The 72089-nt window shown below is 31.0% G+C and overlaps 1 protein-coding gene and 1 long non-coding RNA gene across 2 annotated transcripts; one reads left to right on the top strand and one right to left on the bottom strand.

The window, feature by feature from the left end:
- Positions 1-42386: 42386 nt before the first annotated feature.
- On the bottom strand, positions 42387-43477 carry LOC124944565. The gene is made up of 3 exons (XR_007099937.1): positions 43322-43477; positions 42837-42881; positions 42387-42703 (listed from the first exon to the last, which is right to left on the bottom strand). It is a non-coding gene; the product is annotated as an uncharacterized LOC124944565 (long non-coding RNA).
- An 11524-nt stretch (positions 43478-55001) lies between these two features.
- On the top strand, positions 55002-57196 carry LOC124945572 (indole-3-acetic acid-amido synthetase GH3.5-like). Its single transcript, XM_047486028.1, is given in 4 exon segments — positions 55002-55361; positions 55446-56173; positions 56176-56355; positions 56433-57196. Coding segments are annotated over 3 exon segments (1371 nt in total). The 5' UTR covers positions 55002-55361; positions 55446-55575; the 3' UTR covers positions 57026-57196.
- Positions 57197-72089: the final 14893 nt, after the last annotated feature.

Here is a 72089-nt window from a genome sequence, read left to right as displayed (position 1 = left end):
TCTGAAAAGGCAATGATGCAGAACAGAGACCTTTAACCTCTGATAACTATTCCTCTTCTGTTTGAAATTCAAATAATCTGGGGTAGCCTTCTTCCGAACCGGTCAGACATCAGTTGTTCATCCCGATGCGGTTATTTGGTGCATGCACCAAGTAGCCGGTCGGTTTACTTTCTTTGATAGACTGGGCGGTTCTTCCGCAAACACCCCGAAGATTCAAAGTTCAACTTCTTAGGAAGAATTATCGGTTTGTCTGTCTGAACCGATTTCCCTTTAATTATCCTTTGGAAGAATTTGGCTAATGTCGGTTAAGCCGAGAGTAAGTCTAAATTGAGAAAACTTAGCTTCCTGCAGCGGCTTCGTGAAGATATCGGCCACTTGTTGATCGGTCGGTACGTATTCCAGCCGGATATGCTTCAACGTGACATGCTCTCGGATGAAGTGATGTCTGATGTCGATGTGCTTGGTTCTGGAGTGGAGAACCGGGTTGTAGGTGATCGCAATGGCACTTGTGTTGTCACAGAAGATCGGTGACTCTTCGGCTATGATACCGAAGTCCTTCAGCTGCTGTTGGATCCAGAGGAGTTGAGAGCAGCAGCTTCCGGCCGCCAAGTATTCAGCCTCCGCAGTTGATGTAGCCACCGATGTCTGTTTCTTGCTGTGCCATGACACCAATCGGTCACCTAGGAACTGACATGTTCCACTGGTGCTTTTCCTGTCGATCTTGCATCCTGCATAATCTGCGTCTGAATAGCTTGTCAGATTAAATGATGAGTCTTTTGGGTACCACAGACCGACATCAGGTGTGCCCTTTAGATACTTCAGTATTCTCTTTGCGGCTGTGTAATGGGATTGCTTTGGATTTGCTTGGAATCTCCCACACACACCAACTGCAAACAGGATGTCCGGTCTACTTGCTGTCAGATACAATAGGGAGCCGATCATGCCCCGGTATGCAATCTGATCTACTGATTGGCCTTCATCATCTCTGTCCAGTTTAATGGATGAACTCATTGGAGTAGCCGCCGAGGAGCAGGTGTCCATACCGAATTTCTTCAGAAGCTCCTTGGTATATTTAGGTTGACTGATGAATGTTCCTTCCTTGAGTTGTTTAACCTGAAGACCTAGGAAGAAACTTAATTCTCCCATCATACTCATTTCAAATTTGTCAGTCATCATTTTTGAGAACTTGTCACAGAGCTTTGGATCGGTGGAACCGAAAATAATATCATCTACATAAATTTGAACAAGTAGGATATGTTCCTTCTTTTCAAACTTAAACAAGGTTTTATCCACCGAACCGATGGTGAAATCATGCTCTAATAAAAATGCGGTTAGCGTATCATACCAGGCCCTAGGTGCTTGCTTTAGACCATATAAAGCTTTGTTCAGCCGGTATACATGGTTTGGAAATGCAGCATTTTTGAAACCGGGTGGCTGTTCAACGTACACTTCTTCACGTATATCACCGTTCAGAAATGCACTTTTAACATCCATTTGAAAAACTTTGAAATTTTTGAAAGCAGCAAATGCAAGAAAAATCCTAATGACTTCAATCCTGGCTACAGGAGCAAATGACTCTTCAAAGTCAATGCCTTCTTCCTGTTTGTAACCTTGAGCCACTAATCTGGCTTTGTTCCTCGTGACCAAACCGTCCTCATTGAGTTTGTTTCTAAATACCCATCTTGTTCTATGACCGATTTATCTTTCGGTCTGGGAACTAAGTACCAGACTTTACTACTCTCGAACTGGTTTAGCTCTTCTTGCATTCCCAAGATCCAATCCGGATCTGACAATGCTTCATCTATTCTTTTCGGTTCAATCTGGGATATAAAAGCAGAGTTAAAATATCCTTCCAGAAGTTGACTCCTAGTTCGAACAGGTTCTGAAGGGTCACCTATAATTTGCTCGGGAGGGTGTTTACTGTTTCTTCTGAGATTCAGTTCAGGAGTGTCTACCAAATTACCGGTAACTTGACCAAGGCTAGACATGTCGGTAGGTTGACCGAGATTGTCAGACCGACCGACTTCCTCGGATTGGACCGAAGTGTCAGCTTCCTGTTGTGAAACAGCTTGATCCGGCTGGGTATCAATATTACCCATTAGGTCATGGACAAACCGCCTGAAGACCGGAGTCTCATCTTCACTGTCAGAATGAATATCATTATTTTCAAATCTGTTGTGTAGATCAAAGCATGAAGCAGTGTTGCTTTCAACCGATTCATCGAAAACAACGTGAATTGTTTCCTCCATGGTTGCAGTTCTATTATTATATACTATATATGCTTTACTTACTGCCGAGTATCCAAGCATGATGCCGGTATCGGTCTTTGCATCAAAAGCGGTGAGTTGGGTTTTACCATTTATATGAATATAACATTTACAACCGAAAATCCTGAGGTACTTGAGTTTAGGAACTCTGTTAAAATAAACCTCATACGGTGTTTTGTTGTGAAATCTGTTTATTAAAGACCGATTTTGTGTATGGCATGCAGTGTTGATAGCCTCAGCCCAGAATTTCTGAGCAATGCCGGAGTCGGCTATCATAGACCGTGCGGCTTCCTTGAGAGTCCGGTTTCTTCTCTCGGCCAGGCCATTTTGTTGAGGAGTCCTAGCACTAGACAACTCGTGTCGAATGCCGGATTCATCAAGATATGCAGTTAATGTACTATTAGTAAATTCGGTACCTCGATCACTTCGAATGCTATTGATACGAGTTGATTTTTCATTTTGCAACCGCTTAAGAAGTGTGATCAGGTTTGATACAGCTTCACGTTTAGATGGTAGAAATATCACCCATGTATATCTAGAATAATCATCAATAACTACCATGGTGTAAAGCATGCCTCCTAGGCTAATGACCTGAATTGGTCCAAATAAATCCATGTGAAGAAGATCTAGACACCGGCTAGATTGAATATTTCCTTTACTCTTGAAAGATGACCTAGTTTGTTTACCCATCTGGCATGCTGAACAGACCTTATCCTGGTTAAATACTATATCAGGAATACCTTCAACTAGCTTTTTACCGCGAATGTAGTTTAAGGTTTTCATATTTAGATGGTTTAGTCTCTTGTGCCATAACCAAGTTTGATCGGTTTTAGCTATCATGCATATAGGATATTCTACTCTTGTTTTCCAGTCTACCTTATAAATGTTACCTATCCTATTTCCGGTTAGTAATACAATACCTTGAGAGTCCTTAACTAAGCATGCATGTTTAAGGAATTCTACCGTGTATCCGGCATCACACATCTGACTAATACTAAGTAGATTAAAACGTAGGTTTTCAACTAGAAGTACATTATCAATGGTTAGGTTACCATGGACAATCTTACCCTTGCCCACAGTTTTACCCTTTGAGTTGTCACCGAAGGTAATTAGAGCACCGGTTACTGATCTGATGTCGATTAGCAAATTGCTATTTCCGGTCATGTGCCTGGAGCAACCGCTGTCCAAGAACCATTCGGAATTTCCTAGCCGTTTCTTTGGATCCTGCAAAATGTACATATTTACAACTGTTTGGTACCCACATTTACTTGGGTCCACATGCGATTAGTCCCTTAGGTATCCAAACCTTGATGAACCGGACAGTTTTCTTTGCTAGGGTTTTAACTGTCCTTTTGGCACTCGGTCTCGTGTATTTCGGTTTTCCTTCAGATGACCTAAATGGAGATGGTCTTTGATTCGGTGATCTATAGTTTGACCTACGTGGCTCAGGAAAATCTTTCTTATATTTGAGGATTTCTGCTTTCCTTTTCTCAAGGTCAAGCCATGAATCGGTTGGGCCAACATAATCGTATTTTAGCTTCTCTTCCCTATAATATGCGGTTTCCTCTTCTTCGGCTGTCCAGGTGCTCTTAAGGAATTTTATAAAGGGAAGATTTCCTTTTGTAAGCCTTGCTTTCTCTATGGGTTTTCGGTCTTTGGAGCTATTTCCTGTGTATCCTAGACCACGCTTACAACGAGGATGCCTATAGTGTTTATTCATATCCTTTACTATATCGCTAGATCTTTTATAGGCGGCCATCGTATATTGAAATCGGGCATTCTCTTCCTCGGTTAGGTCTCTAGTCGGTTCACTAGGTTGTTCGATCTTAGGATCTAACTCGGTTTCTAGGGTGTGGGCATCATCAGGTTGTATGACTTCCGGTTCGGTTATAATATGTGCTTCTGGTTCTATTGGGATAGGTGCTATGGGATCGGTCTTGATGTTGAGGTGTTTAGGTAACATGGTCAATAGGTTCTTATATTCTTCTACCATGTCATTCAATGCTTCATATAACTCATCTTTAGTAAATTCATCATAGGGAGAATCGAATACCTGTTCCTCATTGGCCATGAGGCACGTGAGTTCATCGTCGCTGTCACTGCGAGCCCACAAACTTCCACCATCGTCGGCTATCAGTGCTTTCGGTACCTCACTTCCTTCACCGGCTTGTTGATAATTGTTTCTGTCATTTTGATAGTCCTGTTTCTGGGTATCCCTTCTTGGTTTCCTGCATTCCCACTTAAAATGTCCCATACAGTTACAGTTGTAGCATCTTACATTGGATTTGTCACCATAGTAGTTGTTTGTCGGTTGGCTCCTTTTCATGAACCTCCCAAACTTCTGTGCAAGCATTGCCATGGCGTCCTCTGTAAACTGTTCGGCTGTTCTGATAGGTGCAGGTGCAGGAGCCGGTATCGGTGCAGGTGTAGGTACAGGAGCAGGTACAGTCGGTTCTGTAGATGTGATTAGTGCTCTGGTTGATGTTGAGGCTGAGACTTCCTCTTCGGTTCTAGATTTCATTTCGAACTCGTATGCCTTTAGATCTTCGAATACATCGTATAATTTCATCTTACGTAGACTCTTTGATTCCCTCATTACCATCGTTTTTATGTCCCAAGCACTTGGAAGAGATCTCAAAACTTTCATAATGACCTCTTTGTTGTCATACTTCTTGCCCAGAGTAGCTAACTCATCTAACACACCAGTGAACCGGTCACTGTATTCCTTCATAGTTTCTCCTGGTTTCATTTTGATGATTTCAAACTTCTGTGTGGCTACCATTATCTTGTTCTCCTTTGTTCTTTCATTTCCCTCAAAGATCTGGATAACCGTGTTCCATGTCTCCTTCGCGGTTTGGCAGTCTCTGATCTTGCAGTATGTGTTTCTGTCCACGCTGTTGGAGATCCGGTTTCTAGCATGATTGTCCAGATTGTTTCTTCTCCTATCTTCAGCCGTCCATTCTTTTCTGTCTTTATCAATGACTATTGGTCCTTCGGTTAGAATGGATTCCATTTCATCATCCAAGGTGACTAGGTGCAGGTGCATGCGTGCCTTCCAGTTGGCAAAGTCATCACCTTCTAGCATTGGAGGTCTATCCTGATACATGTTTGCTTGAGTGTTGAAACTAACTGCTCTGATACCAATTGATAGGATCTAGGTCGCCGCTGGTGGACCGGGGGTTGGACCGGTTAGCGGTTCTCACTCGTAGGGTGGTGGTTAATCCGGTTAGAGATTAACACCGGGGTTTCAATACTACACAACCTGTCACAAACCCTTGAACTAGGTTCAAGCGCGGAAGAGGTTTGCTTTCAGGTTGAAGCGGTACACTTGTATGATAGGCACGGTCGGTTTCGGATGATGAAGATTTGGAGATGGTGGGTCGGTTTCGGTAATCTGGATGTTCGGTATGGTTAGTATAGATTCGGTTTGGAGCGGTATGGTTAAGTTAGTCGGTTATGTAATGAAGCCAACAGAAAGTAAATAACACAACAAATTTTTTATGGATGTTCGGAGATAAAACTCCTACGTCACCCCTTCCTCTCGAAACCGCGAGAAGGATATTCACTAAGGAATACAAATACAAGCCGATCGAGACTTATTCTCTGCTCGATAACACTCTTACAATTTACACTGAAATTGTAGAACACACTTTAACTTTCAACACTTAGGCTTTCTAGAATATCACACTGTTATTGTAGTAAATGCTTTTAGCTCTTGTTATCCCAATGTGTGTCCCACATTTACTCTTCTGCAACTGCCTCCTTTTATAGGTGAAATATGCCAACGGTCATATTTCACTGCCTTGAATCCGATTGGCTGATCAGAGGTGCAGTGATTCAGTGTCTCAGACCTGCCGGTCGTCTCCTCAGACCTGACGGTCAATCTCAGACCTGGTATCCTGTTTCAGACCTGCCGGTCTGTAAGGCAAACCTGCTGGGTTTGTCTTTTACTCAATGTAGACACTGTCTGTTTGGACAGTTGTCTGTACTTTGAAGATTTCCTTTCTGGCTTATCCCGAAGTAGAAGGATCCGGTAGTACTGTTTTCTGCAGCCTACAGTCTTTCCTCAGACTTGCATGGATATGGAAGTATTCAGTCTGTTCCTTTGGTATCATTCTCAACAGATACCCAAAGTATCTTCTTGTAGTAGTCGGCCACTTGACTTGGCCGAATATCTTTTGGTAGTGAAGTAACCGGACTTCTTCCGGTTATTCTTGTTTTGTGGATGATCGGTTGTTTGATGGTTCTGGTTTTAAGCTTTGGCCGATCCTTTGTGCGGTCATGTTCAGAATGCTTTTGATCGGTATGGTGACTTGACCGGTTCGGTTTCTTCAGTTGGTTTTCTTTTGTTCATCCGGTCCGGTTCCTTGTTCCTGCATGGGAAGTTTGTTTAAGTTAGGTTTATTCGAACCGGTCTTGAATTTATCTAACAGAAACAAATCAGAAAGTTAAGTGCTTGAGATCCGACAACGGAGGTGAATATATCAATTCAGATTTCAAAGAGTATTGTGCTGAGAATGGGATCAGTATGGTGAAGACTGTTCCCCGAACGCCTCAAGAGAATGGAGTAGCTGAAAGAATGAATCGAACATTGAACGAGCGTGCTAGAAGCATGAGATTGCATGCAGGGCTGCCTAAAACCTTCTGGGTAGAAGCTATTAATAATGCTGCCTATTTGATAAACAGAGGACCCTCTGTTCCTCTTGAATTCAGAATCCTGAAGAAGCTTGGAGCAATAAAAAGGTAAACATTTCTTATTTGAAAGTGTTTGGATGTTTATCATATGTTCATATTAATGAATGTGATAGGAGCAAGCTTGATCCAAAGTCTAATAAATGTTTTTTTATTGGTTATGGTGATATCGAGTTTGGTTATCGTTTCTGGGATAATCAAAATCGGAAGATCATTCGTAGCAGAAATGTTATCTTCAATGAACAGGTTCTCTACAAAGATTGTGTTGGGAAGACATCAGGTGGTGATTCCAAGTTGGAAGAGACTGGTACAGTCGATTTGAGAGAATTTTCAGCTGAATATATACCGGTTGTCGAAGAAGAACAATGTGTTGTTGAAGATGAAATCGTTGAGAACGTGGCCCTAGAGGTAAATCAGCAAACACCGGTTATACAGTTGAGAAGATCATCAAGGAATCGAAAACCAGTTGAGAGGTGGTCTCCATCTCTAAACTATATCTTGTTGACAGATAGAGGTGAACCTGAATGCTATGAGGAAGCAATACAATCTGATGAATCGGTTAAGTGGGAGTCTGCGATGAAAGATGAGATGGACTCTTTGATGTTGAATCAGACTTGGGAGCTCATTGAGCTACCAAAGGGAAAGAAAGCACTTCACAACAAATGGATCTTCAGGATTAAAGAAGAACATGATAAAACGATGAGGTACAAGGCAAGGTTGGTTGTGAAAGGACTTCAACAGAAAGAAGGTATTGACTACAATGAAATCTTCTCTCCAGTAGTTAAATTGATGACAATTAGAACTATTTTGAGTTTGGTTGTGAAAGAAGACCTTCATCTTCAACAAATGGATGTCAAAACTGCTTTTCTTCATGGTGATCTAGATGAAAAAATTTATATGCGACAACCAGAAGGATTTGAAATCAAAGGAAAGGATGAGCTTGTGTGTAAGCTTCAGAAGAGTCTGTATGGTTTGAAACAGGCTCCAAGACAATGGTACAAGAAGTTTGATAGCTTCATGAAAAGTAACAATTTTTTGAGGTGTGAAGCTGATCATTGCTGCTATATCAAAAGGTTTGATAAATCGTACATTATTCTTCTTCTCTACGTTGATGACATGTTGATTGCTGGAGCAAGCTTGTATGAGATTAAAAAGCTTAAGAAAGAGTTGTCTGAAAAGTTTGCAATGAAGGATTTGGGTGCTACTAAACAAATCCTTAGGATGAGAATTTTCAGGGATGAAGAAGTTCTCAAGCTTTCACAAGAAGAATATGTGAAGAAAGTTCTTAGCAGGTTCAACTTATATGATGCAAAACCAGTTACTACCCCCTTAACTAGTCACTTCAGACTATCTAAAGATCAGTCGCCTTCAATAGAGGAGGAGAAAATTTACATGACCACTGTTCCGTATGCCTCTACCATTGGTTGTATTATGTATGCGATGGTTTGCACAAGACCAGACATAGCACATGCAGTGGGAGTTGTTAGCAGATTCATGAGCAATCCGGGTAGACAACATTGGGAAGCAGTAAAGTGGATACTACGATACTTAAGAGGAAGTACGGGTCTCGCTTTGTGTTTTCGAAAGTCTAATATGGGTTTAGAATGATATGTTGATGCTGATAATGGTGGTGATGTTGATAGTAGGAAGAGCACAACAGGGTACATTTATACTCTGGGAGGTACTGCAATTAGTTGGGTATCAAAATTGCAGAAGATTGTTGCTCTTTCTAGTTGTGAAGCAGAGTATGTTGATGTGACAGAAGCTGCTAAGGAGATGATGTGGTTACAACACTTTTTGCGAGAATTGGGTCAAGACTACGAGGAAAGTGTGTTACGATGCGACAGTCAGAGTGTCATTCATTTAGTAAAGAATCCTGTTTATCATGGCAGGATGAAGCATATACAAGTTCGTTATCATTTCATCCGGTCAGCTTTAGAAGATGGAGTATTAGCTCTTGAGAAGATTCCCGGGAGTGAGAATCCAGCTGATATGTTGACGAAAGCTGTGGCAAATGAGAAACTGAAGTTGTGTGCAACTTCAGTTGGTCTTCTTCGTTAAGACACCGAATGGAAAGCCACTACCGATCAAGAGATGATGAAGTTAGTCTCCAAGTGGGAGATTGTTGAGTTATGGAGCTAACACTTATAATAAACTCTACATTGTTAATTAGAGTTTATTGGGTTTTCTTTTTTTTGGTTTTGGGCTTGGGCCTGACCAAAGTTATTTAGGTTTATTACCTGAATGTTTACCCTATAAATATGTGATTATTAAGGGTTTACATTGGTTAGACAGAATTTTAGAGAGATAAAGTGTGAGACAAAAACTCTGTATTCCTTTTTCTTCTTCATAGTAAATCTGGTGGTGGCTGAAGTGGATGTAGCTCAATTTGAGTGAACCACTATAAATCTGTGTGTTCTTGTGTTCTTCTTTCTTGTGTTTTTACAGATTGTTTTCAAGCTGGTAGGATTTGGGAGATACAAATCCTAACATCCTTCAATCGCGAACCAGATCCTAACGTCATCCTCCCGATTCCATCGTCGTCCTCCCGATTCAGTCGCCGTCGCCGAATCTGCAGGGGCGCCGCTTCTATTGACGCCGAATCTACAGGGGTTTTCATATCAAACTCGGTGAGTTCTTAATCTTCCATCTATTTCTCTTCAAACTTATCTCATAAACGAATCTGCAGGTCTGTCAATACTTATCTTTGTTGTTTTACTGATTTTCATTGTTATTTTCATTGTTATCGCTCTGTCTCTTTCTCTTTCGTTTTGATTGTTACAGATTGATCATTTTGATTGTTTAAAATCGTACATTCTCTTTCTATTTCGTTTGAAATCTAGACTGATGTATGCGTAGTAGTATTTGAATTGGTTTGCAAGCTTTTCTTCTTCATAATATTAATGACTGATGAATTTAATCTTTGATCTGAACTCTGATTACTCCTCATATAGGTCATACATAGTATGGCATATAACCGTTTACTCTACTTTTAATGGATAGATAGATGACTATTTGGAATTGGATAAATTTTTTTAGGAATAACAGTGAAATTAAGATAAACCATCTATCTACCAGATCTAAGACTTATTTTACCACAAATGTTTAATTATCTGTATTCTATCTAAAATATGCTTAAATGGTTTGAGTTGTCAAGAAACAGCCTAGCTGTGTACTATTGTGATATGATAATATTCTGTCCCAGTTGAGGTTTGCATGTCTTGAAGAAGTACCCAATCTTTCAAAATTTGCTATTCTTCTCTTGTAAAGTAAATTGGATCAAAATGTTGTTTAATATTATTAGATGAAGTTTGTCAAGTCTTTGATGAATGATATCTAACTGAAATGTGTGTTTCCATCTAGAGATGAATTTTATTCCTCCTATGAGAACGGGTAAAGAGAAAATTGACTCAAATAAACCCACGTTATTCGAACATCTAATTAAGGTTTCTTTGTATTTTATTTGAATTTATTTAGTTAAAACTATGTAACATCTTTTTTTTAATAGAGATGACACCAAAGCTGAAATATAAAGGGGGCATGTCTGGGCATCTCGACGATTTCTAGAGGAGCACCGATCTCCTCGAGGCAGGTGGTTCTAATGAGCCAGATGACACACCCGACCATGTAGATCCGACGTTACCTAAGGTTGAGATGATGACGACATCATCCTCCCAGCCTGAAGGTATAAGTTATAATATTTGAATACATAAAAATTCATTTATTAATGTTATATAATTTTTTTGTAGGTTCTACATCAAAGAGAAAGGGACGGGGCAAAAATAGGAACACGGCCCTCTCGAAGTTGAGCGTGGGTGAGAAAATGACAATAGAATTCTCACCAAATGGGAGAGTGTGTTGCGACAACGGCACTACATGGTCTAAACATATTGGGATCGTGGTTCGGGATCCGACTGTAATATCACATCGTCTCCTACATTGGTTAGACTTGAGCTTCACCGACATAGAGCATCTTTGGAGGTAGGTAACGGTAAGTGTTAATATCTTGTATTAAATTTCATTCTCTAATACATAATAATAATTAATCTCGTGTCTTTGCAGAATCGTTTTGAGGCAGTGCCAGAACATATTGAGTATTATCGGAAACATATAATGGAACATGTTAAGGTGGTTTGGGATAGGAATCGATGTGATATCAACCGGAATCATGTTAAAGCTCATAATGGGGATGTAGAAGCTATCAAAGCACACAAACCAAATGAATATACGGAAGATGATTGAAATTACATTTTGGATCGTCACTTTCTCCGAGACGATTTCCATGCGAATCTTTAAATTTTAAACTTTATACATCATTGTTTATAACTTAACTATTAAGTGTTAATTGATGTTTTCAAAAATAGGTAAGAAGTGAGCGGAATTCCTAAAATCGAAAGAATCTTCGAATGACACATCATGCGGGGGAGTGTGCCATTCTCTCAGGTGGCAGCAAAAATAGTAAATATATTTATTCAATAGTCATTAAAATATTTTATAGTATTTTGATAATTAACAATACTAACATTTAATCTTAATAGGATAGGAGTACGAGTATTGCGCCATCACACATTGAACTTTTTTACAAGACACACAGTAAAAAAGGAACAAGTGACAACCCTACTCGTGTGGTGGATCCTCATATACAAGAGAAAATTGTAAGTGTATACTTCATATATTCACTTATTTATTGATTTCTAATTAATCAACTATTGTTTCTTTTTGTAGGATGCAATGCGTTAGACGCTCGAAAGAAATCCCGAAATGTCCGATTATGAGCTGACTGAGAATATTTTTGGACGACAAGGGCACGAGAGAGTCATCGGAATGGGTAATGGTGTGAGGCCCACCCAGTTTAGAGGAGATTTGCGTGGTGGAAGAAAATCTCAGCGGAGTGAACAAGAGGTTGAGAAGTTTCGTACTGAATTAAATGAGGAGGTTTTGAAAAGAGAACAACTGGAGGCTTTAATTCTTGAGTCACAAAGAGAATCACGTGAGGCTAAAAGAGATGCACAAGAGGTACAAAAAGAAGCAGAAGAGACACAAAAAAAAGCTCAACATGCGCAAAGACAAATGCAAATTGAAATTGAAAGACAAGCTCTTGAGTCACAAAGACAAAGGGAAGAAATGCAAATTGAAATTGAAAGATAAGCTCTTGAGTCACAAAGACAAAGGGAATAATTTCAGAACCAGTTGGCGGCGTTTATGGCGAGATATCCTCCACTTCTACCACCAGATCAATCAGGTATATGATGTTTTTTTTATATCTTTAAATACTTTGACTATGGGTTGATTGAGATTTTGGTTTATTAGATATTATAATGTTGAATGAATTGAAGATTGAAGTTTATTGGATAATTGTATTTTTGGATTATTGTGATTTTGGTATATCAAATTTAGTAGTGTATGTAGGTCTGAAATTGTTTAGTATAAAATAGGTAAAATTCGGTTTTGAAACGTTTTATTTAAAAAAAAGTATAGCCAAGAGCATTTGAAATGCTTTTGTTAATAAATAAAAGAATATTCCGAGAGCATTAGAACTGCCCTCACAAATGCTCTTTTATTATTTCCGAGGGCATTAGAACGGCCCTCACAAACACTCTTTTATTATTTCCGAGGACTTTCACTGCCCTCGGTTATACTTTCTCTCTGAGGACTTTCACTGCCCTCGCAAACGCTATTTTCTCCGACAGCTGTTTCACCGAGACGCGTCGAGAGCGTTTATTGCCCTCGTTGAGTTCTTTCATCGAATGCATGGAACTTTTCTCCAAGAGATTCTGCCCTCCATAATAATTAATTTTTTACTAGTGTCCTATTTATCGACCTTTATCAACTCACTTCCATCACCCAACATATTTCTTATTACCCAACCATCTTCTTTACCGACCTTTATTAACTCACTTTCGTCAAACAATAATCATTACCCAACCATCTCCTCTTAATCGACCTTTATCAACTCACTTTCGTCAAACAACAATCTTATTCTTACCCACTTACCAATTCAGTTTCATAAACCAACATATTCCTTATTCCCACTTATATTGTTACAAATTTATACCGGGTGAGATTTGAACCCTCGATCTTTATTATGCATAATGAACACTTAACTATTACATCATTTAACATATTTGATTTCTTTTTATAATTTTATGTATGAATTTATAATTGATATGGCTAACAATTATATATTTGTAAATGTTATATATATATATATATATATATATATATATATATATGAATGATAGGGGCAGTGAAAGAAAGGGCACAAATTCAACGTGGCATGCCACGTGTGCAGAAGAGAGAAAAAATATTATTTGGTATAAATTCTAATCCTCAAATTATTTCTTTCTCAACTCTTTCCGACGAAAATCTTCTCCCAACCCAAAACCCTAGCTCATGGTATGTTTTTTTATATCTAGTTATACAAAACATTTATTTTTATTTTTGTATGATAAAGAAGTTATTCATGTTTAATGTCCAGGAAACCAACAAAGACAACATCGCAGTAGATGGAGCTCAATCACCCGTTAAGCCCAAAAGGAACCGATTTCTTTGTCGTAAATAATTAAAGTCACACAAATGTTGGTATCTTGTACAAATGTTTAAGGTGACTTTTGGTTGGAGCTGGTGAAAATGTGCATATTCGGGAGAAAATGTCCTGAACATGCACATTATCAAGATAAAATAATTTCGGGACGTTTTCTCCTGAAAATATTTATATTCGGGATATAAACATCTCAAACATGCACATATTCAAGAGAAAATATCCCAAAAATATGCCAAGACATTTATGTCTTTAATATGAACATTTTCGGGACAAAAACGTCTGAAAATATTCATGTATGGGACATTTATGTCCTGAATATGAATTAATATATTTTTCGCAGGAAAATTATTATTGTTGGAATGTCATTTTCCTCTGAAGAAGAAGTTCGATTTTTACACATCATGCCCAATCAACTGGATTCGGTGTCAAAATGTTAGGAACCAAAAATATAGGTGGTAAGAAGAAATACTTCAGCATTAGTTGTGCCAAGAGTTGTATGAAAGAATCGATAAGCAAAACTAAGTTTCAACCTAGACCAATAACTAAGATAAACTATAAAACTAAGATTAATGTAGTTGTTTGAAATGAAGGGGAATATGTAATAACAAATGGATGTCTTGAGCAAAATCACATATTAAGCCCTGAGAAGATACACCATTAGATCATATAAGCGTGTTTTGGGCAGATGTAAGGTGTAGGGATGCCTATGAGTATTTATCTAATCTTATCACTTTCGATCTAACCTATTTGATAAATCGCTATGACATGACATTTGCTCCATTTTTCGTGGTCAATCATCATGGTCAATCCATTTTACTTGGATGTGGCTTATTGTCAAGTGAATATTCACATTTTTTTCACTTGGTTGTTCACAACTTGGTTGTAATGTATGCTTGATCGACCTCCAAATGCCATAATCACAGACCAATACTAATCCATGCTAATTGCAATTGAGAAGGTATTTCCTAAAGCTCGTCATCGTTTTTGTTTGTTCCATATCATGAAGAAACTTCCTACAAAATTTGGAAGCTATATGGAAAACAAACTAATAAAGAAATGATTAAAAACATTGTATACAACTCCATTATTATTGTACAATGCGAAGACGATTGAATGAGACTATTAGATGATTATCAATTGGAAGATAATGTATGGTTGAATTCTTTATTTTTGAAAAGATTCAAATGGATACTTGTTTATGTGAAAGGGGAGCTTTAGATAGGGATGTCCAAATCTCAAAGGAGTGAAAGTATGAACGTCTTCTTTGATGACTACGTGCAGTCCAAAACATCACTGAAACAATTTGTCGAGCAATATGATAGTGCTATGTTGAGGAATATTGAGAAACAAAAGAAATTGAATTTTTAATCGTTTAATTTTATCATACCCAACTATTAGTGATTATGCCTTTATAAGCCAATTCCAAAGGTTCTACACTCAACATATATTTATATATATTTATGATTTTCCAAGAAGACGTTAAAGGGATGTTGTTCTGCGATTTCTCAGTATTTGAAAAGGAAATGACAACTTTTATATTTGAAGTTTATGAACACATTTTAGGGTTAATGGAGAACATTTAGAGATATTTCTTACTAAGTGTAATATACCGAATTAGACTACAATGTTAAATGTTAATGTCGAATGTTTGAGTTTGGATGTATTTTGTGTAGGCATATCATGACTGTGTTGAAAAAAATGAAGGTGAATGAGTTATCAATTTGTTATATCATGGACTTGTGGCATACAGATATTAAACGTGGGTATCAAACTATTACTAACATTTATGATTCAAATATGTTTGTAGAAGTAAAACCTTTACAATATTCTAACCCATTAATACAAGAGGTCACCTTAAAAAAATCTAAAGAAAATTGTTCTTTTTTTGCTCAACGGTATAAAATCCTTCAAGAAAATATTTTATGTCTATTGAACATAATCATGGGGCAAAGGCACAGAAACATCTCCAGACAAAGGCCCAAAATATCTCTGTCAATAGAAATTTTGATACACTCCCCTGTAAAAGTAATGGTTCGTGGTCGACCTCCAACTAAGAGGAAACAACATTTCATTGAAAAAATTGCGAGAAAGTCGTCCTCGAGATCACAAAAGAATGTTTGACTGATTGACTGCATTATTCTTTGTCTTAATTATTTACCGTGTTATTAAAGTTTTGTAATTGTTTTTTGTTTTAGCCCACTACAATTTCAATTCTAATTCCAATTCCAACTCCACAACTTAGGAATCCATGTTTGAGTATGTCTGACACTTTATTCATGTTTCTCTTGTCATTTCAACTTCCGCAGGTCGGGTCGATAACAGACGTGAATGTCTACTTCCCAATTGATGACATAAAAGAATAATTATGTTAATTTTATAAAGTGTAAACATGTTGTAACTTGATTATTAACATAGCGAGTTTAATTAAAAATTCCCAAAAAAGGAAAAAAAACATCACGAGTTTTAAGAGATCATCTAGACAGGCCTAAAATAATTTTGAGTTCGTAACAGTTTCTGAATAAAAGCTAAAAAGCGAAAAACGTAAATACATTATCTTATTAAAATGTTTTTAATCTAGTGATTTCAGTAAAATGTAGAATCCAACTTATGCATATGTTCCAGTTCTGCTCCGTGTTTAGAATTTTCCTTCATGTTACCGTGAGGGCGCCACAATCTGAGACGATATCTCTCCATAGCTCTTCAACGCTACTGCGAGTTCTACCATAAACTCTTGCATTCTGCTCTAGCCAAATGTTGTATACCACTACTTTAAAGTCGCACTTGAATACTTTTATTGCGAACCAGTTTCCTTTGGCTTTGAGCACTGTTTCCTCTTTGATTTATTTCCATTCTTTCGGGAAACTGGACAGATCCAAGCTCTTTGCAAATGAATCCCAAAGCTCCAATGCAATATCGTAGCTCTCAAACAGATGATCAATGGTTTCTTCATTTCCGTTACAAAGAAGACAATTCATGTTCGGGATGCTCATATACTTGCTGATGCGGTCTCGAGTGCTTTGTCTTTCCTAGAAGGCGAGCCATAGGATGATCTGGTGTCGTGAAATAATCTTGGTTGACCATACAAGAGGAGCCCAATCTACTTTTTGTGCTTTTTTCCGGGTTACCTCCCATATTCTTTTTGAAACTAGCTTCCCATTGTCCTTAACTTTCCATTCATAAATGTCGGATTTGTCGTGAAGTTGTATGCTACTTATGTGATCCAGTATCCTCTGTCCTTCTGGAACTCTTATCAAGAGCGAGTCCCAATTCCCGTCTTTGATATCTCTAATTTTTGCCACTGCACAATCCCTTTTGATGCGAGTATTTTTGAACTCCTCCTTGTGAATGATTGGCTGGTTTTCGAACCAGGGGTCATGCCAAAATAAAGTGTTTTTCCCGTCCCCTAACTGTATTTCACAAAGATCTACAATATTGTTTCTCAGTTTAAGAATTTTCTTTAAAGACCAGCTCATAACTTGGCGTGTGTATCCATTTGATCTATAGTGATTCCTAGTTGCGTTCCAATGCTCATAAATGCTTGAATGTTAGAGTTTTGTTCCACTCGACACAGTTCTTAAGACCGATGCCTCCATCCTCCTTCGGTTTGCAGAGAGCGGTCCATTTGACTTTCTTTCCTACTCTTCTGCTACTACCCCAGATAAAGTTCTTCACCAGCGTATCGAACTCCTTCATTACCTTCTTCGGAATAACCATTTGCTATGCCTAGTAGCCAACTATGCCCATGACTACACTCTTGATTATTAACATAGTTAATTAAGTTAATTTTATAAACATGTTGTAACTTGATTATTAACATAGTAATTATGTTAATTTTGTAAAAATGTCATTACATAGTGGATTATTAATTATGTTAATTTTGTAAAAATGTCATTACATAGTGGATTATTAATTAAATAAAACTTGATTATTAATTATGTTTATTTTGTAAACATGTTGTAACTTTATTATTAACATAGTTAATTATGTTAATTTTGTAAACAAGTCATCACATAGTGGATTATTAATTAATTAAAACTTGATTTTTGGGATATAAATGTCCTGAAAATGTGCATGTTTAGGACAATTACGTATCGAAAATGTGCAAGTTCGGGAGAAAACGTCCCGAAATGTTCATATTCAGGACATAAACGTCTCAAACATTAACATTTTCGAGAGAATAACGTTCAAATTAACATATTGTTTCACATACACTTATGTTTAAGTTCAAATACACTTATTTTTAAGTATACATTCCATCAAATGCTCATTTATAAAATTATTTACAATGTTACAATTGTGTATATAATGTTATAATTGTTTATAATAATGCTCATCTACACATTTTTATTGTTTAATGAGCTCTTCTAATACAATTCGATGATATTTATGCATGAGATCCGTCAAAGTCGTGTTGTTACATGACCTCAGGATCATCGCACTGAATTTTATTCTGAAGGCCTCAAGCATTCCCTTAGTCTTCAAAAATAACAATCTAAGCAGTTATTAAAGAGAATTCTAAAACAATCAAAATATTAAATCTGTAACTTATATTTTTTTTGTTAAACCACAATCCCAATTTACTTCATCTCCTGTATAAGTTTGTAGATGCCTCATATAGTAGATTCCACAATTTGTTTTATTTTTGGTGTCTTGCCAAGGGAATGTCAAAACTCTGAACGAAAATTAAGCTATTACAGTGGTGATTCCTGAGTCAACAATTCTCAAGAACTCCACGAAGGCAACTTTCTATTTTACCAATGAAATAAAATTTATAAAGATAAATGTGAAATATAAACACTTTTAGAGAAAGTTTAACTTATTACCAATGACTGAGATGTGACATATTTTTCTTCCATTCTGAATCTGCTGGGAATGGAAGGTTGTCGATGATTTGGATTTCTCTCTTTACCATATTGAAGCCGAACATATAAAAGTGATCACTATTTAAAATTGGGAAAAAGATCTACAAAGTCCCATTCCAAGATGTGAGCTGTCTTTAAGTATTCAGATGATATATTAAAATATTGGACATGTTACTTACAATGTCAGTCTTCTTGTGATACTTAGAATATTCTCATTTCATCATTAAATACATAAAAAAAATAGTTCATATATGCATCCTAAAAATTAACATCACAATAAGACCATCATATTTAAAAACAAAGATAATAAACAACCAAAATAAGAACATCATATATAAAAAAATAGCTTACAGAAGAGACAGTAGAAAAACAAATTTTCCTGATGGATTTGGATTGACTTTTATTCCACTTATTGATAAGGTGTTCCTAGGCATCGACAACACCCGAATATACATATCATCCACTTTTTATTGAAAGAAATAAGATTTGGTGATCGTGGTATGCTCGGTCTTGAATAACACTCACTTCTTTAATGAAAAGAAAATGAAGAAAACACATTCTAATAAGACATATGAAAATATTATAATGACTACGACGAGTTCTAAGAATGTTACATTTATGATTCATTTATAAAAATGAACTCACTATGATTTTATCTTGATCATTTATTTTGATATTGTCAAAGTAAGTTGAATACTTTTTTTTTTGGTTGCCATATAGAGAGAGAGAGTTAAGAGCCATCATAAGTTTCATTTTCTTCACTAGATATTTTTTTATTGGCCTTAGTACCGTTTCTCCAACCACCATTTCATGTGTTTTTTTGATTGGCCCAAGTACCGTTTCTTCAACCACCACTTGGGGTCCCATTTCTCAAACCACTTCGAGTGTTCTTTCAAGATTTGCGGCTTCAACCACCAATTGGGGTCATGTTTCTCCAATCATCACTTCGGGTGTTTTTTAAAGTTCTACGGCTTCAACCACCAATTGGGGTCCCATTTCTCCAACCACCACTACATATGTTTTTTCAAGCTCTACGGGTTCAACCACCACTTGGGGTCTCATTTCTTCAACCACCACTTTGGGTGTCTTTGTGAAGAATTTTTGGAGGGCATTCTTAAGATATTCGTTTTTACGCATAACAGTGTATAACACTTGGATCAAGGACTCATACATTGGCCTTAGGTCTCATTTTTTATATTGACTCTCTTACACCTTCCAACACTCGTGTGGCTTTTGACGCGCTACATTATGATGCATCACTAACAAGCATGAATGCATCACTAACAAGTTGCCTTGGCCATATCTCAACCTCATCCTCTACGATATGTTGCACTACCTTCTAATACGCTGCCTTCTGACGTGCTGCATTATGAGTTGCTTCCTTCAGAGGTACTACATTCTGAGGCACTACAATCTTAGTGGTTGCCACTTTCTCATGCTGAGACACCTCCTCATATCCCCTTGTCTCATGCATCTCAAGTTTCTCGTCATCTAGCATATGTTGGTGTTTGGAAATGGAGGTGTAAGTGGAAGACGTCCAACATCGATTCCAAATCTGAATCATTCTTGTGTCAATTCCTTGTCCAACCTATTCTTCATCTTACTGTCATTCCAACATGACAATATCAGAAACTATCGTTTGTTAGGTATGTGAAGTTCAGGGTTGCAAACCATATACACGTAGTACAACTGGAACACACACACACATATACATATATATATATATTCAATATGTTAGAAACACTTACATTTGAATAAACCACCAAAATAAAATACTTGTGACAAAAATTACTTGCAAGGAGAAATATATTCGGTCCATGGAAATGACTTTTTTTGTTTTTCTTCCACTTATCGCATGAATCAACTAATCCATTAAGTACGAATTGGCACCAATTGAACTTTGGGATATTATGAATATCAAAAATAGATTTGAGAATTTTAAACCTAGAGGTACAAATATAGATTTTAGGATTATTAACAATGTATAGAAGTGTATTTAAATAAATGATGCTTTGAAATGTAAATTTTTGGATTAACTTTATACCTGGATTGTTGACTCTACGAGATCCATAGAAAGTTGCTAACAACATATAGTATAAAATATATCTTAAAATTATTGTCAGTTGTTGCGTTCTCCATGATTTTCTCTTGCATTTCGTTCGTTTTAGGACCGCCACTATTATGTGTAATTCCCCATCGACTCCTCCACTCCATCAACTTCATATAGTACTCAGGGCCCTAGTCTCGTTTTCGACTGAATCTACAATCTCTATCTCCCCTCTAGGGATGCCTAATACGTACTTGACATCCCTTTCTTCTGTTTTGACTTCCTCGCCACTTCGTAGGATGATCGAACACCTACTAGTGTCAAATGACCTAACAAGGTATTGAGAGAGTTCGTTAGGGGCATTTAGAAAGGAAAAGTGATAGAAGGTCTTGAAAGCCTATCGCCTTCACGATATCTTTTCGTTCATTAGATAATCGTTGAATAAGATTGTAAAGGCCCATCGATGAGGTCCTAATAAAAAAATGTTGTGGCAAGCCTTTTGTCTTTTGGGGGAGGGTTCAGATGTAATTGTAGCAGTTTAGTTGCACTCTCTGTAGTTGTTGTCGCCTTTTGGGCCTTCCTTTTATATACTCTAAAAAAACAAATAAATGAATCATGAATCGCCGCGCTAAATAAATAAACAGATAAATAAACAGATAAAATTTGGGAGATAAATGTCCCGAAACAAATAAATGAACTACGCTAGCTAATTGTATTTGAACTTAAAAATAAGTATATGTGAAAAAATATGTCAATTTGAACGTTACTGTTGATAGTTTGGGAGAAAACGTCATGAAAATGTACAAGTTCAAGATATAAAGGTCCTAAAAATATTCATATTCGGGACAAAAATATCCCGAAAATATATTCGGGACAAAAACGTCTTGAAAATATTCATATTCGGGACATAAACATCCCGAACATGAAGATTTTTGGGAGAGTACGTCCTGAACATGAACAATTTCAAGAGAAAACGTCTTGAAAATGTTCATGTTCCGGACATTTATGTCCTGAATATGAACATTTTCAAGACATTTTAATCCCGAATATGCACATTTTCACCGGCTCCAACCAAAAATCTATTAAAAAGTTAATCACAAAACCCTAATCGCTAAACAAAAACGTTCCGAAAATAGACATTTTCAGGACACATCTAAATAAGAGCACATCATGCATGTAGGAATATTCAAGATTTTACCTTTGAGTCTTTTCGACAGACTTGGTGGATGCAATTGTAGGAATAAGCTTCTCCTGAAACGAAGAGACATAGGGAGAGGAATAAGCTTACCATTTCAAACTTTTAAACTGAAGAAGAAGGAAAAAGAGGCAAAAAAAAATCGTTGAATCACTGAAAGGAAGAAATCGCCGGAGAGGGAGATGAAGAGACACTGAAGAAAAGAGAGTGAAAATGGGGGGAATATAAAAAAATATATATAATATTTTTTTTTAAAAATGGTCGACGTGGGGCGACGTGGTCTGTGGCCTTGCTTTCGATGCCCTATCATTTTTCATATATATATATATATAATTATGAGAAAATTTAAAAAATTTAAATAAAAAATTTAAAATATTATTAATTTAGTGGCTTAAAATGTTAAGTTATATTATTAGAAATGTAATACGTTCATCAATTTTAAAATTAAATTTAAAATAGTGTTATTAGCTTAGTTAGTTAAATTGTTTAATTTATATTGTGAGATTGCAAGTTCAAAACTTGTGTATATCACATTTTTAATTTAATTTTTCAAGTTTATGAGCGGACGGATCAACACCCGACCCGACCCAAGTATCTATTACTCTAATATAAATATCCAAATTAATCCGACTATTCAAATACTTTGAAATTAAGTATTATTATTATATATGGTATAAGTTTTATTTTGTAGATAATATAAAATTTAAGTATAAGAATAAAAATATAAAAAATTTATTTTTTTAATTTATTTTTATATTTGTTTATTATTTTTTAATACTATTTTTAATTAAATTTATTGATATTTTAATGTTATTTAAAATTAATTTTAATTACTTTAATTATTATTAATACTATATCAAATAAATAAATAAAAATATAATTACGCTTATTATTTTAAATTAATAATAATATATAAAAATAAATAATTAGTATTATTTCATAATTTTGTTTCAAATAGGAAAGATAAAATATTTTTTAAAATTATTGAACTAAATAGTTAAGAGATAATAATTATATTATTATTATACTACTACTTATAAAATAAATATTAACTTTCTTTGTAAAATAAATAAAATTTAAAATTATTTAAAATTTATAAAATAAAATTTATTAAAAAAAAGTAATATATACTAAAATTAAAAATAATAAAAGCTTAATAATTAAACTTTAATGAAAACTTAAATAAAAAAATGAATGTTAATATTAAAAAAATGGGATAAAATAATAGTAAAAATAAATAAAAAAATGTAATACATTCTTGTAACAAGTGTAGGGTGTTACTAATTTATACAATTTTTAAGGTATAAATTATACCATTTTTACTATAGGTATAAAATCAATCCAACCAAACACCTTTCCAATTTTATTATTGGCATAGTTATATATTATCTCAACAATGTAATATCTTCTACCAAAAAGTGCCTATGATAAGCCTTACAGTAATGTTTTTCCTCTACCATTTTGGGCCCTTTTATCATGAAAAAAAATAGCACATGGGTAACATTGTTTTGTCCTTAAACTAAGTAATGAACATAATTAAAAAAATTATTAGTCATTCAAGTGAAAATTATCAAAAGTTTTCGATTTTTTAATTCTTGTATGATTTAAGTGGAGTAAGAGGGTGGTGGTGACGAATTGTAAAAGCCTGCTCTAAGCTTTGGGCTTTTTATTGGAGCTCAAAACATAGTAGCACCAGTTGGTCTTCTTTCATCTCTAAAAGAGAGAAAACAGCCCACTTGAAGCTTAAAAGCATTCTTTTAGTTTTGTGTAAATTAATTTCTAGATATTCTATACCTTAGAGGCCATGTTTGGTAAAAGGGTAAAAGAAGTATAGTATATTAATAGTGTTTTTATATATTATTTTTTAAGATTTTACGATTAGTATAAATTTATATAATTTATTTAATTTATATACATATAAATTTATATAATTTATATATATATATATATATATATATATATAAAACACTAGTCCTTTAGATATAATATTATTTTTGTATCATTTCATTTTTAATTTCTTATTATACTCTTTATTAATATTATATTTAACTTATTATTATATAATATATTAAATATATTTTATTTAGTTTTAATATTATTATCATATATAATCATTTTTAATATATATATATTAAATAATTCAATATTTTAATTAAAAAATATTTATTTATTTTTATAACCATAATTTTATTAATTATTTTTTATATTTACTTATATTATCAATAATATTTTTTATTTTAGTTTATTTTATTACAATTATTAATAATATTTAAAATAAATAAACATAATTTACCATTTATATTATAATTATTTTTTTATATTTGAATTAAAATTATATTAATTATTAAATAATAACAATACAATAATTTATAATAATAAACAATATTATTTAAAATATAAGTAAATATAGTAAATAATAATAATAATAATTTTAAATTAATATTTATACAACTTATACTACATTCTTATACTGAATACCAAACACAAAATTATAAACTATATACAACTTATACTATTTCTTATAATTCATAACAAACATTAATAACCTATACAACTTATATTACCCTATACTATTTATACTTCATTATAAATTTATACATCTGTATAACTTGTATTACGTACCAAATGTTAATAATTTAATATTATAATTTTTTAATGAAGAAGTGTTTTTTTAGCAATCTTAATATCGTTTTAACTTAATGTGTTCTTAATGGTAATCAAATAATGGAATATGATACTTTTATTTAGGGTAAAACTCTTGTCACTTAAGTTATTTTAATAATTTTTTTTGAGAAATATTTATTTAATATATATATATATATATATATATATATATATATATATATTCATGTTTTATTTTTGTTTGTATGAAAGATAGTCTCCGCCATCATTCACTAGTTAATACATCTTTTTTTAAATGATCACCAAAAATTTAATATAAAAAAAACAGTTTAAGCAAATAAGTTTCTAATTTGATTGAATTTACAACATTTATCTCTTATGAACTTAGTTTAGACCACATCATCAAATATCATCAGTTATTGACATTCCTTGTGGTTGCAAAAATATTCTATCAAAGGTTTTCATTTTCACTAAACTGACTCATTTAAGTGAAGTTAGTGTTAAATCGTATATTAAATAAATTCTGGACACAAAATTAAATAAATTATAATTTATATATCGAAAGAAACTGTGGTAAAGGGCCTTCCACCATTACCAATAAATATATTGTATAGTTTGATGACTAATTATTTAATATTTTGTTTTTTGGAATGACATTGATAACTTTTTTTTGTCAACATTACTTTATTTAGGTAAAGACTCTTACATAGATTAATGAGTATTAAAATATATATCTACATTTTTATTTGATATAGATGTCTACTTCATGATGTGATTTTAATTCAAATACATACAACAAATAAAACAATTAATTTATATTTTATTACTATCCAAACTAGAAATAGATCACTAAGCCAATTAGGTTTAATTTTTGGTTCTTTGCAAGATTTGTAATGTCATCTCCGCCCATGCGAACAAAGAAAAACCTAAAATCGTCCCAATTGTAAGACAAATAGTAAATACCTAAAAATACTTAATCATAAAGTTAGAATCTTATTAAGACCTAATCTGTATGAGGTGAATTTCATTAATTTTCAGCTCACATTAATTTTTTTTTTTTACAAAAAATAGAGGAAAAAATAGAGCTGACAATTGGGCCTGAAAAATGGACAAGTTATAGTGAGTACAGTTGTTCATATCCATAACACAATGACCAGATACCCTTCATCCATACCTACCTACCTACCATTAAAATGAACTCTATGAAATAAGGCTTTGTTTGGACCCACCTTTTAATGAGAATGGATGAACCTTTATTCTAATTTTAGAATTCTTTATGTTTGAATTAAACAATTATAAAATTCTTTCAATAGGGTTGTCATTATAATACTATTGATTGTATAGTAACCAAGACTTTTTTCCTTTGGCCTTCTCCACAAACACAATTATGCCTCCATTTTCCTTGATGGATTTTCTATAAATTATTGGGATATGTATAAGACATTCCTTTTAAGATGCATTTTATGTAGGGTCAAATCTCCTTGGGAGAAGAAGACCATACATCATATCACAAGATACAAGGTCAAGAAATGAGACCCTTAAAACATAACTCAATTTTTTATTTTAAAAAATCCCTAAAAATATGAGAATATACTAATCAAGTCCCTTATCTTGGTATATTAGAAAATACACAAGTCTTTGGTTTTCTTGATTTGTAACACACCCAACAACAATGCTTTTTTTTTCCATATAATTAACCAAGAGTAAATTCTCTCTTTCGCAAAATAATATTCCCACCCAACCCCCAATGATCTCTAAGACTGTAGAACAAGCCAGACAGCAAATGCTCAATTCAAACATGGTCCACAAAACCCTTTTTTTATTATATATTTTAAAACACATTGGGAACATAGCAAAAAAACACATTTATATATGCAACCTATATACCTATATTCTTAATTCTAATATTCCAATTCTTGCATGAATGTGTTCCCCACATTAGTTGCTCTTATGATGCCCCCCTTAACTTGTTGTATCAATACTTTTTATTTGTTTCTTTTTCCGGCCAAACTCATATTTCATTAATAGAAGATTCAACAATGTCCTCAAAAACAACAATACAAGATACTTATTGATTAGGGTTACAACTTACAATTGCATTAACAAACCGATTGGAACTGAAATTTGTGGTGTGAGCAAAGAAAGTGGTGTGGTCAAGTGGTTTAATTACATAAACTTTGGGTCCACTTGGTTAGCCCAATTAAAGACATGGAGAAATGGGCCTAAAGATGAGAGACCCACCCTTCTCCATTTAACTAAAACTATGAGAGCCCTCTTGAGTTCAAACACTAATTAGATTATGGAATCTAGATTAGATTTGTACTTAAATTAGGTTGCCAGTTAAAGAGAATCCAAACTTGAGTTTAGTTAGTGCTTGCTTTAGGATCACATTAAAACATATAATCATGTTTCCCTTTTCATAAATCTCTTTGTCTTATCAATCAACCTTTTGAGCCATCTTTTCATTTTTTTTCCTACTTTGACCCATCTATCTACTCCTACAAGCTAGGGCAATAATCAAGATTCTTAGCCTCAAAGTCCTCAAACACAAAGATGATGCTAATGTTGTCACTAAGGCCTTCAATCCTTACCTCCAAAAGTGAGAGACATAAACCATTTTTATTGGCAAAACCATGTGATTGTAACCACAAGGCCCACAACCCAAGTCACCCATTTGGATGGTCTCCCTTCCTTTATTACTCATATATCCAAATCAATTATAATTAATTAATCAATAAAATAATTGGAAAACCATACCACCATTACTAGAAGAGAACTCACAGTCCCACCATACACAAATTCTAAATAATTATTTTATGGATATATAATTTAAACAAAAAGAGTTGTATTAAACAAACAATGGTAAGTTACACATAATTATTAGTGCACAAATATAAAACATACATAAGGACATAAATATCGTAAAATGAGGAACATATCGCACTCATTGTTTCACAAGAAACCAATCTTTTTTATTTGATTTTCTTATTAAAATATTGATAGGCACTAATGTTTTATTGACTATAACCGGACTAAAAATATACAAATCATAACATATGGAAACATAAATTATAATAAAATAGCGATACAATACAAAAAGTCAGATAATATCATAAAATAAAAAAATGTGAGAATATAATCTTGTTTCTGATAATCTACTATTACAAATTAGCTTTGGATGATGGTATGAATAGGCTTGCATCAATAAGTCTTGATGTCATGACATGCTTAAAGATTGATAAATAAACAATAACATAAAATCTAATCTTCAAACCCTAGGAGGTTCACATATTCTTTTCCCACTTATCACTATATTTTGAGTTGAGTTATGGTTTGTTCATGCCTCTCCAACATAATATTCTAGAAGCCAAGGAGGCGCTTTGCTTCATCCCATGTTGATCGATCGATGAACCATTTATGAACCTACTAGGTTGATTTGCTACCATCCTAGCATGAAATTCTCTTGTTGCCCTCCTTGTTTATCGGATCTAGGTGTTGATCAATAGAGTTATGTTTCTCCTTTGGAGTTCCAAGCTGCCTCTTTGTGATTATGATTGTTGGTGCATGGACGATGCAATCAATTGTGTTACTTAAGTGTTCTTGACCGATCATCAACTAATATCCATCTACTATTAACTTTTTCTTCTTTGTTCTAATATAAATCCCCTTTTCTAGCTGTAATTGTACTTCATAGAATTGTGAATAGAATAAAAATCCGGGCTGCTAAATCAAACATCAGTTAAACTTAAAAATTTCATCAGATTAATTTTTGCGAAAAAAAAAAAAAGTCAAGACATCATACGTCCCTCAAGATAATTGAACTCTAAATAGATTTGACTTCTTATGAGAACCTAGATTTATAATTTAATTTGAGGCAGTTTTTGAGTATTATTTATGAGTTGGGTTGAGTTTATTTGAGTATTTTGCATGTTTACTTTGATGTTTCAATCGAGATTTTTCCTCAATATAATTTTATTACGATGTCCTAACCTTTTCACGAATACATTATTAGTGAAATCATTTAACCCTTAAAAAAGATTATGGGGATGAAAATGTTGTCCTAGAGTTGACATCATGCCTAATTAGTTTTTCTTGTGTTTTTCTCTTTCAAAAACAAATATGATTTTATGTGCTTCAACCTTAAAGTTGATTAACGAATGACTCTTGTTCTAGTGCTTATTCCTTTCACCATGTTTCCTTTTAGTTCCAAATTCAATAAATAGTGAGCCCCATTGTTGCTTGTAGGATTTCTGTTCATTTGTTTTTTTTTCTAAGTGTGGATCCCATTTGTATTATATGAGTCTATGACTAATGACTATAATTTCTAGACCTAAATAAGTAGATTTGTGTGCTAACTGCCCACCCATAATATACTAATATAGAAAATCTGAACAAACACAATAAGTATATCCGCGTTAAATTTGACATCAATTATTTTCACATTTTAAAGTTCAAACATCATTAGGGCAGACCACATGATTACAATCTAAACAACCCTCTTAACTAGGGTTTTCAAATGCTAATGATAATCCTAAAACCTAAGAACATAATTCCTCAGAATTATTGTCGGATTGATGCCCTCAATATTTGGGCTTAAAGAAGTACAAGTGAAGGTAGCCGGCTGTCATTTACCATCGAAGGTCTCCTCTACACTTATCCTAAAGTAAAATTTAAATTGTAAGTCATATGTATCTAGGTTTTCCATTTTAGGAATACTTTCTAAATATAATTTAACTTCTTGAAATACTTTTTTTCACCTTCGTCCACCATAAATAAAAAAACTTTAATAATTCAAAAAACAAATGTGGAGTTTTCATCCCGGTTCATTTTCAAAATAACAACTTAAGTAAATTATTTTGTTTGATCAAACTTTTTTTTAATAATCCAACATAGTTGTTTCTGTAGATCGGCCAACTTCAACTCTTGCCAGGTTAAAGCTGATTGATTCACACACTTAGTCATGATTTTGTTTGTGCTAACTTTTGAGTTAATTGTTAAATATTGATTTGTTTGGAATTGAAATTTTATGAACAGAAAGCAGTGGCAGTAACAGTAGCAGTAAATAGTAGTCCATAATGGGCACTTGACCGACAAGATAACAGAAACAGTATTTTACTGTCACCAAAGAAGAAAAAGACCTCTGCCAAAACTCTAAAACCCTGCATAAAAGATAAAGGGTAAAAAATATATAACTATTACTTTTACAATAATGTAATGTAATGTAATGTATTGTATTGTAGTGCTTGTGTTTTTGTTTTTGTTTGATCATGGGTTTTTAATATTTTTATTGGGCCTGATTATGGATTTTTTATATAATTAAATATAATTTTATTTATTCTCTATTTAGTTTATAACATTTAATATATTAATTAAAATATTTTTTATTTTTTTAAAAAATTCTTTAATGATATATTAATACATTTTAAATATTAAAAAAAATTACGTCAAAGTTAACACCCATCAAGATTTTAAAATAATATAAAGTTGATTCAGATAAACCTAACCAAACAAGTTCTTTTTAAAAAAAATTAATAATTTTGTTTCATAAGAAAATATGTTATTTAGGTTTTGAGTATCTATAATGTTTATCCTTATTTAAAATATTAGTTTTATAAAAATAAAATAAGAATATTTTATTATTTAGTTGTTAAATCGATAAAAAGAAATCAAATTTGATACTTTTATTTTTTTCTTATAAAATAAATCACATTAAGATCTTGATTTACTTTTTGATATACATAGAAAAAAATGTATATTATAACGAGTAAATGTAGAATGTGTTACAAAGAGGTGGAGTTGGTGCCTCACCTACTCTTATAGTGCGATGAAATGATTGCGATTTAGAACTTATTATGAAACATGAATGAAGATTGGGATGCCCTAAAATAAATATTCTTATTTTTTTTGTTTAAATAATTATACTTTATATATTATTAAATAAATATAAAAAGTTTGTATTATTTTAAGTAAAAGTAACCTAGCTTAGTTGGATAAATGACATATAACACATAGTGATTTAAGGATTAAATCTTGTAACCCTGAAAATTTTTATTAAACAAATATCAAGATTTGAGAAATTTTAACATTAGTTTACGTGTCATGAATTTTTTACAAATAAAATATTATTTTAAATAAATCCTGACAACGAGAAATTAATTATAAAAATAATTAATTTAGGTTCAAGTTTAGATAATCTTTAGTTTTGAAATAATCACGTTAAATTTTGATTTTTAAAAATATGTATTTAAATTAATTAAAAATAATTAATTTCAAAGATTAGTTATTTGAAACAGAGTAGCCAATTATTTTTTTGTTTTAAAATCAAAAGAAAGGTATACATGTATTTTTAATCCGAGTTTTGTTTTGTTTGTAGTTTGGTGATACTTGAAAAGTTTTCGCGCTTCATCTTTCATATCCGCTTTGAAAACTATCTTTACTTTATAAAATCTTAGTTTTTGAAAATTTGTTGTATAACATTTCATTTTAACCAATTATTCTTTTGGTCTTAGACATGCACAAATTTTTGTGTATTTAAAAATTGTATCAACATTATTTAAGGGTGCGCTTGGTTCAAATAAGAGAATATGAATAGGAATGAGATTGATAGATATGTGGAATGAGAATGAGTATGATTGATAGAAGTGTATTGTTTGGTTAAGAGTATTAATCATTCCCAAATTGATAGGGTTTGGATATTTCAATTATATTTATAATGTTTAGATTTATTAGGGAGAAATATTAATATTATTTTATAATTAAAATTAGATTAATATTTTTATTTCATTTTTATTATATTTTATTTAATTAAAAATATAAAATGTTATTATTATATTATAATTGTTTAAAATATATAAAATATTGAAATGTGTCCTAATCTAATAAAATATAAATATCTAATATTTTATTATATTAATTATATATTTTTTTAAATACATATAAAAAAATAATTGAATGATTCAATTTTTTTATTTATAAATAAAAATTATATATTAATAAAGTCTTTAAAATATTATATATTAATAATTAATCAAATTAAATATAATATTTTACTTAATAATATATATTATAACATTCCATAATATTTTTAATAACATTTTTTTATTAAAATATTTTATATTTAACTTTTCTAATATTTTTTAAATATTTATTTTATATAAAATTGTTATTTTATTTTTAAGTTTTTATATTTTAATTAATTTATTATAATTAATTTATTAATATTTAATATATAAATTAATTATATAAAAACAATTTTATTATTATTAGTTATTATAATTATTATAAATATTTTATTTTATTTTATTTTATTAATTATATTTTATTTTATTAATTATATTTTATTTTAAATAATTTATCAATATTATTTAAATAATTTATTTCAATAAATAAATTAAAAATTTTATCATTATTTTAATTATAAAAGAACGTCTAATATAATTATACAAGAAAAAATATATATAATATTATAATTATAATTATGAGAGAACGTGAAAGAGTGAATATCATAGCAGAGAAAATGCATTACTAGGGAATGTGATTCATTCCTCCCAATTTAGAGAGGAATGGATGATTCCTGAGTATACGTGAATCAAATCAATGTTCTGGAATGAAACTCATCAACCAAACACTTCATTTTATTCTCTTTCCCAATCCTGAAACACTTCATTTTATTCTCTTTCCCAAGTACAAAAACCACTTACTAAATGCTGACACATGTTGTTGATGATGCTTACTAGGGAGGAAAATACCTGAAGAAATTAGTATTTAAAGACATTTGGGTTTAAAAATAAATCACAAACGAGCCCTTATCAAAATATTTTTCTTGGAAATATCCCAAAAATATTTTTAAATTATTTTTTATTCTTTTGGGGATTTTAGAAAATAGTTTAAAGTTCCAAAATTACAAAAATAATTTTAAAAATAAAAAAATACAACCAAAGAGTGTCATGGGTACTAGGTGTGTTTTTATTGGTCGGGGATAAAAGCCCTTAGTCCTGGGTCAGAAGTCCATCGGTCGGGGTTTGAAGATCCTCAGTCGAGGTGCGGTAACCACCGGTCCTAGGTTAGCCTGTGGCTAACTTCATCGGTCCCATGTTTGAAAGTTCTCGGTCGGATGTAAGACTCATCGGTCCCAAGTTTGAATTCTCGGTCGGATCTCTCAATCCAGGTCGAAATTTCACGGTCAGACCTCTCGGTCATAGCTAAGATTTTTCGGTCGGATCTCTCGGTCCTAGTCGGACCTCCTAGTCCTCAAGAACATCAAAACTACATGTTTTGTAGTTTTAATTGAGGCGTGCATTCTTTGATTGAATGGCCTAGGTAACTTTACAAAGCTCTCATGAACATTATGAACATCATCCCAAGATATCATTTGACCAAAATGATGTTCAATTGTTCAAAATAGTTTTGAGACCAAATATCGAGTTTTTGATTTTTAAGCTTTAATGAAGTGTAAGGAGATGATCAATAACGTTATATTCATATGGTTGATTGGTACCAAAACATGAACATTAGTTGTTCATTTTGAACAATTTTAGAATTTAAAATTTTGATTTATTTTTGAAATTTTGATTTTAATCAAACATGACCAGGATGAATCAAACATGATTCAAATAGGTTCTAAGCATCATTAGAAACATGTTAGAAGCTTTCTAGGCTGCTATTCTTGAGGATTAGCTCAAGAAAAAAAATCGATTTTGAATTTTTCAAATTAAAATTTAAGGTTTTTTTAATGTAGATCGAATGATTGTGTTTGGCTTCATTAGAAAGCCCACAAATATTCCTTAGATCGTTTACCAATCAAGAAAACGATTAACTAGACAGTATACCATACTGTCAAAACTAAAATATAAAAATTTCAATTCAAACTAGTAATTCGATATAGATGATGATTGAAAGATTACCAAGGACTGTAGAACACTCCTTACACCTTAGGGAAGCTTTAGGGATCTCTGATCCAAGCTTTAAATTCTTATACAGAATTTCCGAAAATTTAGAAGCTTTGAAGCTTTAATGGTGAATTTCTGAAATTTCTTGATTGAGGGCTTGAGAGTGGATCTCTTCCTTTTGAATCATCAAGGGAGGCTATTTATAGCCTCATAAAGTCGATTTGTGAAACAAGTGGATCGAATTTAGTCAAAAGTCATCAATGACGTTTTGACTGTTCTTGATCCAACTTGCAACTTGCTCGATCAGGCCCTGACGAAGCCTATGATCGTAGGCGAAATGATCATTGTAGTAGGTTGAGCATTTTAGCTTTCGAATCAGCCGATATGGTGGACTAACGACGAAGTTACATCTTTGACAAATAAAAGATGGATTCATCCTTATCTTGTTCTTCGTCGCAAGGGAAGAAGGAAATCAAGCGTGAAACGCCGCCATTTTGGGCGTAACTTGAACGTGAGACGCTCTGTTAGGCATTCCGTCCGTGGTTGGGCGCTCGTCACATTCAGCTAAGACGCTAGAGCGTGCTTTAGCTGATCTTATGATTACGGAAGCGCGCTCCTTTTTGTTGCAGCGAGCGATCATGGTAGTTGCATGAAAATGCGCGCCTATCTAAAGGTTTATTATTTCGGTTGTAGTGATCCTTCTGAATTTCGGCTACACCCGATTACAAATTTAAGTTTTATTTAAACCTTAAGGTTTTATTTGAAATTAAATTTTCTTTTACCTCTTCGCTTGTTTTTAAATCTTTTAAAATACACAAATATTTAAATAAATATGACATTTATTTGTCAATTTATTTTATTTTTGTATATTTTGGGGTTAAATAAATAATTTATTCGGATAAAATGACTATAACATTCACCCTAAATTATTTATTTTACCTTTTGATTTTTCTAAAATTAATTTGAAATGAAATGGGTACAATATTTATCATAAATATTTTATTTATTTTCTTTTGTCATTTCCTTAATTAATTAAGATTTTATTATCACAATTATTAATCTAATTAATTGTTTAAATAGGGTTTGGCCTTATTTTAATTATTTTAATTTTATTTATTAAAAAATAATCAAAATAATTATATAAATTTATAAATTGGGTATGTAATTTTTTAGTACTTACAAACCTCGCTAGTGTTATTTTGTTTTTTTTTTTGAATTTGGGTGCCCGTGTGGGAGGGGCCGCCTAGCTAGCCTCACCATAGGGTCGGCTATGGTTATGCCAAACTCTATTGTGAGTTGTTGCGAAGTGATGATAGAGAGACTAGGGGTGAGCAAACGGGTAAACTCAACCCGTATTATCCAACCAATATTCAACCCAAATTAAATTTACCCAACCCATAACCCAACCCATATTCTTTACTAATAAGGGTTGGGTATGGGTTGGGTTGGGTAACCCAAATTATTATTTTTTTTATATTTTTTATTTAACATGTATTTGACTCATTAACACATTTTAATCCATTTAACACGTTTTTTACATTTTAACACGGTTTTCATATTTTTTCACGTTTTTTGGCACGTTTAACATGTTTTGACACGTTTAACACGTTTTTTTACGTTTTAACACGTTTAATACGTTTTTCACACGTTTAACACATTTTTGACACGTTTAACACGTTTTTGGTACGTTTAACACATTTTTGACACGTTTAACACATTTTTCATGTTTTTGGAATGTTTAACACGATTAACACGTTTTTGACATGTTTTTCACGATGATTACACATTTAACATATTTTGACATGTTTTTCACGTTTTTTAACACGTTTAACACGTTTCGACACGTTAACATTTTTTTTCACGTTTTTCACATTCTGGACACGATTAACACGTTTTTAACATTATAACACATTTTCACACGTTTTTCACATTTTTCCCATTTTTTGGCACGTTTAACACATTTTGCGTTTTGACAAGTTTAACATGTTTTCACGTTTTTCATATTCTTGACACGTTTAACATGTTTTAATTTTATAACACATTTTCACACGTTTTTTCACGTTTTGGCATGTTTAACACGTTTTCCACGTTTAACACGTTTTCTACATTTTTGGCACGTTTTGACACGTTTAACATGTTTTTCACATGTGTAATATATTTTTTTATACATTAATGTTCCAAACGTGAAAAACATGTTAAACGTGCCAAAACGTGAAACGTGTTAAATGTGCCAAAAACGTGGAAAACGTATTAAACATATCAAAAATGTGTTAAACGTGCAAAAAACGTGTTAAAACTTGTCAAAACGTGTTAACATGCAAAATCCATGTTAACATGTCAAAATATGTTTAATGTGCAAACACGTGTTAAATGTGTTAAAATGTCAAAAACATGTTAAACGTGCCAAAAACGTATTAAACATGTAAAAACGTGAAAAACGTGTTAAACATACAAAAACATGTAAATGTGCCAATAATATGTTAAATGAGCCAAAAATGTGTTAAACGTCAGGTTCCACATGTCAAAACGTGTTATCGTGCCAAAATGGGGGAAACGTGTTAACATGTGAAACATTTTGTCAACTTGTCAAAAATGTGTTAAATGTATTAAACATGTCAAAAACATGTTAAACGCGATAAAAACGTGAAAACGTGTTATTAGTGTGAAAATGTGTTAAACATGTTAAAAACGTGTTAACGTGCCAAAAACGTGCTAAAAACGTGAAAACGTGCCAAAAACGTGAAACGTGTTAAACAAGTAAAAAAGTGTTATAGGTTTGAAACGTGTTAAAAATATTAAAAACGTGTGAAAAACGTGTTAAACGTGTGAAAAACGTGTTAAACATGTGAAAAACGTGTTAAACATGTGAAAAACGTGTTCGACTTAAAGTTGAAAGATGATTAGTTTATATTGGATTAATAATAGAGAATTAATTAAATTTATATAATTTGGGTAATTTGGGTAACCTAACCAACCCAAATTAAATCCAACTATACTCAACCCAACTCAAATTAACTAACCCGAATTAATATTTTGGGTTTGGGTAAATCCCAATTATGCTCACCCTAATTGAGACGGTGAACTATGTTGGTATTAGACGTTGACTCCTTATCTGCTTATCTTCTAGTGGACAATTTGACTTGAAATAAACTGTTAGAACGTTCAATGATCGTTGTCAACAAATGCGTTTAATTATAATTTTATTATTATGACAATTAAGGATGTTTCATTGGCAAAAATGGTTAAGACAACCGAGAAATTCATTGATCTTTTGAAGACCTCTCATTGATATTTTAAGTACCTCTCATTGATCATTTCGAAGACCTTTGTGGTTTGTTAAAGTTTGTTCGTTTTGTTTATTTCTTTCTTTGTCATTAGTGAACATTGTTGTGTTGTGCATTTTTTAATAATTTTTCTATCCATTTTTTAATTTATTGCCGTTGAGCTTAAACGACTCTTATTTATATCATTTGAATGGATTATTTTCAAAAATATTTTGTTTGAAAATAGTTTTTTTAAGTTATTTTTTTTATAAATTTAGAAAGTTAGTACGTCTTTTTATAGTTATGACTCATATTTCAACTTTAGTCTATTAAGAACATACCAGTTACTTGAATTATCTTAATAGGTTAAAAAGTTTCATTTAATTACAATATTTTTATTATAACCATCCAATAATTTAAGTCATCAATTCAAATACCCTTAATTTACTTTTATTAAATTTAAATTTTAAATATAAAATCATTTTTGTAATTCATTGTACGAAAAAAATCAATTAATTTTTTTTTATCAAAAACAATATTTTTTCAAAAAAAAAAAACTCATAAGCAACCCAAGATCAAACAAGCTCCATAGAGCTTAGATGGTCTTTCTTAAGTCACATAAAATTAAAGAAAGTGATGAAAAAGAAGTCATAGAATTTGGGGAGACAAAAGGAGAAAGAAAGCCAAAGTCCACGGTGATGACACTTACAAGACTAGTCACCAGTGACAAAGACTGCAAAACCCTTTGTCTAAAAAAGACATTTTGTATCTGATTTATGGGTGGATATATACTATATTGGATAATTTTTATAAATAATAATAATAATGCTACTATAATTCAATAATAGCCTCACCACAAAAAGATAAAGAAAGCAAAGTGGAAGAAAAAGTCACAACCCGTGAACAATGCTGATGAAATCCATCCAAATTAAATCATGTATATAAAACATAATTATTGTCTTCGATCAAAGATTTTTCAATGAGAAAGTACCCAAGAAAAGTATAGATCAACATGGTCATCCGAAAATGTCACATTGAAGGTCTTCTAAGTCAAAAGGTTTCAAGATAAATACTTTTTAATTTTTTCGGAAAAGATAAATAACGAATCTAAGTTATGAAATCAAAATCATTTTTAATGAAATATTGAGGTTAAATTACTAAAATTGTTTTCTTTTTTTTTATTTAAATTTTATAAAAAACAAAGTAATGATTTGATTGATTAATTAAGTAAGTTGATGTTTCAAATGATATGTGATATAATGATCATTTTTTTTAAATAATCCATTAGCAAACTAATAAGTTGGAAGAACTTTTTATGGGATAATTGTATAATGTAAGAGTCTCTTTATCATCCATGAGCAGCGTTAGCCTGAAGATCCAAAGTCAAGATTGTTGGTTCTTATTCAAGGCTCGTCACCCGACACTTGAGTGGCTTGCACAACATCCCACTTTGATGATTGCGTTAAATAAATTTGTCCGCTCGCTTGTAGTAAAGTCTGGTTGTTATGGCCATGGTCATCAACCTATGTGACCTTCTCACACAACTTGGTTCTGTTTTACAATGGTTTAGAAATGGATGCAATAAAAAATCTTGTTATTTTCTTTTGAAAAAATAGGGATTATTGAGATGTCACCACCATTAGGCTGCATAGAAATGTGTGGCAACCCTTGATTTTGTCTGTAATTTTTATGATTTTGTTGCAAGTCTAGTATGCTGGGCTTTATATAATTTTTTTTACAATCACAAAATATGGGAAAGGGCATAGTTCAAGTTGAGATCGCGTTTAACTTCGCATTAAGCCACAAATGATATGCGAATTATTTGAATGATGTTCTCAACACGAGAAAAGATCAAGAAATTGTGTGAGGAGTGGGTTCATCACATGTTGATCCTAGGAGACTCGCGACGATGAGGAACCTAGCCAGAAACGATGATGAATTCGTCAACGGGCAATAGACAATCATTGAAGAAATGGTAGGAGTATGGAAAAAAACATAGCAAAAAGAAGGCAAATAAAATAAGCACAAACTAGGAGAGTGAACAATAACAAAAGAAAAGGTATCGAGGTCGGAACAAGTCCATAGTGCACTCTCAGAAATTGGAGCTCCATATTGACTAAAGTCGTTTATAGAATTTTGATTTGAATAATCGAAGTTTTTTGGGTAACATGCTATGTGTTTTATATTTTATTTGGTTATTGTTTTGTAGATATTAACTCATGCGAGTCATAATCATCTTATATACTTATTGTGAATAAAAAAAGTTATCCCTTCTCAAAAGTATTGTTTATTTTTAATATAAAATATTTAAATTCATTGAAACAATCATTTAAATGATATTTGTTAGAAAAAGAAAATTGGTACCTTCAATGTATTTACATATTTGTACGTATTGAATGATAGAGATTTCAACTTTTTTGTGTGGCAATTATAAGACTAGCTCTAGTACTCATTTTTTATCTGTTTGTTGCATCATCAAGTGGTGAACATATTGGAGCATATCTTGTCACCCATAAAGCTATATGGGGGGCCTTCCTTCTTTCTTTCTAATTGTTCTTTTCATCCATATCACACATTTCTCATTTCTAGATTGATGTTTCAAGGACATGATTGGTACTCCTTGACATAAATCTGATATAACCCACCCACTATTCTCGCCTACTCTAAATTAACGGTTTTATCGTTTATAGTTGCTCGTGATCAAATCATAAGAATCGTCTTTATGCGCAACTTAATTAATAACAAGAGACTAAATTAAAAATTTTGTTTCTTTCATTATATATAAGTCTATCTTACGAAAAATACTTTTGTTTTTGTTCCTATATCCAACTGATAAATAGTGGTTGGCCTCACTTAGGTTATTTTTTGGACAAATTATTTTACTTTTCTCTTTTAGCTAGGATATTAGGCTAGTTTTATGCGCGTCTTGACTTATCAATATTGGATTGAAGAGGCTAGAAGAAGAAGAAACCGCCAACATTACCTCTCATTTTAATATAGTGCTTTGAATAAGAATTAAACATACGATCTTATAATAGTAAATTCCTTAGTTGAAATCACCACTGAACTACTCATAATGGATAGTGAACATGGGTTCCTTACTAGTCTTTCAAAATTATATTTGACTCGAAATCTAAAGAGTAAATAATTTTGAGTTCTCTATCAATAAACTAAATTTTGAATTAGTGTCCAATTTCGCTTGCTTTTTAAATTTTTTATGTATGCATTCATGAGGTTGATAATGTTGAAAAATATGTGGAAGGTGACAAAATGCTTGTTAGATGTGGTTGAAGTCATAACTTGTCAATTTCCAATAAAACTTATACAAGAGTGACAATTTCAGTTTGGGATGCTATTGCTTCTACGAAAAAGACTAAATCATCGTCACAAAGATGACGAAAATGATTGAAAAAATGAATGAAGATGAGTAGAATAATGTAACTTGACTAAAAATGCTTCGAAAAAAGTCAAATCTCAACAAAAAAAAAGATAAAAATAATAAATGCACAATAACGATATCAATTATATATGATAGTAAAGCTAAAAATTTCTAAAAAAAAAGACAAAATCATCGAAGTCACAAAGATGACGGAAATGGTTGAAAAAATGTATAAAGATAAGTAATACAACGTGACTATAAACATCGAGAAAGTCAAATCTCAAAAAAAAAATGCGCAATAATCACGTCAAATATATATATTATAATATATATATATATATAATATAATATAATATATATATATATATATATATATATAATTATATATATATATATATAATATATATATTATATATATATATATATATTATATAGCAAATCTAAACATTCTTAGGAAGGGCATTCATATATGTGTTTAGTTAGACTTCGGAAAATTTTGACCTTATGAATTAGTGCATTTTTCTATTGACTGTTTATTTTTTTATTAAATTTGTGAGCATTCTTATCACAATTTGATTGTTTTTACAAGAAAATGAAAAGTTCCCAAAATTTCTAGAAAAATCATATCTAATTCACATTCAAATAATCTGACATGTGTTTCCACATGAATCTATATGTCCAAATTATAGCCAGCAATGTCAAATAATAGAGAGTTTAAAGTATGGGATTATTGAGGCCTACACAAGTACCCTTCTTTCTTCCCCCACCCATAACTTCTTGTTGAGGAAAAAGGAAAGGTGAAAGCTGACTAATGCTAGGGTTTGGGGGGCCATAAAAGAGAGATATGGACAAAAAATGAGACATAAAAACTAATAGCCTTTGCCTCCTTATGCCACATATTTAACCTGCTTTTTAACATGCATTTATGCTTCCTTTTTGCATTATTTCCTTATATTTTCACAGCCTTCATCATTCTGCCAGCTTCTCACTTTAATTTATTTTTCTCTACATGAACAGATCTATAGATATCAATCCCACCAATAATTCAGTGATGTGGTGTTGTTCTGGGGAAATTGGACGAAATGACCCTAAAAATTGGGTTATTTGCCTCCGTGGTCACCCAATAATAAATTTGATCTGGTGACCACTTTATTTTTTTTAGACGAAATTACCCTTTTCGCGTAACGCGAAGGGACTTCGCGAAACGCGAAGTGAAACAGTGTGAATATATATACTAAAATTTTTTCATTTCTTCATTTCGTTTCTCTCTCTTCTCTCTCTGTTCTTGTTCGTCGGCGGCGAAACGGCGGCGGCGGCGAAACTTCGACAGTGGCGGCGCGAAGCGACGGCGAGGGCGCCTACGGAAAACAACATCAAATGAAAGATAAGTAAACTTAACCTAACCTGAATCGATTTTCATCATACACATCCATGTTTCAAACCCAAACTCTAACCCTAAATCGTTTAATCTATTCATATTGGTTAATATTGTTATATTGGTTGATATTGGTTGATATTTGTTGATATTGTTGATATTTGGTTCATTATTCTTCATATTGGTTGATATTTTGGTTCATTATTGTTCATGATGATATTTGCAGCTCATTAGAGTTCCGTTTCAGGGAAGATTCGCGTCTCCCGTCTCGCCAAGCACTTAGCGATTCGTTAAGCACTTAGCGTTACGCAAAGCACTTAACGTTTCGTTAAGCACTTAGCGTAACGCTAAGGCGCGCATATGAAGAGGTTTGACTGGTTATCAAAGAAGAATCTCAGAGCAGGATATTCTTATGGGCAATGATTGCATATGAATTAGGTATTTGTCACTATCTCTATCTTCATACTCACAAATTCACAATCTTGTTGGAAAATTACCAAAATAAAATTAAAAGTGATTTTTCTTCCTTTGGTTATGATCCAGATAGTGTAGTTTGGTTACTTCATTTGGTTATACTCATTCAGCTTATTTGTACTTTCATAATCAAGATCTTATTGGAAAATTACCAATTATTTTCTCTTATCAAGATCTAAATTATAGTTTTTCCTTTTTTACTTCATTTGATACCTCATAATTCATGGGTTGTTGTTGTCTATGCAGGCACTTTGTTCACATTGGAAAGAAAACGAGGAGATCTCATAATCATGTGGACTAGAGGAGAACCGGAGAGGCCTTGCCCACACCATCAACTTGAAACCTCTCAATAAAGATCATTCCTAACCACGAATGAGAATACTACTAGGCTGATGTACTCTTAGAACATGTTCTCATTATATATACTTATATAGGTAGTTATATAACCTCTGTAATTTTGTGTCCAACAGTGTCCAAATATGCTTCTTTTTAAAAAGATTTTTTCATAAAAACAATGCTAAACACAAAGATTACATCGACTATATCTAGAGTTGTTATTTGTTAATCTGAAAAAAATACTGAATTCCAATCCAGAATGCTACACCAAGACAAGATGCTAGTAAAATAGCAACAAGAAAATTGAAAGTTTTGTTTAGTAATATAACATATATTTAAAAGTTTGGTTTAAAACATCATTAGGAACACTATGAATAAAGTTTGGTTTAAAACATCATTATGATTGTAATGAAAGTATGGCAAAAAAAACTTTTAACTTGAAACATTGCATATGATCAAAGTAATTGTATCACAATTCACAACCAATTACTACAATTTATATTAACAAGTGCAATAGTTAGTTCCACCCTTTAAATTACTAGCAATATTGATGTCCCTTCACCATCTTAATGATAAAACCTGCCACATTTCCTTCTGCCATTGCTGTCCAATAATGACCAAAATGCATTTGTGTCTTTAGCATGTGTACTAGGAGCAGCAGCAGCCGATGTTGTAGGTGAAACAACTTCCCATTCTACTCCACGAAGTGCGTTCGATTCCACCTCATTATTTGCCATTTATCGAGGCTTGAAGAGCACTCTAGAGATAAGACCCCATAGAAAACAAAGAGAGTGACATATAAGATCTCAAAATGGTTTAGTACATATAATAATCTGAACAAAGATACAATTCAATCATGCAAGAAAGCACAAGATTTCCCTATAAAACATACCACTTGAAGCTTTCCATCTCTCTAAAGAGGAAAGTAAGACATCATCTAAAGCATAAGAAAAAAAACTGGTAAGGTATTAGTTGAAGAAACAATTAAAGGAACCACATTTATTTCATAATCTGGACCTTCCTCAGGTTTCAACTGACACATTAATTGAATAAACAATATTTCAATCCAGACTCTGCTTTTGGCCATAAAAGTCAGCATAAGATTTAGCTAAAACTGCAGATCGGGGTAAATAGATGTGATTGATGATTAAGAAAGAAACGAGAAGGTCTTAGCGAAACGCTAAGGCTTAGCGAAACGCTAAGGCTTAGCGAAACGTTAAGGCTTAGCGAAACGCTAAGGCTTAGCGAAACGCTAAGTCTCATCGTGGTGCAGATGCAGATTCAAAAACAAAAACAGTGATTCGAAAATGCAGATGTGAAGATGATAAACGAACAACAAAAACATGAAGATATGAAACTTGAAGAGAAAAAATGTACCAAGTGGGATGCTCGTGCTCGTCGTGGTGCTCGTCGTGGTGCTCATCGTCGCCGCAGAAGCCGCCTCCTATAGAGAGAAGGAGGAGAAGAGGGGAGAAGAGAGAGAAGAAGAAGAAAAGAAATGAAAAAAAGATGGCCGGATTTTATTATATAGTAAGGGTATTCTGGACTTTTCACAGCGTCTCACTTCGCGAAACGCGAAGTCCCTTCGCGTTACGCGAAAAGGGTAATTTCGTCCAAAAAAAATTAAGTGGTCACCAGATCAATTTCAATTATCTGGTGACCACGGAGGCAATTTCCCTTATTTGTAGGGTCATTTCGTCCAATTTCCCCAAAGGTTTGATCTACTGTGTACCATTGTTTCCCTTACATTAATATAGTATCTATAATATAATCATAAAAAAGGATATTGGGCTAGACTACTTTTCCTCATTAATAATTGTTTATCATATTCCTTCTTTTATACAATTTTTTAAAGGGTAGACTTGATGTTTATAAATGATAAAATTAAAATGGTAAATATGTTTTAATAGATAAAAAAATAATTGAATTCTTCCACTAATACGTTTTATTTGGAATGGGAGATCATGACTAACTTTCTTAGAAAGAAAAATAAAGAGGGCAGGGTATTTGACTTATATAGTTTACCTTAATGTTCCCGGCTCTACTAGGCGTGTTTTACTCTTTCAAGAAACAAGGAAGGCATCCGACTTTGAAACCCGCATTGTTTGCAAAGGTGGAGTCTTTTTTATTTCATCGATAGAGTTCCAAATTTTATTGCATCTTACTTAGGCTCAAAGACCTTTAATAACATGACTTAAGGGATAAGACTTTCAAGCCTTTGATGTTTATCAACTCCTTATAGTTTAGTGTCAACACCTCTACCAATTCTCTCCACTATAGCAACCACATGAACAACATCCACTAGCTAGATGAGTTGAAACTTACCTCGTAAATGAAACCGCCCCTTGTAGGAAGATGAAATTAATTACCACTAGGGAAATTGTTACAAGAGGCGCGATTGGGAAAGTGGTTAAACCTTTATTCTTCGTGTGGTGATTGAAACAAAGAACTACTATGGGAGCTAGCCATCATGGAGAATAATCAATTAAATCAAGAGTCATATACAATTTGAAGTAAAGTAAAATTCATTAATAGCTTAAGATGACAACAATCTAGAATATTCTTTTGTATAGTAAATATTTATTACTACTTAATTAATTATTTGTGTGTATATACACAATTACATGAAAAATAAGAAATTCATTAGAGCCCATCATTAGGGTGATCTTCTTCTAGATCTTGCTTTCCTTATCTAAATATTAAACAAATCCCTATTTTTATATTAGACATATGCACTTTTTCACATATATTGCATGCCCTAATGATCAAGACATGATATTCTTTGCACATAATATTTATGTTGTTTGGCCAAGGGAGTTGAGGTGACAACTCACATGGCATGATATGGTGCCTCATGGTGAAGATGTGGAGACAAAGTTCTAGTTAAATAGTTACAAGTGGTGGATTTATGGCGAATCTTACTGAATAATTGAGATTTTTGATATTCTTTACTATCACAAACAACTATATTTATGTGTATGAAAAAACTTTGAAACTTAATAAAATGGAAATAATAACTAGATTACTGTCTACTTGAATTCTATGAGCAGGGGCTCGGTCCACTACAAAAAAAAAACGGTGAAAATGTGATATCACTCCTAATTTTTTAAAATAATTTAATATAATTCAATATTTTTAATTATAAAAAAAATGGCATAACTTACTTTATACACTTGTTTTATCCAAAATTTTCTCGTTATTTTTTAAGCCCACCATAAATGTTTTTCAAGTCCACCCCAACTATAAATTATGGATTTGTCCCTGTCTGAGAATCTCAATCTCATTAATTATTATATTATTCTACTCTTTACAAAATATTTTTATAAGGTCCATGTATATTAAAATTGAAAAAAAATAGTTTAAACATAACGACAAAACATAGCATAAAAAAAGTACTCAATAAATTATCGTACATGTAAATCTTCGAGAAGAACGATTAACTCCCCGACAAACTCTACTGACTTTTCTGAACTAATTTTAGAAAGCGTCTTAATAATATTATTATGAATGATACGCATCGAACGACTACGGTCATTGAAAGTTAACGATTTCTCTCAAACCACATAATTCACCAAAAAATAATTAGGATGGTAACCTAATATATATGCATGTCATATCAGGCGCATCAATACAAACTTCTCAGTAAATACCCAAAGACTCGGGTATCATTCAATGAATCCTAATAATACTTCACAAAAGACTTCAAATACTAATCACTCTTCGACAATGCAAAATAAGTGAGTTGTCGATTCAACTTTTTTGTGACACATACGACTTATCCATAATACAACATTTTTTCATACATATATCATCCATTAGAATTCCACCATTAATAATGCTTCATTTAAATAAACATAAACGAGATCTTAGATGTAATTTTTAACTCCCAAATTTTTCTCAAGAAAAATTATATGGAATCATTTTAGCCAAACACTTGTTCAGATAACGTCTTGTTCAGATATAACACTTGTTTGCGTCCTACCAAACTCTTTACGATTCTATTTATCGTTTGAAACTCAACATTATATGAAATGACATAATTTTGTTCAATTTTCATCCTAATTTTGTGATATATATGAACTAATGAAATATTGTATGATTTCAAAATGCAATTCGATTGATGCATTGATTTTGTATCAACCGTCTTAAATTAAGCTTGTTAAGTGGTTTTAAATAGACATTAACCCGTGTTGGTCAAGAGAGTCATTAGGGTTTCATTTACCGGCATTATACGAGGTCCTTGTTTATTTTTACGAATAGAAGTAAGGTGGTAAATGACATGGAAAATGACGTGGCGTTGATGTGCCTTTAAGTGGTAACGATCTTTAACATAAGCAAAGGGCAATTATTCATGATGAATGAATTAATTATTATAATTAACGTAGTTGATTATGAAAAGATGTGCTTATACACGTCGAGGTGATAAAAACTAAAAGTGAGGAATTTGCATGTGAGAAAAAAAGAAAAAAATGTATTAAGAATATGATCGATCCGAATCCTTCGCAACCAATCATCGTGTCTTTTTCATTACAAGATCCTATTAATTAATTAATTAATTAATAAAATAATTAATTGACTAACCCTAGCTCTCTTAATCAGTACAGTAACTGGCCTTGTCTCCCATGCAACACTCAGTTCCATGGAAACCTGGGATTACAGGGACACCTCTTTGACCCATTTGCTAACCCATAATTATGATAGAGTATGTAATATAATTTAATTAATTAATTAAGAAAGAAAGAAAGTGGATCGATCAATTAGATATCTTTAATATATAAAGTTGTTTGTCTAACTATCTGTAATTTAATTAGTTTCATTAACAGCCAAATTAAAGTTGATTAATATAATTATAATATATATTTATAGTACTGGGAACAAGATCTTGTCTGATGACGTCCGCCTGATTTATTCTTATTATATTAATATATAATCGATAAATCTAAAATTAGGTCTCAACAGCTGTAGTTAGCTCACATGATCCTAACCTAATATTTCCTTAACCGCTTTTACAGCAAAAACTCATGCCGTAGATGATGATCACATGCATGTAAAATTACCGACGTGCTTTCTTAATGGGTCATGAATATCTTCTCTTCTTTTATTTTATTTTTAAAAGATTGGTATTAATAATTTCATAGACTAGATAACTCGCTAAGTTACGTAACTCAATTGGTAAGAGTCGTACCTAACAGATAAACCGTACAAGTTAAGTTGGAGTAATTGTGGGATAGGTCTCTTTAAGTAAAACTATTTACATTTGAAATAACATGGTAAGTTATTTGGGACATGAATCAAACTTGGGCATTTTCTTTGAACATCTTTGTATTGTCATTGTATGCATAGATGTGATTATGAATTGATTGGTTCGATTATTTGACTATATATTCATTCAAACCTGAATTTTGTTTTTGAAAATATGAGACTCATTTGGATTGATCCACAATATATATGGAGAAGATCAAAAGTGATAATAGGAAAAACATAGAACAAAATACTAAAAAGATTATGTCATGTGGACAAAAGTTTAAAAAAAAAAATATTAATGAATCGAGATGAGACAAAAAAAAATATTTATCACGAATAAACATAAAAGTTTTAATCATCTAATAATGTCATTAATTAGTTGTGTTATTCAAATATTGTCATGGATTCAACGGATGAGAGACGGATGGGAGAGACGACAATTATCATAGCTTTCAAAGCAAACGACATACGAAAAAAGTTTGACGTTCATAGGGCTATGGATCGAACTTCCTTTCTAAATATAAGTACCAAGTTCCTCATATTAATTTACACCTTCACTAAAATTAAAATCAATGAAAATGACTGAAATGACAACCAATAATTAAGCATTGATTTCAAATTGAATAAATATACTTTGTTTGTATGTCAGAAATGGAAGAAATTGATATTTTAAAACAAAATATACAATTAGGTGAAGGTGTAGTTTTTGTTTAAATTTCTTAATTATATAAGTCAAATTAATGATATATGCCCAAAATTTCAGCAAATTGTAGTCCTTAATGTGGTTCCAACTAAATCAAACAGTTGTTGTTAGGTAAAAATAAAATCAACTTGCATGAAGAAAAGATATAGAGACAGGGAATATCCATGTGAGTTGATATTAAATTTATAAATAAAAAATATTAATAAATTATGTTTAATAGTATTATCTTTTCTAAATTAAATTCAAACCTAACTCATGAAATCCACAATTATTTAATTAATTAATTTAATTATACTAACTCCTGCTTTCTTAATCTGTAGAACACTATATCACATTATTTTTCTGTTAATAATATTAAATATTAATTGTCAAATAAACTAAACCGCAAAACCCGGATTTCATTAGTAATTAACTAATTTGTGTTATATCTGACAATAAGACAAATGTTTCTAGGTAGGGGATGCACCTAACTAATTAAGGTTCGACAACTACATGTTACATGCATTTTCAATTTTTGTGTCTTTGGTCAAATAAACCAATTTTAATTATTTCGACTGAATATGTCAACCCGAAAATTTGTATAGATGATTTGATGGTCGCCTCTCCCTACTCGCCCTATATGATGGGTGTTTCAATTCTTTTGATTTGATATTAAGAGACGACCTAATTTTAAGAAGAGTTAATTTTATTTTAATATGTTTGTGTTATGTGCAATTAATTGGTTTAGAAAAAATTTTAAAAACAAATTTCTCTTTAAAAGCTACGAGGTTTCAAAGTTGTTTTATTTTTGATGAATTTTATCTCGTAATTTACCAATTCATAACTTATTTAAAATCAAATTTTAAAAGGGTTTATTGTAATTTTGCACTTGTAACAAAAATATGTTTATAATGAAATGGTTTATACTTTCAAATTTTGATTCTGTATATTTATTCACATTCTTTTTCTCCTTTCAATTTTTTTTTTCTTTTCTATTTGTAAATGATTATTATTTGTCGTAGTTGAAAAATAATAAAATAACTACAATCATGGATAAAATATAAAATATTATATATAAAAATCTCTGCCCCTTTTTTTCTCTCCATACCCCTTAGCCTTGAGGAGAAGATTTATTGTATTGACAACATGTTAGCTGTCTTATCCTTTCCATATACGATTTTTAAGTTTAAAAATAATTGTCTAATTAATAATCAAGCCAACGTGCACGTCTCTTCACTTCAACTAAGAGACCATTTTATACTTCTAACCTTTCTTTTTGAAATGGTAAAGTATTCTTTTAAACATAAATAACTTTATACAATTTAACTAGAATAAAATTTATGATTTCCCAAGAAGAACCCAAATGCTAATAACATCCTTTGTTTGTTGATAAGGATGTGAATATCCTCCAAAATGCTATATTTAAAAAATACGTTACAACGGATACGATGTCAATTATGCCCAAAATAAGGCCGATGTGCATAACTGTGACGCCGACTCCGACTCTCTAGGTTCACTAGAGTTTTGAATGTATTTGGGAAGTTGTCTTGCTCTTTATTTATTTTTTAAGTTGTTTATTTTTTTCGTGGTTACAATTTTTTTAGATATTGATGTATCACTTGGATGTATTATGTTTCGTGTGGCAATATATGTTTTATAAAAGGGTTCACTAGAGTTTTGATGTACAAAGAATTCAATTATTATGTTTTCTTTTTGTTTGAACTTGTTTCAACTCTATCCATAATTTTTGTGATCTTTCACATAATGGTGAAACAATAAAAAAGAATGTCACGTTTCTTGTAAAACTATATGAAAGATTTTTTGGGGGGGCTAAACATGTTAACATGTATCCATATCCTCAATGTACAATAAACAAACATATACAATTAAAGTAAACAAGCATTTTTTCCCTAAAAGATGAATTAGTCATACTTCTACCATGTTGTACTTTGAAACAATTAAACAAACATTCAAACATCACAAATTTACATAATGAAACACAATATTGAGGGATATTTGACTCTTTATAAAAAAAAGTTATAATCTTTGACCATCATTTTACGTCAATATCATAATTAAGCTAATGCGATATTTTTCTCGTCTTACTTAACTTAGATGGAGAAGTTAATCTAAGCACGATACAAATAATATTAAGTTTCATCGTTCTATTAATAAAGATGAAAAATTAATGAAAATTTGTTAATATTTTTTATATTTAAAATATGAGTATTTTAATATTTGGATTGATTGATTAATTAATTAAAAATAAATAAGATGTCATAAGTTCTTAGTAAGAAAAAATAATTTGAATTAAACATCTAAACATGTATTTGTAATCAAGAATGTGGTTGAATGATGTTATATCCTCCTCACTTCTTATAATTCTTATTTTTTATAAAAAAAAAATTAAAAAATAAAAAGTTGGTAACTTATCGGGCATCTCGAGAAAAGTATGTTATGAATGAATTAGAAAATGAAACATTTGAAAATATAAAATAAAGAAAAATATTAAGAGGTCAACGGTCAAAGATTTGCATTACCCTGTGTGTCTCCCACAAGTGGTACATTCTCTACCTCCATAAGTAAATTATGTAAAGATAAATTAATTAATTAAATTAATTATTTTATGAATTTATGGAATTAATTAATAGAATTATTCTGTAAACATTCCCAGAAATGCTCACATATAACGCTCCACTTAAAAGAACAGTGAGTGTGGGTTTGTCGGAGTTTTCGCCGTTAAATCATCTGACCTGCCGTTGAAATTTAATTAACAACCTGGGACGGACAGACGGACGGGTCAAGCTCACGTGCCGACCGGTCAACCCAATGCTTTTTAACCGACACGTGCGAATAATCATCTTGTTCATGTAATAAAATTCATTTTTTAAAAAAAATTTATTAACCAATAAATATATCAAGTCTTTTTTATTTATCAAAATTATGGCCAACTAAAAATTTTAAAATAATCCATAGATAAAAAGAACCTCAACCAAACATGGCTTCATAATTTATTTATTAGTTATAAAAAGTTTCAATTAATTAATTAGTTATTTTCTTTAATTTATGTATTATTTATAAGGGACATGACATGTTTGGTCAGGCTGAATTAGACAACATTGTTGTAATAATGTTAGGCCGAGAATCTTAAATTATTAGGGATTGTTTAATTGAATTATTATTTGAAAATTAATTATTATAATCTAATATATTTATAATATTAAAAACATTTTGAACATTTGATCTAATTAATCTAATTAAATCAAAATAAGCAAATTGAGATCAACAAACCTCTAGTGATGAGTGGAGTTTGAGATTCTTTGGTTTATTATTTTTTAAAATATATATATATGAGAAATTATTGAGAGAAGGAATTTGAGAGAAGAAATGAGAAGGAATTACGTGGGTAATCTGATTGGCCGAAAAAATAACAAAATTTATCTCTCTTATTTCCTTTCTCACCTTTTATCTTTTTTTCAAAAATGATATAATGACATGTCATTTCCTTCCAAATTTTTTCCTTTATCACTTTTCATATATTTTAATTAAAGTGTTTAGTTATTTTATTTTATACCAGTTTAAATTCATTAAGAAAGGACAGTTCAAGTAATAACAAATTAAAAGAATTATTATTTTTATTTAATTCAAATTAAAACATTAGTTTAAATTTAGTTTAAATTGAGTAATAATTGTGAAAGTCATATTAGTCTCGAACATAAATAAACCCCATGAACATAAAAATTGACGTTAATTAAATGACATAACTAATTGCAATAATAAAAATAAATTATTATTATTTATTTTTATAAAATTAAATATAAATATTGGGAAGAGTTATCTTAAATTTGTTTTTATATATACAATATAAGTATGACCATGACCAGACATTGTTTGCGCCACAATCAACATCAAATTAAGTAGTGTTTAGAATGTCAACTTTATTAATTACCAAATCTGAAGCTAATCAAAAATATTTTTAATAATCACTAACAAACAAACATTATTAATGTAAATAATTCATCTACTCTTACCAACTTGACCTATTTTATTTTATTTATTTTTGATAAATAACTTATAGTCTATTAAAAACCATTCGAATAACTGAGTTACCTTAATGAATTACATATTTTTGAGTTTTATATACATGACTTTTAATAATTAATTTAGGCTAAGTTATCATTATGTTAAACATACACATCAATATATTCATATTTAATAATTTAAGAGTTTGTGTGTAAATTTAATGATTTAATTAATATTATTATTATTATTGTTTATTTTCAAAATAAAATTGATTTATTCCATTAAATCATGTTACTATGGGAGAAACTAAATCAATACAAATCATTATTTTATGATATTATTTGTTATAAATTAATAAAATATCATAAAATAACAAATTATGAAAATAAAGAAAACTTTGCAATGCCATCTCATAACAAGATTGAACATCATGACCAATTAGTTTGATCTTTGGTTCTTTCAATTTGCTTTAGAATTCTTTTTTCTAAAATCTCATTTATTTATCATAATAATTCTAACTATCAAATTATTTAATATATATAATTATAATTAAGATATCAAAATATTCGTACTTATTCTTATTAAATTTTATTTTAAATATAAAAGAGTTTTTTTTTTAAAAATCCATGCATATTAAATGATAAAATTATTTTAAACACAACGATAAAGCTTGATAAGAAAAATAAAAAACAAAATAAAAAAAAGTAGAATATAATACAATCACGTTAACTAATAGGTTATCGAACTCTAAATTCTGGAGAAAAATTATTATCTCATAATATTTTAATAATCTATTTTACAAAAATCTCAAATAATTTATTTTTTTTATCAAACAATATTTAAAAAAAAACCCAATATAAAACAAGCCCGACATCTCATGACGAAGAAGTTGTTGTAATTTTAAAGCTTTCATTTCTGCGTCAAATATCTTCTTTCCTTAATTTTTACAAAAGTTTTTTTTTGTTTTTTTATCAAGTAGCATTATGGATTCATCTTGTAATCAAACCAATAAATTTGCAAGCTTAACTTGATTATAAATATGTGTAATCCATTCTTGAATTTGTTCTTCATAAAATATAATTGTTTTTGTTTATAATTAACAATCAAACAAGGCGTGTGTATGAATTAACCGTACAAGAAAGGAACGGTAAAGGATACGTTGACATGGGAAAACGGGATTGGCTGCCTGCTGAACAAGGAGCACATCCGCGCGCATAATACTCATAAATCATAATAATAATATAAAAAAAATACCTCAATTCCATAAAACACCATAAATCATTGAAAAAAAATTAAAAAAAATAAACTTTAAGCCACTTGTGTGGTAATTGGTAAATAAATCCCATCAATTTAAGGGCTTGTTTGATTTGGGTTGTTTCAATAATTTTCAAATAATTCACTATCTTTGTAAGTATTCCTCATTAATTAGAAGCTGTTAATTGTTTGGATAATTTGGAATAATTTGATGTAAAATATAATTTAATTAATAAATTAAAAAAACAATATGACAGCATTTATAAAAAATAATCCACATCAAAAAGCTTGGCATTAAACAAGTACTAAGCAAAAAGTTGAAAAGAAAGAGTACTTTTTTTTTGTTTAAGAGAATTTTAAAATGGAATATTAGGGAAGATGGCACTAAGAAAAGTAAAAGAAAAAAATGGATGGTTTATGGTTGATATGCAGGGAAGTTTGGTGGTAATGTAGTATGTTTTATTTTTCTTTACTTTATGCGATGATTAGTTGATTTATTTAGTGTAGTTCGTTTTTTAAATTTATACTTTTAATCAAATTTAAACGTAGTCGGTTTGTTTAAAGGTCGGTCCATATCGCATTATGTAGTCAATAGTACTAAATAACATTAAATATCATTTTCGTAATTGTTTTTGAGTTGTCGATGTCAATATTGTTGTGGAAATCGTAGTTTGAGTTACATGGTAATTAAGATGCATACCGTTGTTTGTTTTATGGTTTAATTTTGTTTTTTTATTAATTTATGTCTAATTCTTATTATTGTTTTTTTTATTATCAATTTTGTTGTTTTAATGCAAGACTTGCTTTTTATAAATGAACTTTTGTTAGATGAGGTAAAGTTTGGTGGGAATGTAATCCAAGTATTGTTAATTAAATGCATTATCCAAGTCATTTGAGAAGTGATTTTCTTAAATTCATATTTATAAAAAAAAATTAATTAACTAAAGGGGTTTCTCAAAAAATGAATTACTCAATAAGATACAAAAAAAATACAAAAAAAAAATTAATGATTTTTTAGTGATTTATTCTTATGTAAGTAATATTTTTCGGAGATAATAAATTTTCTTGATAACAATCCATCACGATACTTCTTTGATTTGTATAGTTATTTATTGTTTTGTGTTATTAAACTTTTAGAAAATTATTTGCAGAAAACAAAGTTAATGTGATTTAGTTATTATTCAATATCTAAATTTAAATTTAGAATAAAACGATGACAATAGACTGTGGACCCCTACAAGGCATACAATCACATTATTTGTTTGATTCTTGTGCGATTTCTCTCTATTCTCGTTTGTTCGTGTTCAATTATATTTTGTTGTTTTTTCTTCAATGTAGAAAAATTTGGTATAATGTAATTTAAGCAATGTTAGGTTAGGTTAAATGATTTGTTCAACTTACTTTAAATGATTAGTTGAGTCATTCGATGAGTCACTCTTTATCAACTTATACTCATATTAAAAATTAAACATATTCAATAGTGAATAAATGTTACAATAAAACCAAATTTCTTTCAAATTGTTTTAGAATAAAGTTTAAATAAAAAAAAAAAAACAAATACTAATATAATTATTCTCTATCTTATAAGTGTAACCAATTATTGGACCTAAATGAAATTTTCATTTCTATCAAACCCTAAGTAAATTAATTATCAATATTTACCCTTAGAAACATGATATATTTACGATCATGCCACAAGTCATCTTTTTCTCTGTTCCTCGCATTTTAAATGCAAAAAAATAGTGGGACCATAACCCACCTCCCTTTTCCTTCTATATAAAGCTTCAACTCTTCTTCTTCCATGGCCAAGCTTCCCTTTCTTCAACCTCTTGCTCCCCACTTACCCTTCATTAATCTCTGAAACTTTTCATTTCTTTTCTTAACCATGCCTGAAGCTCCAAATATCCTGTTACCTAAAGACTCCGATTACAATCTTTTAGAAAAAAACAAAAAGGTTTTTCAGTTCATTGAGGATGTGACGTCAAATCCCGACGAAGTTCAACGACGGGTATTGGCTGAAATCCTGACACAGAACGCCGGAGTTGAGTACTTAAGGCGACATGATTTTACTAATGGAGAAACCGATCGAGAAACGTTTAAGAAATTGTTGCCTGTTGTTTCTTATGAGGATTTACAGTCTGATATCAATCGAATCGCTAATGGAGATAAATCTGCGATTCTATCTTCACGACCCATTTCTGAATTCTTAACAAGGTTTGTCTTTTATACTGCTGTTATATGATTATATGATTCCCCTGTTTTTTAAAACATGTTTTTTTTTTCTGGGTTATCGTCTAGCTCGGGAACTTCTGGAGGAGAGAGAAAGCTTATGCCCACCATTGAAGATGAGCTTGATAGGAGATCACATCTTTACAGTCTCCTAATGCCAATAATGAGTCAATTCGTTTGATTTAGATAAGGAAAAGGAATGTATTTCTTATTCACAAAATCAGAAGCTAAAACACCCGGAGGTCTTTTAGCCCGACCCGTTTTAACCAGTTTCTATAAAAGTAATCATTTTCGAGAAAGACCATATGATCCGTATACAAATTACACTAGCCCAAATGAAACCATTCTCTGCCCGGATTCATACCAGAGTATGTATTCCCAAATGCTATGCGGGTTATGCCAGCATAATGAAGTCCTCCGGGTCGGGGCAGTTTTCGCCTCTGGTTTCATCCGGGCTATCCGTTTCCTAGAGAAACATTGGCCACTACTCTGTCATGATATCCGTACTGGTGTACTAAACCCACAAATAACCGACCCATCTGTTAGGGAAGCTGTTGAAAGGATTCTGAAACCCGACCCGGATTTGGCTTTTTTCTTTGAAACTGAATGCGGGCGGGAATCATGGCAGGGGATTATAACCCGGTTGTGGCCTAATACTAAATATGTTGATGTTATTGTGACAGGGACTATGTCACAGTATATTCAAACTCTTGATTATTATAGTAATGGTCTTCCTCTTGTTTGCACCATGTATGCTTCTTCTGAATGCTATTTTGGTGTTAATCTTAATCCTCTTTGTAACCTGGTGAAGTCTCCTATACCCTAATCCCAACAATGGCGTATTTTGAGTTCTTACCTGTAAACAGAAACAATGGTAATGTCCCAAAAGCTCTCAACGAGAAAGAACAGCAGGAATTGGTTGATCTCGCCGATGTTAAACTCGGCCATGATTATGAACTCGTCGTCACAACTTACTCCGGTGAGTAAACTATTCAAATCTTCAATCTTTTTTCATGGCTTTATCCTAATCACAAAAAAAAACTGTTTTTTTATCAGGGTTATACAGATACAGAGTTGGTGATGTGTTAAGAGTGGCTGGATTCAAGAACAAAGCGCCGCAATTCACTTTCATATGTCGGAAAAACGTGGTTTTAAGCATTGATTCTGACAAGACAGACGAGGTTGAGTTACAAAACGCGGTGAAGAACGCAGTGAACCATTTGGTTCCATTCGACGCGACGGTTACAGAGTACACTAGCTATGCTGATTTAACAACGATTCCTGGTCATTATGTTCTGTTTTGGGAACTAAGTGTTAAAGGTTCGACTCCTATTCCACCTTCTGTATTTGAAGATTGTTGTTTGGCGATTGAGGAATCGCTGAATAGCGTTTATAGACAGGGGAGAGTGGCGGATAAATCTATTGGAGCGTTGGAGATTAAAGTGGTGGAAAGTGGAACTTTTGATAAGTTGATGGATTATGCGATTAGTTTGGGTGCGTCTATTAATCAGTATAAAACGCCGCGATGTGTTAAATTTGCGCCGATTGTTGAGCTTTTGAATGCTAGGGTTGTTAAGAGTTATTTTAGCCCGAAATGTCCTAAATGGGTTGCTGGGCATAAGCTATGGGTAGGAGGAAACAACAACTGATCAACCCAAAAAAAAGGGAAAAAAATGTAATGGTTTGATTATGTTTAGGAAAGGCAACATTTTGCTCCCATCTAGGTTTAACCCATCGATCTGTTTTTATTTTGTTTTTTTCTTGTTGCTGGTTGTTTATTTGTGTCTTTGCATTTTAACTACTATTAATGTTCAGTTTGATTTAGGAAGTTGCAATTAGCCATGTACAAAAGCTTCTACTCTCAACTACTTTGCATGCTTAAATTGGATTTGTATTTGACTTATTTGAAAACACTTTTTAAACTTAATTTAAGTATGAATTTAAAGGGAAAATGTTAAAAATTTATAAATATATATAATAAGGTAAAAATCCGTAAAAATAAACGATCAAACTAACCCTTAAGAACCGGGTTTGAAAAGTTTAGGGCTCATTTGAGAAAGAGTTTTTTTTGAATTTTATTTGGGGTTTTCCTCCAAAATCCATGTATGATTCAATTAATTAAAAAAATTGTTTATATAAATGTATGACCAAAATTATCCCATAGCGGTTCTACTTTTAGAAATTAATTAATATTTTTTTAATATTTTAATAAATAAAAATATTGAATTAAGGAAAAAAAAAATCAATATTCACCATCTCAAAGAAGCCAACTAGGTTAAGAATGATGGTAAAATAGTAAAATCGTATGGTTTGAATGCATGTACGGAAATTACCTTTATACCCTACGAATAGTCTATTTCATCTTAGACCGCCACCTATTTAGGGAAGACAATATCTTAACGACTTGTATGGTTTATTCGGGTTAATTTGAGATTAATCTTAACTCAATATAATTAATTCAATTAAAATATTAAATAAAGTACATTAAATCAATTATTTTATCTTATTTAAAAAAAATTAATTTGAGGTTGAGGAAAACCTCAAATTAGTTTGATTAGATGGAAAGAGGGACCTAGTTTCTCCGGATACTTTGAAAATATGAGTTTCGACTTTCAAGAGACCCTCTTATACAAGACCTTCACGACTTAATTTCATGTTTTTAGAATATCTATTTATTTGTTCACTTTAACATTAGTTATCGATTTTCTGGTCTTAAAATTTTGTAGTTGAGTAGATGTAATAAATGTGGGATGATGGTAGATGACGGAGTTTTAAAATTTGATGGTGGTGAGCTTCCGTCAAAAATATGTTAGAACAACGTTCAAATAGTTTCGCGAATAAATTAAACACCGGAGAAGACTTAATAATATAGAGATAACTTTAAATGAAAGCATGTTGATCTTAGGGTCACAAAATGGTGATTCATATTTCTCGTGATATCTTACGTTTGACAAGATATTAATTCTTTTAAGCTTGATCATTGTTACAAATTATTTGTAGAGATTGCCCCATATGACTTTCTATATGAGAAGTAATGAGATTCTAATTTCCCTTCAAAAACCTCGTTTTTTGAATTGAGTGTTATGCATGGAGAGATCTGACGGATGATAGATGTATGAAAAATGTGTATTATGGTTAGTCGTTGTAGAATGTGTTGCGAAAAGGTGAAGACGATACTTCACTTGCTTTTGCATTGTAAGTGAGTGACTACGATTTGGAGCCTACTTTGGAACATGATTGGCAATGAGTGAGTGATGATGCCTGAGTCAATCGTTGATTGTTCGGATGTTTGGATAGAAACTATGAGTTCGATTGAAATGAGTCGATGAGTCTCTATCCCGATTATTTTCTAGTGGATTATTTGGCTCGAAAGAAACTGAAGGACGTTGAGTGATCGAACTCGATCTATGCGTTTACTCCACAACGATATTATCATGACAATATGAGAGATCTCTTCTAGAAAATTAGTGTAGGCGGTTGGTAAACAAATTGATATTTTTTAAGATCTCCGAGCTCGTTAATGTTAGAGTTTATGTTTAATTTGTTTATTCGTTGATGATCATTTTTTGTTTAGATTTTCATTGTATGCTCAAATAGTTAATTTCGTTATTTTGAGTGTGTTTGATGATTAGGTAAACTTTCGTGTTTTTGTATTATTTTTGTCGTTATGCTTAAACGATTATCATTTATATCATATTGCATTAACTTTAAAAAAAATGATGACGTTGAATGTTAAAATGTTGGGAATGATGAGATTTCAAGAAGAGTAATGATAGGGAACGCGAATCTGGTGCCGCGAAAGTGCACGAAAATAGAATATTCCTTTTTAAAGACGGAATATTCTCTCTCCTCTTACTAATTATTTTTTTTTATACTTCTATCGATTAATTTATCCCTATTATCACGATTAATTATTTCATTAATTTTTTCTCTCATAAAATAACTCAACACTTTACAATAAATTTTCACATTAAATATTTTATTTAAATATTTTAATAATATTTAAATAATATTAATGTATTGGATTTATTAATTTATTTTTTCACTAAACCCTAATCTCTAAATTCTAAACCCTAAATTCTAAACCCTAAATTTTAAACCTTAAACCCTAATTAATATCATTGTTTATTGTTTAGTTAAATTATGAATTTATCTCTTTTATTTTTTTTTATATTTTATGACTTTTCAATTCCTTTATTTATCAAATATTTTTTATTTATTCTTTATGCCCTCTTTTTTCTTATTATTTTTTTATTGACTTATTAATTATTTTCTCTCCACAATTGGTGACTAATTATTAATAATTAATTTTTTTTCACTCATTTCTTTGATAAATTCATAATTCAACTAAACTAACCTTAATATTAATTAATATTAAAGATATTAATTAGAGTTTAGGATTTAGAGTTTAGGGTTTAAATAAATTAATTAGTGAGATAAATTAATTGATTAGTGAGAGAGAAAGAGAGATAAATTAATTAATTCGTAGAAAAGGCAGAGAGAGAGAGATAATTAATTAATAAGAGGGGAGAGAATATTCCGTGTTTAAATAGAATATTCTATTTTCGCGGACTTTCGCGGCCCAGATTCGCGTTCCCTATCATTACTCTTTCAAGAATAGGTGGCGGTGAATGTAAAAATATTGAAAAGAAAGGTGAAGAAATGGAAATATAGTCTAAAACAATTGTTAAAATATATATAAATATATGTAATATATTATGACGATATTATAAATTGTGATAATATCATTATATTATATATATATTAGTTTATACAACTAAGACTATCTCCTTTTAGGTGGTAGAATTTTACCTTCCGCAACATAATTTTGTTAATTTGTATAGAGAAGTCCTATATTCTCTTTCCATTTCGAAATTTGATAGAATAACATGGGTTAATTCATTCTCTAATATTATGTTAAAGTATTTTAAATAAAACCTATATAATAATAAAAAAAAGCAAATAATTGTGTATGAAAATAAAGAACTACACTGATTTATGAATATGTTTGTATTATTTGATGATCCATCAAAAATAGTTAAAATTACAATAGATAGAAATAAAACAAAAATTACTAAAACTTTAAGTTAATATTAAAGTTAAAATTCATATCATTTTAACTTCTTAAATTAAAAAAATATTAATTTTTATACAAAATAAATAGTAAATTGTAGATAAAATCCGAGAGCTTAGATTGAATGTGATTGTGTCCAGGATTTTGATCAAAAACTTAATAATCATTGTATATATTTTCAACCACATTAAAATACTAAAGTATTCTTACTATCTTTACAAATTTTAAATATAATAATTTAACTAATTAAAATTTTCATTTTAATATTTTTTTTACTAGAACCATAAAATAACCCACCTACAATAAGCTTCAAAAAATATTTAGAGAGATAATGATTGATTTAGTTATTTATCCTTAAATATTTTGAGTGTTATTATAGTCTTTAATATATAAAAAAAATAGAATTTATACGATTTTTCTCACATTTTCTCTTATCACTTTGATTTGATTCTTAAAATATAACTTCTAATTTTAATTTCTTAAATAAAAAAAATATAATTAACTATTTTTAGTGTTTATTTATTCTTGCTAATGTGTTATTTTTCCTTATTCTTTCACCTGTTGTTTCGTTATAAAGAGAAATTTATTAATTTAAAAATTAAAGATTATCATCATAACCATTTTTTTTCATCCTAAGCATTTTACTTATTATATTTATTTTATTTCTATTAAAAAAAACTAGCTTGGCACTTACTTTCAGATATTCATTTTAACTTTTTTTATCATGAACTCACCGATTTCTTCTTTTGGGACCTTTTAACCTTATTTTTTAGTCAACCAATAATATCATTTCTTACCTAATAAGTCTCTCATATTATTAATCTCGTGACATTACTTTTACATCCAACCATCTCAACAGTAACAACACCTCTTACCCTCACTTTTTATAAATCAACTATCTCATCATGTCACAAACCTTTTTAGTTTCACTTTTTCGGTAAACCAATAATCTCATTCATATATTTAATAACCAATTATTTTATCTCCAATGAACCTCTCATTACTAATCTCGTGACTTCACTTCAAATATTTTGTACCTCAACTCTCATATGATTACTGCGACCTCTTTACCCTCACTTTGGCAAACCAACTACCAATATAATCGATATCTCATCTTGTGACATCATTTTTACACTTCGGTCAACCAACCATCTCATTCACACATTTAACCACCAATATCTCATTTTTAATATCGTGACCTCACTCACTTTCATACATCTCTTATCCCTCACCAAACCAACCACCAAAATCCCAATTGACATCTTCATCTCATGACCTCACACTTTATATGCCTATCATCCCTCGATAAACTAACCATCGATCTCAATCGAACTCTATTCTCGTGACCTCACATGTTAGTCAATCAACATCCCACGCAGCCAGATACAGTAGAGCCGCGCGCGCGCCCGCATTGGATCAACCAACAGGACTAACTGACCCCCGTTAGTCAAGCCGTTGACCGTCAACGAAACGCAGGACGCCATTAGCCGAAACGACTTCGTTTCAGCTGTCTTCTTCGTTGGAACACTACGCTCGCCGGAATCGCGACCTCGTCGACGTACAATCTTCTAGAAGCTCTAGCTTCCTCCACGGGTGATTAAATTCCTTGATTATTTTGGCCATGTGCTCCTCTCGTCAGCGCCTACGATAGCCCTTTATTTAGAAGCCTTATCCTGCCCTAGATAAGGTTTCTAGCTATCGGAGATAAGATTATGTATAAGTTTGTTGGAGGGTAAAATTGTCTCAAATTATTCCTCCTTAACCAACATATCTACCCTATAAATACTCCCCTATGGTCTGTAGACTAAATCATTAAATAATAACCCATCAATCACCGTATTTCATCCCCTGAATCCAAGCTTTGAAGATTCCGACGAATTCATTTTTGTTAAAACATGTTTCGACGATCCAAGCTTAAATTCAGGCTCTTGAATAACTGCCAACACATCCCAGGAGTGTTCTCCCACTGTTGCTATGCATCCATATCGTTTCTATTACGATTTGTGATTGAAAATTTTTATTTTTTTTTATTTTTCTTGTTTGATCAGTTTAATCGTGTTCTTATGTTTGATTGTGTGATTTCTTTGTTGAGAATAATTATATAATGTATGAGTTTTCTGTTGAAAAAGAATCTATCAAATCAACATGAATCAAATTTTAAAAAAAAATCTAAGCTTGAAAAAAATTTTTTAAAATCTTTGTGTTCTTGGTTTAAATATGGATTTTTTTGGTCTAGATAGTTACTATACTTGTTTGTTAACATGTTTGATTGATTTCTAAGCAACTGCAATCATGTTTTGATCAAATTAAAAATTTTAAAATAAAGCTTGAAAATTGGATTTTTGAAAATCTCTGTTCTTGCTTTTATCCCGGATTTTTTTATCCAATTAGTTGTTATACATGTTTGTTAACATGTTATGATGCAAGCAACTGTTTCATCACTTTGATCATGTTTAATCAAATTGAGTTTTTAAAATTTTTTAAATTTTGATTCAATCTTCAAAAAATGTTCTAATGATGTTATGATGTTCTTAATTTGGTTTAAACCAACTATATTAATCATTTCAAAGCTAATGGAAAAAATCAGCCCTTGAAATGGCATAATTTAAAAGATCCTAAAATTTAACCTAGAAATGGTGTTTTAAAATTGATCATTGTAAGGGTTTCTAACTCCAGATTTATGTTAGGGCTTTTGTTCTTCATGATCATATGAACTTACTGTAGCTTACGAATCGTGATATCATGATCCCAATCAAAATTTATAAGCTTCTGAAATTTCGGACCAAAATAAGAACACCCGGTCCTAAGGTTTTAGCCTAGGACCGAAAAAATAGACCTTGAACTGTGGGTTAGGACTAGTAACATTTTTTCAGGACCGTGGAGTAAGACCAACAATTTTCTGCCAGTACCATGGAGCAAGACCGACAATTTTCTACTAGGACCGTGGAGCAGGACTGGTGTTCTTCACCCAAGACCGTGGAGTAAGACCGGTGTTCTTCAGCTAGGACCGTGGAGCAGAACTAGTGTTCTTTAGCTAAGACCGAGGACTAGGACTAGGACCGAGCTTTCTAGCCATAGGACCGAGGACTAGTACCGATAAACCTAACCCTAAGACTGAACCCTCACTTAGCCTAGGACCGATAAACCTAATCCTAAGACCGAGCCCTCAATTAGCCTATGATCGATAAACCTAATCCTAACTCTAGACCTATAACTAATAACTACCTAGCCCTAGAACCAAGTACTTAGACCTATGACCGATAACTACCTAGCCCTAGAACCGAGTACCTAGACCGATAGACTTAACTAGCACCGAGCCTCCCTGGGTCTTCGACCGAGCCACCCGAGTTTGGGACCGAGCCACCCGAGTTTGGGATCGAGCCTCCCGAGCCTAGGACCAAGCTTTCTAATCCCTTGACTTATGCAACCGAGCCATGGTCCGAACCACACCTGTCTTGATCGTGCTCGACTAAGCCTAGATCGGCCAAACTGAACCCAGACCCTAGGACTCCGGTCTTAGGGCCTGTTTGGTTCCCCTTTTCAAAATCTAAAATTATTTTTGTAATTTTGGAACCCGAACGCATTTTTAAATTATCATGAAAGGTTAGAAAATAATATATTTTTTTATATTTTCGAGATATTTCATAAACCAATGTTTTGGATAAGGACCCGTTTAGAATTTATGTTTAAATTATAACATTCTCCTCTATTATTTTAAGATTCTGTTAAATCTGAACGCCGACGCAACATGTACACACCCCTTTTAAATAGTTTTCTACAATTATTTAAAGTCTATCCTCATTTAGGACCCATGGGATACTAATTAAAGATAAGGAATGTTATAATTGGATTTATAAAAACCAAACTTTGTTTATTTTAGAAGAATTTTAAAAACGTCCTTAAGCGGGCATGGAAGACATAGCGCGAAAGCCTTTTCCCGAGCGTAAATAGATAACGAACCACCTTTTTTCAGAAACTTTGGTATAAATACGTTTGTATACGTATCATTTATTAATTTTCATAAAATCTTTTGGCGACTTTGATTTTCAAACAAATAATCTTTAAATTAATTAGGTTTTATTAATTTAAATCGGGTTCAGTTTAAATTGTTATTTAGCCTCCCAGATTATTTAAAATTTGAACAAAGGATTAATTATTTTTACATGATTAATTTCTTACCGCTCCAGATTTTAAAAATCTTTTAAAAATTAAATGTTTCATTTTAAATGATGCCTAACACGCAAACCAATGTTGAAATGCATCGAACTTCGATTTTTCTCGCGGTAGTCTCTCCATATTGCCACGTGTCTCTTGACGCGTGATAAGTTATGGGTTGGGACATAGACTGGGGGTACCCTTACACGTTCAAATTTAAATAATTTTTAGGTTTGTCATTATCAAATTAAAATATGATTTTTATAAAATCTAGATTTAAATTAATTAAAAATTATTAATGTGAAACAGAGTCGTCAATTGATTTTTGAAAATCAATTAAAAAGTATACGTGTACAAACATATTTTTAGCTAGAGTTTTTTTTAATTCGTAGTTTGGTGATACTCGGGAGAGGGTTTCTGCGCTTCATCCTCCGTACCCGTTTAGAAATAATCTGTAATTATAAATTTGACTTTTAAAAATCGATTCTATAACGTTTATTTAACTGATTATTCTTTTTGTGCTAGGCATGCATATGTTTGTGCGTATTTTAAAAAAAAATGTATAAACAATTATTTAAATGCTAATATTTATTGATGATGATGATTAGGGAGGAAAATACCCGAAGAACATCAGTATTTAAAGGTATTAGGGTTCAAACATAAATCCCAAATTAATAAGATTTGTCAAAACATGTTTGTGTAGAAATATCCATAAAATATTTTAAAATCATTTTCTAATTTTTTGGAATTTTTAGAAGATGGTTTGAGGTTCCATAATTATAAAATAACTTTATAAATTGAAAATCGGAACTGAACAGGCCTTAGGACAGTGTCCTAGTTCCTATGTTCATTTTATCGGTCGGAGCTAAAAGCCCTCAGTCCTAGTCGAGAACCTCTCGGTCGGAGTTTAGGATCCTCGGGTTCAGGATCCCTGGTCGGAGGTGCCGAGGCTTCTCGATCCTAGGCTAGAATTCTCTACTGGGTTTTAGAATTCTTGGTCGGATGCCTCGGTCCTTGGTGGAAGTTATTAGTCCTAGATTCGGAATTTCTTGGTCGGATGTGAGACTCCTCGGTTCTAGGTCTGACTTATCGGTCAGACCTCTCGGTCCTAGGTGGAAGTCATCGGTCTTGGGTTTGAGAGTTCTCGGTCGGGTGGACTCCTTGGTCCTAGGTCTGACTTCTCAGTTAGATGTAAAAATCATCAGTCGGACCTCTTGGTCTTGACTGAAAAGGCTCGGGACCTTTTGGTCATAGTTAAAATTTATCGGCCGTGACCGAAGATCCTCTGTCGGATCTCTCGATCCTGGTTGAACCTATCGGTCTTCAAGAACATCAAAAATAAGAAGTTTTTGCAATTTTGATGGAGACTTAGATCCTTTGATTCAAGAGCTTGAGTAGATTCACAAAGCTCATAGGAACATTAAAATCATCATCCCAAGGTATCATTCTATTTGGGTGATGATCAATTTGTTCAAAAAAGTTTATGGAGAAAATTTGGGTTTTTGGTTTTAAAATTGGTTTGAAATGTAAGGAGCTTATAATTAGTTTCTTATATTTCATATAATTGATTGATACCAAAGAATGAACACTAGCTGTTCATTTGAATAATTTCAAAAATTCAAAATTTTCATTTATTTTAAAATTTTCGATTTTGATCAAACATGATCCAAATAGTTGCCCAACATCATTAGAAACATGTTGAGAAGTTTTTTAAGTTGTTGTTTTTGAGGATTAACCCAAAAATAGAAAACCCATTTTTTAATTTTTCCAAATTCAAATTTGGTTTTTTTTGTTTGAGATCGATTGATCGGTTCTGACTTTCATAGAAAGCTTATAAATGATCATAAGATCGATTTCCAATCATCAAATTCAAAGTCCATACAACATATAAGCTTATGAAAATTGAAATATAAAAATTTCAATTTCAAACTAGAAGTATGAATTAAAAGATGATTGGAAATTTACCAAGTGTTGGAGAAAACTCCTTAGACCCTAAGGAAGTTTTCTAGATGATTGAATCCAAATTAAAAGATGATTGGAAATTTACCAAGTATTGGAGAACACTCCTTAGACATTAAGGAAGCTTTTTAGATGAATGAATTCAAGATTAAGGTCTTATGCAAAGATTTTAAAAAATCTGATAGCTTAAAGCTTTAATGACGGATTTTATGTAAATATTGATTCAAAGCTTGAGATTGAATTTCTATTTATAGCCTCTTTAAGTCGGTTGAAGCAACTAGATGTTGGAATAAGCATCTTTGATGCCTATAGATGTATGAGATATGATCACCATGATAGAGTGATCATTTCACCTTTTGAATTAGCCAAAATACTGGACTAACGACGGAGTTCCATCTTTGAATAATCAAAGATGACTGCGGTTCTTATCCTTTTGGTGATTGCGACGAGGAAGAAGATGTAATGAAAAACATTGGTTTTTTGGGCGAGAAAGCGGACGCAAAGCGGTCCGTTAGTGCGCCATTGCGTTTCAGCTAACATGCGTTAACTGATTCATTGCTTCGTGGGTGCGCACTTCTTCCGTTGTAGCGGGCAACGCGGTGTGCTCTCGGACACACAATTGAGAATTTATTTTCTATTTAAAACCTTAAGGATTTGTTTGAAATTAATTTTTCTTTCACCTTTTGACTTTATTTTTAATTCTTTAAAATATATTAAACATTTAAAATAAATATAACAATATTTTGCCAATTTATTTTATATTTTTAAGTTAAATAAATAATTTTTAGCGATAATTCGTGTACCATATTTCATCATAAATTTTTTATTTTAATTCCTTGATTTTTATAAAATTATTTTAAGATAAAATGAGTAGAACATTTGTTTTAAATAATTTTATTTGATTATTATCCTTAATTAATTAGGTTTTAATTATCACAATAATTAAATTAATTAATTATTTAATTGATTTTATTTATTTGAAATAAATCAAAATAATTATTTTAAATTTATAAATTGTGTATGTAGATTTTTAGCACATAAAAAAGACAACTAAATAGCGAGACTTATAAGATGTCTTTATATCCCTATAATTTTCTGATAGACTATCTGAAAGAAAAGAATTTAAGATCATTTAATAAATATAAGTAGACCGTTAAAGATTATTTATAATATCATTATTACGGGTGATGTTGGAGTTGAAATACATAAAACTTTTGAATTTTTTCCAAAATCTTATTACTCTTGTTGAAAACTTACAAACCAATTAATTGTGTTTATATTATTTTTTTTTATATTTTTTCTCTTATTTTTTTCTTTATTTTTAATGTTATTTTTATCGTTTTCTTAAATGGTTTTATTTTATTAAATGAATTCATAAAAAAAAACATTAAATATTTTTTCTAAAACTAATTCAAATAACCCAACTAAAATTAAGTCTGAGGGGCACATTTGAGAGGTAGTTTGATTTAAATTTTTAATGAGCTTTACCCAAAACCCTAGATTCCTATAATATTTTTGAACAATCAAAATGCTTAATTAATCAATCAAAAACCTTTAATTTAATTTTATAAAATTTAAATTTTAAATATAAAAAACCCTAATAACCAACTTTTTTTTATCAAACAATATCAAACCAATAGTTTTTCAAAACAATCAAAGCCTAAATTAAGGCTGAAAAAAAGAAGACAATAAATATGAATTATTGTTTCTTCAAGCAATGCATATATATGCAGAAAAACAGGGAAGAAAAAGACTATATATTATTCTTCTTCTCTACAAATTTGCATATTTTCTGTGTGGATTGTCGGGGTTCTGTGCGTGGGTATGGTGGGAGAAACAAACAAAAAGGAAAAAAACAAAAGAAATGATCCACATTGGCACGACACGATATATTATTCCCAATCGACCAGTATCATCAATTCTATCATATAAATTATATTCGATTAAACAGAAACAGATTATCAAATGCATGCTCTGCTTCCGGGGAACACCTTCTGAACCAAAAAAGATTTCTCAACAGTAGAGAGAGAGAGATTCATCTTCTTCAGACAAACAGACAGACAGAAAAGAGTTGCAGAGGCTCACTGAATCACTGCTCCAGGCGGTCCTTTTTCTTTTGTCGTCGTCCAACCTTATCAGATTCACAGATGATAATTTTGTTTTTTTAATTATTCAACTGTTTGTTAAGTAAACTATATAAAAAAAATAATGTTAAAAAGATTATTATTTGTCCAGTTTGCAACACATATTTCAAGAAAGCTTTTACAATTTTGCAAAATCCATTTTAAAAGCTTATTTGATGTTTTGTTATTTAGGATTTTTATTGTGTTTAAAAAAAATGTTTGATAATTTTGAGGTGGGGGTTTAGAATTTTAGATAGTTCATTATTTTAATGTTTTTTTATATTTAAAATTTAAACTTTATAAGGAAGTTAGGAAGATATTTTAGTAGTTTTATGATTTGGAGCTAGTTTATTATTAAAAAAATTTAAGTTTAATTTTAAATATAAAAATATCTATAATTTAACAAATTAAACTCTAAATAATTGACCTTTTTTTTTTTTTATCGGCTAACATATTTTTTAAAAGCAAAACTCAATAAAAATCATAAAAACACAATATCAAATGATAATTGATAATGTAATTGAATACTTTTTTTTAAATATCAAATTATTATTTGAGGCTTACATTTTAAATTGTGTTATATGATTCAAATTATCATAATTTTAATTATTTTGGATGTATTTTTTAAATTGTATTTTTTGATATCTATACAATTTAATTTGTTGAAAATAGTTTGAAAGACTATAAATATGTGTGATATTAAGAAAGATTTTAAAATTTTCGAAAAGAAATAAATTTGTATTTATTTTAACTCAACTTTGGAATAACATATATAATGATTTTGTGTAAGAAATACTAATTTGGAAATATTTGTATTTTAAATTAAGTATTTGTTTTTTGAATGTCTTAAAAAAATGTATGATATATGAGAATAAATAAATAAATAAAAATATCAAAGATAGAGAATTATATATTTTTTTATAAATGCGTTAAATTATATAAAAATAATATCATGTCAAAATAATAAAACGGACGTACATTCATTTGGAATCATCCATTTGAAAGAAAATTCAAATTATGATAATTTAAACTTTATATCATTCAAAGTTATTAGATAAAAAAATTAATAACCTAATATAATAATATCATAACAGTTCAAATGTTTGCAACACTTGACACAATTTACAAAAATTTTTCTTTTAAATTAACTATTTTGGTGACACATTTTTTATTAGAACTTTGTAAAAAAAAATAAAATAAAAAATTAGAACAGCCCCTCCTCTTATCATGTATCCTTCAATATTTTCAGCATTCTAACATTTTGTTCTGCATCATTTACCAAGTTTTGTCTTCTTTATATCACATTGAAACCTTGGTCACTTGTTATAACACGTTTTGTTTAGAGTGAGTTTGAAAGTCCTTTGGCCATTTTTTTTTACTGATTTTATCGTTTTAACTTAAAATATTGCATTAATATTTTTCAAAAAAGAAAAAAGTTGTCGGCAATAGATTATATTATAATATATATTATTATATATATAATATATATAATATCTGGTTAAAATGATTGATATGCTAATCTAACTATATAACACAATGACTTGACAAATGAAAATAATGGAATGCTTATATAACAAAGTCACTTTCATAATAGAATCCAAAAAAAAGTATTAGCTATCACCTAATTTGTTAGAACAACCTACATTAATAGTCTCCAATTTAAATGTCCTTACCGACAGTCTAAGATTTAGAGCTTGTGTGATCATTTGGGGTTAAAAAGAAGAAGTTACTTGAGTTTTTATTAGTTTAATTACTAAAACGTCTTTTTATAATAAAAATAAAATAAAAACTCGTATCTTAGCGATAGAACACAAGAACTAATGAATTCATTTATAAGAAAATCTCTAAAAAAAACAAATCAAACGAGTTCTTAACGTTATAGAGGAGGGATAAGACATTTAAAAGAAAATGATTAAAGCTATAAAGTTAACATGATTTAACCTCAAATAATCAAACTATTACTAAATTAATCCAACATGAGTGTTAGTGTGAGTGTGAGTATGATGAAAAGAAAACCTAGCTAGACTTAATGACATGTTTGGTCTAATCTAATCTAATCTAATTTAATCTTTCTTTTCAAACCATTTCCCCTTTCTTTCATACTTTGTTTCTCTTGACACTACTGATCTAAGTATAGACATTCCATTACTAAAGCTACCTTCCTTTATTTCTTCCTTGTTTGATTCATCTTATACAACCGTGATTTCAAATAACTTAGAATAGTTGAAAGAATAAGTTATTACGAATAAGTTGAATCAATGAGCGGAAAACCTAAATAATTCAGCTTACCTATTAACTTGATCAAACGTAAAAAAAAAGAAGAAAATATCGATAAGTTAGACTAAATAATCAATGAATTAGTTAGATCAAACTAACCTTAATTTATTTTCATTTTTTTTTTCTGTCACAAACAAAGGCCACTTACAAGTCAGAGCACTAAAAAAAGCCTAAGCTAGCAAAATAGGGTTATATCTTTAAATGTTTAAGTAAATATTTTAAGTGTGTCTTATAATACATATTATCCACTCTTTATCTTTACATACAAGAAATAAATTTTACATATATGAGGTAATACTAATAATGTTATATATCACATAGTTTAAGTGATAACTTATAGAAATCAATTTATCAAATTTATTAAAATAGGAGAACTCTATAACTTCTAACACACATAAGATAGGATTTTATATTGAATACTATTATTTATAAATGCAAAATGTTAGGTTTAAGTGCTAAGACTTGAGTTATATTCTTATTTAAAATGATTTAAGATGAAATTGATGTTATAAATATTGGAAAGGATGAATTAATAACTTTATGAATAAATACACTTTATATATTAAGTTATATATTAAAATATTAAGGGGTGGAGCTACTTGGAATAGTGGGTGGGCCCATCCTAGTAGTAGACTTGCTTGAATAATTATTTTTATAAAAATAAATTATTTAAAAATAATTATTGAAGGTGATTTTGAAAAGATAAAAATATTTGTAAGTAAAAAGACATAAAGAGTTTTAATATACCAGGATAAATTAATAAATAGTAATTTAATATAAAAAATATTTTGATATTTCGATTAATGAATTAAATGATGTGATAAATGATAAAGTAATTTAAAGATGTTTTTTTTAAATTTGAGTTATTCAATAACAAATACCGAACAAGACCTAGCTTCACCCAGTCCCAAAAATGACTCTAGATTGTGCAATAACCAACCCACATTATTTGTTGAATGTTTAAAAGATAAACACTTATAGTTAACAACATGTCAAAATATACATCATTTATCTTAAAATCAACTATAATCTTATATATTTATATGTTATAATATAAAATAAATAAAAAAACTTGAATACATTTGGTGTATTTAGGTAAATGTTTTTTCACATAAATTTAAACTC

Source organism: Impatiens glandulifera, chromosome 7 (assembly GCF_907164915.1).
Source record: "Impatiens glandulifera chromosome 7, dImpGla2.1, whole genome shotgun sequence".
Lineage (NCBI taxonomy): Eukaryota > Viridiplantae > Streptophyta > Magnoliopsida > Ericales > Balsaminaceae > Impatiens > Impatiens glandulifera.
Note: the sequence above shows the minus strand (reverse complement) of the source record. Positions and strands in the feature narration are given on the sequence as shown.